Below are 68,233 nucleotides of genomic sequence, written 5' to 3' on the forward strand. Positions count from 1 at the left end.
TTTGGATGGAATGTCCTATAAATATCAATTAAATCTATCTGGTATTGTGTCATTTAAAGCTTGTGTTTCCTTATTAGTTTTCTCTTTGGATGATCTGTCCATTGGTGTAAGTGAGGTGTTAAAGTCCCCCACTATTATTGTGTTACTGTCGATTTCCTCTTTTACAGCTGTTAGCAGTTGCCTTATGTATTGAGGTGCTCGTATGTTGGGTGCATATATAGTTTTATTGTTATATCTTCTTCTTGGATTGATCCCTTGATCGTGATGTAGTGTCCTTCCTTGTCTCTTGTAACATTCTATATTTTAAAGTCTGTTTTATCTGATATGAGTATTGCTACTCCAGCTTTCTTTGGATTTCCATTTGCATGGAACATCTTTTTCCATCCCCTCACTTTCAGTCTGTATGTGTCCCTAGGTCTGAAGTGGGTCTCTTGTAGAAAGCATATATATGGGTCTTGTTTTTGTATCCATTCAGCAAGCCTGTGTCTTTTGGTTGGAGCATTTAATCCATTCACGTTTAAGGTAATTGTCGATATGTATGTTCCTGTAACCATTTTCTTAATGTTTTGGGTTTGTTTTTGTAGGTCCTTTTCTTGTGTTTCCCACTTAGAGAAGTTCCTTTAGCATTATGTTGTAGAGCTGTTTTGGTGGTGCTGAATTCTCTTAGCTTTTGCTTGTCTGTAAAACTTTTGATTTCTCCATCGAATCTGAATGAGATCCTTGCTGGGTAGAGTAATCTGGGTTGTAGGTTCTTCCCTTTCATCCCTTTAAATATGTCATGCCACTCCCTTCTGGCTTGTAGAGCTTCTGCTGAGAAATCAGCTGTTAACCTTATGGGAGTTCCCTTGTATGTTATTTGTCGTTTTTCCCTTGCTGCTTTCAATAATTTTTCTTTGTCTTTAATTTTGGCGAATTTGATTACTATGTGTCTCGGTGTGTTTCTCCTTGGGTTTATCCCGTATGGGACTCTCTGGGCTTTCTAGACTTGGGTGGCTATTTCCTTTCCCATGTTAGGGAAGTTTTCGACTATAATCTCTTCAAATATTTTCTCAGATCCTTTCTCCCTCTCTTCTCCTTCTGGGACCCCTCTAATGCGAATGTTGTTGCGTTTAATGTTGTCCCAGAGGTCTCTTAGGCTGTCTTCATTTCTTTTCATTCTTTTTTCTTTATTCTGTTCCGCAGCAGTGAATTCCACCATTCTGTCTTCCGGGTCACTTATCCGTTCTTCTGCCTCAGTTATTCTGCTATTGATTCCTTCTAGTGTATTTTTCATTTCATTTATTGTACTGTTCATCTCTGTTTGTTTGTTCTTTAATTCTTCTAGGTCTTTGTTAAACATTTCTTACATCTTCTCGATCTTTGCCTGCATTCTTTTTCTGAGGTCCTTGATCATCTTCACTATCATTATTCTGAATTCTTTTTCTGGAAGGTTGCCTCTCTCCACTTCATTTTGTTGTTTTTCTGGGGTTTTGTCTTGCTCCTTCATCTGGTACATAGCCCTCTGCCTTTTCATCTTGTCTATCTTTCTGTGGTCCAGTTCCTTAAAGTAGAAGAAATTTATTGCTCTATAGAATAGGAAATCCTAGAAATAATACTATTTGTGTGTGTGTACATACACATATATCTCAAAGCTTCATACTAAGCAGTTGATTTCTTAGCTAACTTGCAATTAGAGATATGAAAATATTTACTGTAATTTTATTCAGCTAAAGTGTTTTTTAAACACTCCGTAACTTTATAAGGTAGTTTCCTCTAGAAACTTTTAATTTAATGTGGTATCTAATCTACCCTTTCTCTTTGCTTCTTCTTAGCTCATATTACTGTAACTATTGAGGGGGACAGTGATGCCAGTGATATTGAAGAGGACAGTGATGCCAGTGATGATGCTGACGTTCTGATCATAGAAGATGCTGATACAGAGGATTATGAGAACGGAGTTTCCAGTGATGAAATGTCTATACAACCAGATTTTGAAAGCGACAGTGATAGCTCTGAGGAACCATCCCAATTGTCATATGGTAATTTTGTTAAATTTCCTCCTGTGTGAAATTTTGCCCCCTGGTCCTCATTTCCAGTAAATTGCTTAAATATTCCTCTAATTTTTACATTAATTAGTTACTATCAGAGGGCGAAGCTTCGTGTTAATAGCACAGTGTTTACTTGTGCTTTCATTTTCCCTTCATTTAGGCTTTGTCATGTCTCCTTTTCTATTTTTGTTCTACGGGGAGTGGGGAGGTAGCCTTGGAAAGTGTTGGGGAGACTATATTTTGTTTCTGAAGAATTATTTATACCTGGCAACTAAAATTATAACTATCTGGGGGCAAAGCAAAAACTGAACTTATGGGAGAAACATCTTGGGCCAAGAGTCCATGGAACAGACAACATGATTGTCTTGAAGATCTCAAAGAATCAACAAAAAACTCCCAAGCAATTATGGCAAGATTCTCAGGATACAAGGTTAATATGCAAAAGTCAATCCCTTTCCTATATATAAGCAGTAAACAATTGAAACTTGAAATTAAAAACACAGCATCATTTACATTAGCAGCCAAAAAAGAGTCCCTGGAAAGTAGTATCCTGCAACCAGAACTCTAGCTACTTGTCCTTCCAGTGGTTGCTTCTCAACCATAATAACAAGGAAATGGGAGGCCATTCACCTCCTCACTTATACACAGAGCCAAGAGACGTTAACCCCTTGGGAACATTCCTTCAGTAACTATATGACAGTATGCTCTTTGCCATTTGCTTAGAGACTTGAGTTTCCTACTCTTTAAAACATTGAAATATTGTTGCTTAGATTAGAGGTCAGCAAACTTTTCCTGTAAAGGACCAGATAGTAAATATTTTAGGATTTGCAGTTGTAAGGGCTCTGTTGCAACTACTCAGCTCTGCTGTTGAAATGTGAAAACAACATGATATTAGCAGACGAGTATGGCTGTGTTCCAGTAAAACTTTATGGACACTGAAATTTGAATTTCCTATAATTTTTCCATTTCATGAAATATTCTTTTGTGTTTTTTAAAATTTAAAACTTAAAAATGTGAAAAAAAAACCCACCAAAAAATAAAACCATTCTTGGCTCCTGGGCTATACAAAAACAGGCAGCAGGGTGGGTTTGGTCTACAGGCTGTAGTTTGTCAACCCCTGGTCTAAATGATGCCAAAAGTCATTTGATACCACTTGTTATCAGTTCTGGCTTTAAAACTGTATTCAAGACCAACAGGATGCTTTCTTAGCGTATTACAAAACATCTGACTGACTCCTCGATAGTGGGGAAAGAACTAGAGGAGAATTTTCAATTGTGGATGCCCTTTGACATCTCATTTGTACTTCTAGGAATTTATCCCATAGAACTACTTGCAGAAGTGCAGGACTGTTCAGCAGCGTTCTTTGCAAGAGGGAAACTTTAGAAGTAACGTAAATATCCATGAATTGAGGACTGGTTAAATAAATCGTGCATGGCCTATGTGCATGATAGGAAACTGAGAAGCTGTTAAAACTGATTGCAGTATACCTAAAGGTATTAGTTTGGAAAGACTAATACATATTTAGTGGGAAAAGGAGGTTGCAGAGCAGTACTTATAGTCTGATCCCTTTTATCTATGTAACTGACATAAAAATTCAGGATAGGAGATTTCAGAAAAGGTGGCTAGGTAATTTTTTTATTGTGGTAAAATATATATAACATTATATTTATCGTTTTAATCATTTGTAAGTGTTCAAAGTAGCATTTGACAGCCTAATAGCTCTGGCTAAAATTTTCACTACAGTGTTGATAGCAGTGGTGAAAACGGGCATCCTTGTCTTGCTCCTAATCTTAGGGGAAAAGCTTTCAAGTCATTCACCATTGAACGTGACGTTAGCTGTGGGTTTTCATAAATACCCTTTATCTAGTTGTGGAATTTTCCCTCTGTTCCTAGTTTTCTGAGATTTTTTTTTTTTTTTTTTTTTTTTTTTTGTGGCACGCGGGCCTCTCACTGTTGTGGCCTCTCCCGTTGCAGAGCACAGGCTCCAGATGCGTAGGCTCAGCGGCCGTGGCTCACGGGCCCAGCCGCTCTGCAGCATGGGGGATCTTCCCGGACCGGGGCACGAACCCGTGTCCCCTGCATTGGCAGGTGGACTCTCAACCGTTGTGCCACCAGGGAAGCCCCGATTTTCTTGTTTTAATTTTGTATGTATGCCAAGGATAAAAGGCCTTGTCACTTAGGTATGGAGATAAATAACTGGACTTTTGTAATTTGTTTAAGTTAGAGAGCTATCCTTTATCCTTTCAATTTTGTTTGGAAAAATTTTCCCAGTAACATTTTTACAAGTTTTAAATCACCTTAAGATAGACTATTCTATGCAGATTAACGTATGTTTTATAAGGTATGTGTAGGAAGAATTTCTTCTCTCTTCTTTAATCTGTTTACCTTAGATCTCCAAGCCCTGTTTTGAAACGGGGGAAGGAGTGACTCAAAGCTGCAGATCCTTTCAGTATATTTGGTTTTGGTTTAGTTGTCCAGACACAACTTTTGAAGGCTACTGGAAGAGACATAGCAGCACTTCCCAAATGGAGACGGTCTATCAGACCCCAAAAGCAAGTTTTTTTAAATGAGATCTTTATTTTTCTGAGTGAAGGATTTATTTCTTTTTATGTGAAAGTTACCTTTTATTATATGTTTAAGGTGTTTATTTATTTATTTATTTATTTATTTTTTGCAGTATGCGGGCCTCTCACTGTTGTGGCCTCCCCCGTTGCGGAGCACAGGCTCCGGACGCGCAGGCTCAGCGGCCATGGCTCACGGGCCCAGCCGCTCCGCGGCATATGGGATCCCCCCAGACCGGGGCACGAACCCGTATCCCCTGCATCGGCAGGCGGACTCTCAACCACTTGCGCCACCAGGGAGGCCCTAAGGTGTTTTTAATACTGTAAAACTGTGGTTCTTGGTGTTGAGAGAAACCTACATGGTTCATGAAGGAGAATCAGGAGGGACAGTGGAGGAGCTAAGGGTTTGTTCACCCTACTGGACTCTCACCATTGCCAACCGAGCCACCTCTGCTTGGTCAATGAGCAGGGAACTGGGCAGAGCCCTCAGGTCAGAATAGGTAACTGGCTGCAAGGGCCAACAAGGGTTAAATTTGAAAAGACAGGTCCTGTCTCCATAAAAACCAGGATAGCTACCACTAAAAATTAGAGATCTTGTTTTCCTTTGTAACTTTTTTTCCCTTGTAGTGATTAGTGGTAAAACAAATAAACCTTTTAAAGTGAACAAGGGGTGGGGGTCAAAAAAGGACTTCTATGTTTGTTTTGGGCAAGTAAGAGATAGAGTAAAAAAGTGGTATGGTAGAGAAGTCTTTAAGTAATGATAAAAGGAAGAATGATAAGCAGAGACCTGTGGGAGGCAGGATTGAGGTGTGGGAAGGTATCTGACCAGGACAGAGAGTGCCCCTGCTACTATGAATGGTAGGCACCATATGTCTCTGATGGTCAACTGCTTGGGCAGTAGAGATGCTTTTATGATTACGTTCTGCTGAGTAAGCTTCTCTGAAAGATTTCTGCCTTGGTAATGAGGGGATCTGCTCTTTAATTCTGAAACTGCTGGAGACTGAGCTATAGATTCTAAAGGTCTCTATAGGTATGCAGTGAACCTGTGTAGGTTTTTCTAATGTTATTTTTAGTGGATACATATATCCACTAAATATCCATATATCTAGTCTAAAAGTTGTATGGCTTTTTATCAAAACAATATTATAATGCTTATGTTGAATAATTGTTTTCTTTAGAGACATCTAAATATTTAGAGTGACTGGTTATATTCTTAGTCAAAAAGTGGCTAGGTTGTTTATCTTTGTTGGGGCATTTTATATTTTTAATGACAAAAATTGGTATTTATTGTAGAACATTTAGAAAACAAAGATAAGTGATGAGTAAAATCTAAAAATTGCTTATATTCCTGCCATCTGGACATAATCACTGGTAATATTTTTGGTATAAAAGCATTAGGAAACTTTAATTAAAAAATCAGTAATGTTCATTGCCAAGAGTCATTGAGACCAACTGAGGACAGCATATGTTGTATTCTGTTCCATGTACACAGAATTGTATTGGTTTGGTCCCATCTACTTAAGTAGTCTTACTCTGTTTTTCTAGTAATTAATAGACAAATATAAAATGTGTTATGATTGTAAATATTTGAATTAGAGAAAATCCACAAGAAAGTTTAAAGAGTAAAGAAAGACTCTCAGAAGATACTCCAATATTTGGTGCAGTTTTTTTCCTTAAGGGTTTATATTCAGCCAAGAGAATTGAAAAAACTGAAGCACCTAAAACACCGGATTATTAAGGGCATGTTGATAGTTTGTTTTCAGTATTACTTTAAATATTTTTCTTTGTTGTGTACATGTAAGCTTCCTCAGATTTGAACCTGAAAAAATGTTTAAGCCAACCACTTAATTCTGCATTTTGCTCATTAAGTTTATAGAAAATATTTTAATTAAAAGACCATGTCTTTTCATTTTTTTCCCTCGCTAATTAAAAATAGTACCCGGTTTAAGCAGAGAGCATGGGCTTTTGGGTGAGATAGACCTGAATTTGAATCCCATTTCTACCACTTCTAGACTAGATGTGTGATACTGGATTGGATGTTACTTACCTCGCTGAGCCTCTATTTCTTTATATGTAAAATTGAGAGAATAATACTTGCTTTACAAAATTGTAAACACAAATTTTAATAATATATGTGAAGTCTCTGGCTCATTTGAAGTATACAAATTTCTCTTCCCTTTTCTCCCCCAGTGTGTTTTTTTTAAATGAGGTGAAATTCACATAATATAAAATTAACCATTTAAAAATGCACAAATTCGGAAACACTTATTAGTACATTCACAGTGTTGTGCAACTACCACCTTTGTCTAGTTCCAGAACATTCTCATCACCCTAAAAGGAAACCCCGTACCCATCAAGCAGTTGCTCCCCACTCCCTCTACCCGCTTGCCCCTGGTTATCACCAATCTCTATTCTGTGCCTATGGATTTACCTGTTCTAGATATTTTATGTAAATAGGATCATATAGTATGTGATTTTGTGTCTGGCTTCTTTCATTTAGCATAATGTCTTCAAAGTTCATCCATGTCATAGCATGTATCGGTTATCCCTTTTCATGGCCGAATAGTATTCCATTGTATGTATATACCACACATTTGTTTACCCATTTATCCATTGATGGACATTTGGGCTGTTTCCACCTTTTGGCTACTTTTAATAGTGCTGCTATGAACATGCCCACACATGTACTTGTTCGAGTCCTTGTTTAACTTTTTCATGGACCACCAAACTGTTTTCCACAGAGCTGCACAACTTTACATTCCCACCAGCAGTGTATGAGGGTTTCAGTTTCTCCATATGCTTGCCAACACTTGTTATTTTCCTTTTCTTAAAATTATAGCCGGGCCTCCCTGGTGGCACAGTGGTTGAGAGTCCGCCTGCCGATGCAGGGGATACGGGTTCGTGCCCCGGTCTGGGAGGATCCCATATGCCGCGGAGCGGCTGGGCCCGTGAGCCATGGCCGCTGGGCCTGCGCGTCCGGAGCCTGTGCTCCGCAACGGGAGAGGCCACAACAGTGAGAGGCCCACATACCGCAAAAAGAAAAAAAAAAAAAAATAATAAAAATTATAGCCATCTTAGTGGGTGTGAAGTGGTACCTCACTGTGGTTTTGATTTGCAATCCTTCCTTTATTTTTGAATGGAATGTATTCTAGAAGTTGATTTTTAAGTTGGTTGATTAGTATTTGAAGCGTATTTTTCCAAGAAATCTGTAATGTTGTGACCAAGCTGTGGTCATCTATTTAATGCATAAACTACCTGAATTGTCTCTATAATAATATAAAATCAGAGGCAAAACTTGAATATTAAACATTTATTCATTTAACAAACATTTATTGGATGCCCATTATGTCGCAGATGTTGGAGATATAACCAGGTGTTGGAGATATAACAGTGGAACCCTAGACCAGATGTTGGAGATGTAACAATGGAACTTACATGGTTCCTTCCCCTGAAGGAACTCACAGTGTGTCTAGACAGATAGATGTGTAAGTAAAGATAAGATGCTATAAGATCTGTGCCAGAAGAGATAAATGCCGTATGTGTGGTATATGACCATTAAAATCCTATGGTTTGCCTCAGAGCTTAGTGCTAGAGTTTTACAGAGCTGGTAATTGAGCAGAATTTCAGATAATGCATGGTAGTTTAGCTAGTGACAAGGGAGGGAAGGCTTTTCTTGGGTCAGCCTCTGCAAAGGCAGTAAAGGTCAGAATGTTTGGGGATCTGAAGCAGATGATTATGGCTGAATCTATAATGATAGATGGGGAAGAGATGAGATGAGGCTGTGAAGATACGTAGAGGGCCTTGGATACCAGGCCAAGGAGTTCAGAGTTTAGCGTATGGGTAATGTGGCATCACTGAAGATGTTTAAGTGGAAAAGTGACATACAATTTGTATTTTTGAAAGATCATGCTGATGTACTATAGAGTATGTATTGGAAAGGGCAGCCAGGGATGCCAATTAAGAAGCTAGTGTTGTAGCTTATGTGAGAAGTCATGAGGTCTTGGACCAAGTCATTGACAGGCATAAAGAAGAACACAACTAGGAAATACTTAAAGGAGGTAGGCTTGGTTAGACATGTGAAGGGAGGAAGAGTACAAAGATGACTTCAAGATTTCTGACTTCCGGTAATTTGGTGATAAAAAGGTAATGGCATTCATCAAGATAGAGCATATAGGATAAGCATGATGATTCTCCTTTTGGACATGTTGAGTTTGAGATGCCTATGTAGATTATCTGTTAGCTATTGAAAACACAGCTCTGGAACTTGAGACGGGCCTGTCGGGGATGTGATGGGGGGAGGTAGGCACGTGAGTGCTTGAATGAGCAAGAGAACAATTTGGGAATCATTATCATGTGTAGGCAGTAGCTGAAATCAAGGGTGTGAACCAAAGTGCTCAAAACTGAGATGAAGGTAGGGAGAAGATAGCTAATCCTGGGGGACACCATAGGAAAAGTGACAGAGGTACGAGGAGAACAAGGAGGGAGTGGCCGTGTGAAGTCCAAGAAAGAATTTTCAAAAGAAGTGTTTAGTGCTTGCTGGAAGTCAAATAAGATCAGGAAGAAGCATCATTGCCAGTGGCTGTTAGGAGGTTATGGGTGATGTAAGCACACAGATTCCCTAAAAAGAGGTGCCTGAAGTGTGCTGGCAGAGGGTTGAAAAATGAGAAAATGACAATAATAGTGACCATGAGCTAGTGTTTCAAGAAGTTTGGTTATAAAAGGAAGGAGTGAAGGTATTACCTGTAGATAATGTAGATAAATAGGAGTTCCTTCTTTGGAGGAAACTTCTTTCTTCCATTTGTTAGGCATTGACAACAATGTTTCCCCATTATCCAATCCACTGATGGAAGAAGGCAAGGAGCACCCTCAGAATCTGGGAAGGGAGAGTGAGAATAGAGACAGGGATGGTTGATGGTGTTGATAATAACAGCGAACATTTATTGAGTGTATACCATGTGCCACGTACAGATTTCAGCTAATTTGCCCAAGCTATCATTTCTCATAGATATTATGTGGTAAAGCTGGATTTGAATGTAATTAATCTGGAGCCAGTGTCTCTGCACTAGATAGTAAGAAGCAGGGGAGAGAATAGGTGTAAAGAGTGGCTCGTACCAGAGTTCCATGTCCATCTGATCTCTACCCTGCTTCTTCCGAGAAAATTCGTAGTCCTCAGCTAGCTCCTGCCTTCCAAAACGCCTGCTGCGATAAGTGTCAGGAACCTGCTTCCTTGTTTCCTTTTCCACTAGTAACTACCCCTTGTGGTTTCCTTCAAGAGTTTTCTTAGCTTATTTGAGGTTTTCTAAAAGGATTTTTTATTGCAAAAAAATAAGGAAATAAGTGCATTTAAAAGACTGTCAGTATGCTTATGAAGAGGTAAAGTCACTCTTATGTGACAGTAATAGTCCTTCAAAAAACAGCTATTCAAAAAGCTAGTTTCAGAGGTAAAGCAAACTCTGTCCGTTATGAACGTTTGATTCCTAAAGCAAGGTTTCTGGGATAGGATTGTGGCTTCTCTGGTACAGGCGTGGGGAGAGGAGAGAAGAAATAGGGTAGTGTCTGAAGATACCAGTCAAGGAGGCCAGTGCTATGGCGTGGGATGGCAGCAGGAATGAAGGAACGAAGTTCAGAGGGTTTACACTTGACTCTGCCTCCCCTTGGCTTTTATTGCTGCCCGTGACCCATCAGTTTGTGGCAACATGGGCTCTATGGAACAGGGAGCAAAGTTGCAGGTAGGGGCATTGGGTACCTTGACTGAGTTTCTGTGAATACCAGGCCTCCAGGTTGGATAGTTTAGGTGTAACCATCTCTGTTGATATCTCCATGTTCTTCATAATTGAGGCTTGTGTTGCTTCTTTGGTTTTATAGTTACCAGTATGAAAGATCCTTAGAATAATGACAGTTTCATTGTACATGCATTTTTAAAAATAAGGAAGATGACTTGCAAAGAATTCCTCAGTCTGAAAAAGTTTGCAAAGTCAAATGTTTACAGTGACAGATTTTTTTTCTTTTTTACTCAATTTTGTTTTTTCCAAACCATATGTTACTTTTCTATTTTTGGCTATTCATATTTTGATTTTGTCTATTTCTAGCCTCAAATTCAAGGCATCTGTTTTTACAGTAGCTTCTGCCCTTGTTGTCATATGGTTATATATATAGCATTCAGTCTATTTGAGGAGAAGGAAATCATAAATCTGTCTACTTAAGGAGATAGGAATTTATATATATATATATATATATATATATATACATACATACACACACAAACATACATATAAAATATGAACCGTATGACTGGGACCGTATTTATTTCTTCTGGATTTCCTAAATTGCCTAGATTGGTAAAAAGAACACACTAGGTATTAAGTAAATGGTGGATGGAAAAATCTGGAGAACAGTAAGCAACCATACCTCTATCCTGTCTTTTTAGATCAAAAGCAAGATACATATTAATTTATATCTCTAATCCATTTTAGTTCCTCTTCAGGTCAGCCATGTGTAAGCCAAACCAGCACAGGTATAACAGTAACTGGAAATAGGGGTTGCTGTTCATTTCTAAGTGTATTTCCTTTTCTACGATAATTGTATGTGCTACTCTCTTTCCATAGCTCAGAGAATGCAAGCGGTACCTTTCAATAATAAAGCATCTTCATGTGTCAACAGAAACGTACATTTAATGAGTACTGTTTGGCAATAAATATTAAATAAGGTTAAATCTCCAGGCATGAAAAGTTTTACCAGCATGTTTTTGTCTGTACTTGTTAATGTTTTCTCCTTATAAGTATGCCTCCACATCTGATTTTAAAAAAACCCAAGACTTCCTCTGTCAGAGAGCACCTAGCAACTAGTGAATTATCATAGGAGTTCACAGGGTTGTCTTTTGGGCCTTCTTCTTCTTCTTTTTTGAAACACATGCACTTTGACTCAGGGGAGTGAAATTAATAGGCTTTTTTGTTAGAGGACAGAAAGCAAGGTGGCGTATTAGAAAAAGCATGCACTTAGGAGATAAAAGTCTCTTAGCCAAATGGGTGATCTTGGCAAAGTTACCCAATCGCACAGAGCCTAAGTTTCCTCAGGTATAAAGTGGGGAATAATACCTACCTCATAGGACATTTGGGAGGATTACATGCAACAACAGATATTGAAGCACTTAGCATGTAATGGGTAGCCAGTACATGTTGGCACCTACCTCCTTTCTTTCTTCAGTTCCCCCTGTTCCAGGCTTCCAGGCCTACTCTTGACTTTATTTCCTGCCTTCTGATTGTTTCCCAAGATTTATTCATTTCTTTTGCATTTTCATAATTGAGTAACTTCATATCTCCTGGACATTTTTCTTACCCAAGCATTGTCTGTTCTACCTGAAGATAAGCTGAGGAACCAGGTATCTTTTGTGTTAGGTATTCACATAAAACTTTTATTAAAGATGATTAGCACATCCTTCTGTATATTTTACATACTTTTTTCAAAGAGGTTTTTACTCACTTTGTTACCACTATGAACACATGGTTGTAGTGCTATGTATAATTCTCACGTTATCTTTGAAACAAATCTATTTTCTTTTTCAATAGTTTAATTAATACTGAATAGAGTTTTAGCATGGTGTGTATATGTTATATGATTGCTCTTTGGAGGAGAGATAAAAATACATGTATAATGTATATAGTTTAATTTTGCTGTTCAATGTATTGAATGATTACTCATTCCTCTTTAGTTAAAGTAGTTTAAAAAGTATTTTGTTCTAGGTGCTGGGGATATGGCAGTGAACCAAACTGAGTCTTTGCCATTGAAAAGCTCGCTTTCTAAAGTGAAAAAATTTTAATTTTTCATAATGCATTTTTCTTACTTTGGTCGTACACACACACACACACATATATATATATATATATATATATATATGTACCATGCATCAAGGAGTTTTATTGTAATAGAATATTATATTTGGGGGGAATATTTGAAGCTATGGCTCAAATATTTTGTGTCCCAAGATTTATTAATATCAAATGTCAAATTTTTTAGATCAAATATTGACTTCATTACATTTGCCATGTTCCACAAAGTAATACTTTATTACAATACTTTATATAAAATATACTTGTTTTGGAGGTCTAACATTGGCTTGCAGGTTGAAAATATTTTTCGTTCATTTAGTAAATATTTTTTGAGGACCTCCTATACTCCTAGGTTCTGTCTTAAACTAACCTAGTACAGGAATTTAAACTCAGGCCCAGAGCGCAATCTATTTGCTTTTCTTCATGCCATATATTAAAGGGTGGGGACCAGAACTGTGGTGATGAATAGATTGGTCAAGAGAATGAGGATTTATTTGGATTTAGTTACTGGGAAGGGGTCATTACCTTGGAAAGAATTTTTTTTAAATGGTTGGGGGAAGAAAAGCTTATTATAGGAGACTAAGGAAGCCCAGAATAATAAGGAAACTGAAGTATGAAGTATAGGCGATTCTTCTTTGTATCTTGTTAGTGAGTAGAAGGAAGATTCATGCAAGGGCTTGAAAGTACCAAAAACTAGGGAAGGAAACTTCCAAATGAGGGATATATGAGGGTTGTAAGAGAGAGCAAGGAGTTGGGGATCAAGTGATTAAATACCATGAAGAGAGGAGATAATTGAAACTGTAATGTTCCAGAGGAACCAGAGAAGCTAGTTATTAGGACAAAAGTGAAAGGGGATTTGGCCTAGAAGAGTAGAGAGGAAACTTCATTTGATATAAGAGGAAGAGATGAGAATGAATGAAAATAAAAGTATTTTAAGATGGAGGAATGGGATGTTTATGATCACTCCCAAAAGATAGCCTTTAATCTTCTCATAAAGTAGACGGTAGGGTCATTTGCTGAATGGAATAGGGTGAGAGGGAGAGGGGAGCTTAAAAAGGGGGAAATGTTCTGCCATTGAAACATACTTGGAAATCAGTGAGTTGAAGCAGTGACACCCCAGTTGAGGTTAGCATGGATGTTACAGTGATCTACAGTGTCCCAATGTTCTGTAGCAGGAGTTGGCAAGCTACAACCTGAGGGCCACATTTAGCCCATGTAGCCTGTGAGCTAGGAATAGTTTTTATATTCATAAAGGGTTTAAAAAAAGAGAGAGACAAAGAAGATTGTATGACAGAGACCATATGTGACCTTCAAAGCCTAAAATATTTACTCTCTGGCCCCTTAAGGAGAGAACTGACCCTTGCTCAAGACCAGAGAAAGCAAATGATAGTGTGACTCAGTGGTTGGAGCTGACATGTTGGACATGATCAAAGATCAGGGGGTGATAACGTAAGGGATACTAGTTATGAGGGTTTTGGTGGAGGTGGACAGTTGGGTGCAGGTTGATAAGGGGGTAAAGTAAAGCCAGAAGAAAGCTAACAGATTGGATGAAAATGGAGAGGGCTTGTGGCTAGATCTCATAATGAGAATGAAAAGCATGATCAGTTGGTATAAAGCAAAGATGACAGGTAAGGAAGTTGGAGGTGGAGAAGGGAAGCACAGTTGGTTATCTTGGAGGTTGAAGAGCTTCACAAATTGTCTATTGATGAGGTCGGGATGATGGAGCATCAGAAGTATGATATTTAAATTCCTGAAGATGATAACAGGGAGACTCTGTAAGAAGAAATCATGTGAATTAGGTTACTAGAGTTATTTGAAGAAAGTGGAAGTGGGCATGGAGTATGATGAGGTAAACGATGGTAAGGAGTTAAACAGAGGCTGGTGTAGGTAGATAAATTACTATAAATAAGGGGAGGGGGAAAGTGATGGGGTGGCAGTTAAGTGGTCCTCCATTTGCCCTGTCAGCTGTTCCATCCTCTTGACTAGGTAATTGATAGAGGTAGACAAAAAGGCTGCAGGGAAGATGTGGTATTCTCCATAGAAGGTCACATTTACACATAGTCTTTGAGGATGGGAGAAGCAAAGTGGTAGGTTAGTTTCAAGTTGTAAAATGAAGCCCTCAAAATAAAAGTAGTTGATGTTTTTTGCACAGATGTATAAATGTTTTACTTATACAGCTCTTCCTGTAAAGACTTTTTGACGTTAGTACTATTTACTATGTAAAGTTCATTTTTTGTACTAATGAAATTATTAAGGGATTAATACTAAAAATATCTCTCTTTACTTAACTATGAATATATACAAGAGTAACCTGGCAGGTAATCTTCATTTGAAATATTAAAACTGTCTTGATTGGGCTACAAATAACTAATAGATACAAATCACTTGGGCATGATAGTGGTCCTTCCATGACAATGTTAATGTAGAGTCTATATTATAGCTTATGAAGCTTTACTATTTAACATACATATAGGAACATAATGTACTTTAGCCGCTAAAACTCTAGTTAGGGGGATTCCCCTGGCGTTTAAAAGATGAAGCAGGAGCCGTTGGTAGCTGCTTTGTTATGTTTTTCTGTATTGGCGGGCAAAATGATTCCTGTATATATGGCATAATTGGATAGTATTTTCTGAAGGAAAAACTCTTTTCTGTGCCAAGGACTAAAAATATGAGAAGCAGACAAAAGGTAAATTGATAGAAATTTTCACTGTGCTAATTAAGTGGGAAGTTACTGGTTCTTATTATAAAAGCCTCTTTATTTTTTCTGGAGAATCCGACTATTTCCTGATAATCTGAAATCTTAAATACGTAAAACGTGATTTTAAATGGTACCTTTATTTTAAGTGGTTTTCAATGAATGACCTTTGGAATATTTTTAAAGATTGAGTTAAATTTCTTTTGAATCATAAGAAGAAAATACCTTAATTATGTCATTTATTTTAATTGTATTTTTGTGTTGTGTGTTTTTTCCCTCAGTTCCTGTTACAAAGAATATAGCAAAAACACAGTCTTCTCCTTCCAAAGCAACCCAGCGTTCAATGCAGTCTCTACAGAAAACTGCTGTAGTATTACCAACACAGCAGATCAAGAAATCAGGTCAGACTAAACCACCTGCACATACTTCAGTCCCCAAGAAGGGGAGTTCTGTTAAAAATATCACACCAAGGAAAAAAGGCCCAAACTCAGGAAGAAAGGTTAGTTGTATCTCCTACTAATTTGTATTACAGGTCTCTGTAGTGCCTTATTATTAAACATACAGTTTAGGACTTACTAAGAGTGTTATGATGCCTTTTAGGAATGTACCAAGAGTATATAAGGCTTTTTACAAGGTGGAGCGGGGAGGGGAAGGGAAGGATTGGGAGTTTGGGACTAGCAGATGTAAACTATATATAGGATGGATAAATAACAAGGACCTACTATATAGCACAGGGAACTATATTCAGTATCCTGTGATAAACCATAATGGAAAGGAATATGAAAAAGGATATATAACTGAGTCACTTTGCTATACAGCAGAAATTAAACGCAACATTGTTGTGTCAATCAACTATACCTAATTAAAATTTAAAAAAAAAGCATATAAGGCTTTTTAAGGCCCCTGTAACAATCAAGATTGTTATTTCTTTTCTTGGATAAATTTAAAACTGAATCGTGTTCGACCTCTTCAAAACCACATTGAAGATACTGCATGGGTGTATTTATGTTCGAGCCAGTTTATTTAAAACTCAGTATACTTTAAAAATCAATGCGAAGTGAATTTTACTGTACATAGATTATACCTCAGTAAAATGGGGGTGAGGGGGAAATCAGTGTGATGATAAATTCAGTGATGCTAAAGTCACATCCTACCTAACTGACTCTCCCCCAAAGAAAACAACTCTAAAACCTGGAAATAATAGAAAAAGCAGCTACCCGAAGACACTGGAGAATGAATGGAAGCAGACAGACTGTGGTTGGGGGGAATACACATAGGAGGAGGGGTGTTATACGAAATGCTATATTCAGCAAACATACTCTTCAAGAATGAAGAACTAAAGACATTTTCAGGTAAAAGCATACAAAAAATTCATCACTGGCAGACAAACACTGTAAGAAATGCTGAAGGAAGTTATCTCTAGGTAAATACTAATGACTTTCTTTTTGCTTTTTTCCTCTTAATTTCTTTATAAAAATAGGACTATTTAAAGCAATAATTATAATGCAATACAGTCTTGTGGGGTTTATAACATACATAGATATAATACATAAAAAAATGATAGTATAAAGGCTTAGGGGTGGGGGATATGGATTTGTAGCATTGCAAGGTTTCAACATTTTCTGTTAAGTAGTACAATATTAACTTTATGTGGATTGTACATTGAAACTCCCAGAGCATATTGTAAAAATACAAATGCAAAGAAATATAGCTAAAAAGCCAATAGGAAAATTAAAATGGAATTCTAAGGACTATTCAAGTAATCAACAACAACAAAAAAGAGGAAAGTAAGACAGAGGAACAAAACACAGAGGAAACAAACAGAAAACAAATAATAAATGGTAGACCCAGACCGAAACTTATTAATAATTACTTCAAAAATTAGTCAACTAAGCTTTTCAGTTAGAAGACAGAGATTATCAAAATGGATTTTTTAAAAGATCCAAATACATCCTGTCTACAAGAAATACACTCTAAATATAAAGACATAGAATCTCTCTAGATGTTAGAACTGAATTAAATTTCAGCAGTATTACCTTAAACATTTCTGAGTTCAGCCACCTGATATCAATATATATAACGTTTCTATTTTGTTACAACTAATGTTTGCAGTATGGAGCAAAATGACAATACCATTTTGATTTTAAAAACTTACATTAGTATTGGTATTTTATTTTAAAAGGCATTCAAAATTTATAAAATAAAAATCAAAAGTCAGGGCTTCCCTGGTGGCGCAATGGTTGAGAGTCCGCCTGCTCATGCAGGGGACACGGGTTCGTGCCCCGGTCCGGGAAGATCCCACATGCCGCGGAGCGGCTGGGCCCGTGAGCCATGGCCGCTGAGCCTGCGCGTCCGGAGCCTGTGCTCTACAACGGGAGAGGCCACAGCAGTGAGAGGCCCGCGTACCGCAAGAAGAAAAAAAAAAAACAAAAGTCAATAAAACTGAATATTTTTCAAATATAAAATCATAAATATTGAAAAAATCAAATAAGCAGATTATTCTAATGTAAATTCTTAGCAGATGAAATTTTTTAAATTAAAAATAAATTATAAGGGGACTTCCCTGGTGGCGCAGTGCTTAAGTCTCCACGCTCCCAATGCAGGGGGCCTGGGTTCAATGCCTGGTCAGGGAACTAGATCCCACATGCATGCCGCAACTAAGAGTTCGCATGCCGCAACTAAGGAGCTGGAAGGCCACAACTAAGGAGCCCTCCTGCCACAACTAAGACCCAGTGCAACCAAATAAATAAATAAATAATTTAAAAAAATAAATTGTATAAACTTAAGGAAAGTTAATGAAATTTAAAGGCAAATCATTTATTTTAAATGCATTTTAAAAATTAAAATGTATCAAGGGTGTCATTGATGCATATATTTAGTACATATTTTCCAGTTGCTGAGAAAAGTCTTTGTGATTAGCTGGTATATGGTCAAGATATGATAACTCCAAAAAGTTTCTCTTCATGCTTTTACTTTCAAATAATTCCAATGCCGATTTGACAATTTTGAAGAGATCTTTTTGAAAATATTGTTGCATGGTGGTGAGGAGGGGCAAGGGAAAGATAATGTAATTTTTTTGATAATAAACTTTTTTGTTGCAAAGGAAGCATTTCAGTCCACCTTCATCTTTTTTAGCTTCATTATTTCATCATAAAAAGATGAAGATTCAACTCTTTGAACTAGAGTAAGAACTGTTCTTGCCGTACTCTCCTTTGTCAATTATTTTCTTCCCTTCCTTAAGCATTCTAGAAGTATGGAAGTATGGAAGCACATTTTCCAAATAAATGTATTCAATTTACATTGTTAGTGCAAACACACTATTTTGGTATGTCCTAAGTCAAAGGATTTAGGTTTTAGATTTTTAAAATACTGAAAGAATGAGAATATATTGACACAATAATTGTAATTTAGTATTTTCAAAATAATTTACTAAGATACTGTGAACCCAAATGACAGTCACTAATTTAAACAAAGAAAGAAAAATCCAACAACACTGTTTGTTTTTTTCTCCTTTTTCCCTGCCTTTTAAATATCTTCTATTATTACCTTTTCTAGGCACAAGATCCCCTTCTCTGATACTGAAGAGTTGTGTTTGAAGATAGCTCCTAGAAAACCCCAAGAGTTGATATAAAATAAACAAAACACTAGTGACGTTAACAATACCCAGAAGACATTTGGTTCTTACATACAACAGGCATAATTTTGTATGGACTTTAGCAAGCCACTTACAATTTTGTCAAAATTATCATATGTAATATGGAGAAATGCAGGCTAGATATGGTAAAAACCCAGATGAGTGACTGCTTTCTGAAGACAAGCTTTGTCCTCTGCCTTGTTGAGGTCCCCCACCCTCATCTGATGAATTGCTGGATTAGATTTCCAAACTCCTTTAGCAGTGTAAAAAACTTACTGGGAACCTCAAAAAAAAAAAATAAAACAAGTTTTACAGAGTGAATTATTTTGGCTAAAGTGTGACTAGTTGGAACAGGGGGTAGCATTGGGAATCCCAGCCTCTTGGTCTCTTCCTCTCCTACCTGACCAGCTTATGGGCCCCTCTTAGGAGCACAGTTTGAAAAGTACTGCAGTTTGTGACACAGGGATTTCCAACCCAGAGGACTTCAGACAACTGATCATTTGTGAACCAGTGATGCCAATAATTTTATGACCTCCTTATCTAGGAATTTTTTTTTTTAATAGGAAAAATGTATTCCTGTTGTATGTTCCACATCTTCAACTTCTGTCAGTATGCTGGCCAGAGGACGTGGTGGTGTTTTATATGAAAAGGATGCTATTCCTGGGTCATCTAAAATAGTGATGTCTACAGGTAAATTAATATTTTTAAAAGAGTATAAAATTAGTTATCTTTTGTTGTATTATTTTCAGTGTCTTTGAAGTCCTGGAAATAAAATAAGAGGGAAAAAGGATAATAGTAGACATTTCTTTGAGCATTTTTCATATTAAAATATTTTGAAATTCTGATTGTTCATTTTGATGTCAAGGAAAAACAGTCTGTTTAAATACATAAGTCACTTGAAAATTCAACACCCTTAAGATATCCCTCTTGGTAAGATTTATAAAATTTACATTATTGTCAAATCTATTCTTGTTTTCCCATTATCTCATTTCACAATTTGTCTTTTTTTGTGTTGTATGTATTTTTAAGGTACCTCAAACCTTATTTTAATGTCTTATAAAATTTTCACAGATCCTTGCCTGTCAGGGGGCATGATGACTTTAAATTGTTCTTTGCTTTGTGAAGAGTGTGAAATGACAGACACCCAAACTAATGAATCCCTTTTATTTGTCATTTCCTGCAAGTTTCCTTATTCCTTTTCTGTTTTTTAAAGCAAGTTTTTTTGCTCCCTCTCCTAGATCCTTAATTATCTCTCTTACATTCTTCTGTTCCTTGGACTTTTCCCCTCAATTTTTCTTTTCTTATTAAAAAGAAATTATAATTTAATTTAATTTTTTGAAATAGAAATCACTTTCAAAATGATTATTATAACATACCCCCCCTTTTTTTGGCTGTGTTGGGTCTTTGTTGCTGCGCATGGGTTTTCTCTAGTTTTGGCGAGTGGGGGCTACTCTTTGTTGCGGTGCACAGGCTTCTCGTTGCAGTGGTTTCTTCTCTTGTTGTGGAGCACGGGCTGTAGAGTGCAGGCTCAGTAGTTGTGGTGCACAGGCTTAGTTGGTCTCCGGCATGTGGGATCTTCCCAGACCAGGGCTCGAACCCGTGTCCCCTCATTGGCAGGTGGATTTTTAACCACTGCACCACCAGGGAAGCCCGTAACATACCTCATTTTGTCTCTTTATTATTTCTGATTTTTAGTCCATTAGGAGGGGAGCCTAGCTAAACGAGTATAAACATTGAAATCCTTGTTTAGCTCAATTGTGTTCAGTAGAACGTTGTCCATGCCATCAGCACCTCATGTTAAGTTTTTAATAGGTGTTTCATTTCTGTGACAGAGTCCATCCTTCCTCTGGCTATTGCCACAAAGCTTAATTATCATATATTTCAAAATAGTGAAAGTGAGATTAATGGGTTTTTATTGTACTAAATATAGACTGTATACATGAAAATTTTGCAGTAAATTGAGTAGTGGATAAAAATAATGTGCCTCTTGATTTAGGGGGACAATATATTTTCTGTTTGTTAATAATCATATTACATGTGTTAATTTGTATTTGTGGATTCTCAGTGAAGAAAAAGTATAGAAACTTGACTGATTGTGATTATAGATTATTTGCTTCTAAATTCTAAATGCTTTTATTATACGAAGGAAAGCATTTATTTTTAAACTTTTCTTGCATGCACCTCAGCATGTATATAAAGAGCATTTTTATTTTCTTAAAAATTAATGAAAAGGGCTTCCCTGGTTGTGCAGTGGTTGAGAGTCCGCCTGCCGATGCAGGGGACACGGGTTTGTGCCCCGGTCCGGGAAGATCCCGCATGCCGCAGAGCGGCTAGGCCCGTGGGCCATGGCCGCTGAGCCTGCACGTCCGGAGCATGTGCTCCGCAACGGGACAGGCCACAACAGTGAGAGGCCCGCGTGCGGCAAAAAAAAAAAAAAAAAATTAATGAAAAAACTTTCTCTAAGTCATTAGAACTTACTGTGACACATATCTGAAATTATTTGGTTACTTTAGAAAATACTATATAATGAGAGTGCAATATTGTTGATTTAAAATAAATTCAGTCCAAAAAGAGTGTGCTAATATGACCAGTTTTGAAAGAAAATTCTTATACTGTGATTACTGTTAAAAAGTGAAAATATTCTTGTCTTTAAGCCACTTTATGTAATCTGAGAATGTGTGAAGAATTGTTTTATGATGTTACTAAAACTTGTATTGTTTTTATTATAATCAGTTTGGGCAGAATTCTAGAAAATTGAATAAGCATTTGGATTATTTATTTCTAGATTTCATATATTTACAAAATGTGAAAATATATTTACATACATATTTTTAGGTAGCAGAAATGATCACCGCTAGTAACTATGTTTAGGTTCTCCTTGAGTGAAGCGTGGCTAATGGGATATATAGTGATTGATTGTGTAGTGTTTATGTTCCTTCTAACCAATCTCATTGTTTGTTATATCTATATACACATTTTTCATCAAGTCTGTGTCTATGTAAACAAATATGGGAGCTCTGGCCCTCACCTGGATCAGAAGAAAATCCAGCAGCTGCCCAACCGCTTTGGCCCAGGCCCTGTCAATGTGGTGCTCCGGCGGACGGTGCAGGCCTGTGTGGATTGTGCCATTCAAAGTAAGACTGTTTTTGGATTCCTTAAGCCAGATGATCGTGGAGGAGAAGTGATAACCGGTATGCTCATCTCATCCTTTATGAGCTTTTATTCCCTAATTTGTTTTTAGGTTTCAAGAAGGCAAGGATTTTATAATACATAGATTATTTTATAAACTTATATTCTGTTAACTATAATATTTGAATATTATATTAATGTAATAGAATATGTATAATAATTATATGCTTATAGACTTTTAACCCTGGTTTGGAAAGTTTAACTTTCAAAATAGACAAATAATGTCAGAGTAATACTGTATATTGAGGTAAGAGGTACAGATTTTTCCTTTTACCTGCTATATTAAGCTCACTATAGATAAAGTGAGCCTAATATATTTTAATTTTTTTAGAAAACAGACTAATCTGTAAGAATCTCTAAATAAAAAATGTGGTTCAAGAAGTGAGTAAGAGGGCTTCCCTGGTGGCGCAGTGGTTGAGAGTCCGCCTGCCGATGCAGGGGACACGGGTTCGTGCCCCGGTCCGGGAAGATCCCACATGCCGCGGAGTGGCTGGGCCCGTGAGCCATGGCCGCTGAGCCTGCGTGTCCGGAGCCTGTGCTCCGCAATGGAGGAGGCCACAACAGTGAGAGACCCGCGTACAGCCAAAAAAAAAAAAAAAAAAAAAAACAAGTGAGTAAGAGGTAAGATACACATGGCTTTCATCATTGTATGATCAGATACTGCATTTGTACCCATGGAATGTTTGGAAGAGCAGGAACTATTGTACATCAGTGGGTTTCTGTTGTTGTTGTTTACTTTATGAATATTTTTAAATGAGAATGCTTTCATTCAGACTATTGTGTTTGAATGAGAGTAACTTTTATAATTTAAGATTATTCCTTTATAAATTACAAAAACCACATGTTAGATTTATAATACATTTCCTAAATTGATGGCTTTCATTTTTGTTGATGTGGTTCTCATCTTTCTGTGATGTAATTCTGACATCTTTTCTTCCCTATAATAGCCTCCTTTGATGGGGAAACTCATTCCGTCCGTCTCCCTCCAGTGAACAGTGCAACATTTACTCTTCGCTTTCTTGAGAACTTGTGCCACAGCCTGCAGTGTGATAACCTTTTGAGTAGCCAGCCTTTTAGCTCTTACAGAGGTAATAGACATAGCCCTGCAGAGCATGATCAAAATAAATCAGGTAAGAGGAAATATAAAATTTTATACTGTGCTTCTATTTTATATTAGATTCTACATTAACTTGAGAATCTTATCTAGTTCAGTTTTTCCTGTGTCTTCCTGAAAGTAAACCTTTTAGTCACAGTGAACTAATTAGACATGTATAATATATAGTTTTTGTTCATTCAAAGTGGAAAAGTAATTTCTTATTGTATTCATAATTAACTTGAGAATCAAAACCTGAAAGGTGCATCATTGTGTGTTTTTTTTGTTTTCTTAAATTTTATTTATTTATTTATTTATTTTTGGTGGCATTGGATCTTCGTTGCTACGCATGGGCTTTCTCTAGGTGTGGCTTGTGGGGGCTACTCTTCATTGTGGTGCGGTGGCTTCTCTTGTTGTGGAGCACGGGCTCTAGACGTGCAGGCTTCAGTAGTTGTGGCTTGCGGGCTCCAGAGCACAGGCTCAGTAGTTGTGGCGCATGGGCTTAGTTTCTCCGTGGGATGTGGGATCTTCCCGGACCAGGACTCGAGCCCGTGTCCCGTGTGTTGGCAGGCGGATTCTTAACCACTGCGCCACCAGGGAAGCACCCCCCGCCAGTCCCCTTTTAAGTACTGTCTGTATGGTATATTTTTTCCCATCCTTGTACTTTCAACCTATTTGTGTGTTTGAATTTAAAGTGTAGTAAGTTTGTAATACAACTTTTAAAAAAAAATCCATTCTACCAATCTGCTTTTTTACTGGAGTGTTTATTTCATGTACATTTAATTACTGATAAGGTAGGACTTACATCTACCATTCTGTATGTCTCTCTTTTTTTGGGGGGGTAGTCTCCTCCTGCATTACTGCCTACTTTTGTTTTAAGTAGGTGTTTTCTTGTGTACCATTTTATTTTCCTTGTTCTTTTTACTATTTTTTGAGTTATTTTCTTAGTTAGTTGCCTTGGGGATTACAATTAACACCTTAACTTATAACAATCTAGTTTGGATTAATACCAACTTAATTTTAATATTATGCCAAAACTTTGATCCAGCATAGCTTTGTTTTCTGCCCACTTCTTTGTGCAATTATTGTCATACAAATTATATCTTATACATTATAAGCTCCCAAATACAGTTTTTTTTCTTTTTCTTTTTTTTTTTTTTTGCGGTATGCGGGCCTCTCACTGCCGTGGCCTCTCCCGCTGTGGAGCACAGGCTCCGGACGCGCAGGCCCAGCGGCCATGGGTCACGGGCCCAGCCACTCCGCGGCATGTGGGATCCTCCCGGACCGGGGCACGAACCTGTGTCCCCTGCATCGGCAGGCGGATTCCCAACCACTGCGCCACCATGGAAGCCCCCAAATACAGTTTTATAATTATTGCTTTTTTAAAAAAAATAAATTTATTTATTTTATTTATTTATTAGGTTTGGCTGCGTCAGGTCTTCGTTGCTGCGTGTGGGCTTTCTCTAGTTGTGGCGAGCGGGGGCTACTCTTAGTTGTGGTGCGCGGGCTTCTCATTGCAGTGGCTTCTCTTGTTGCGGAGCACGGGCTCTAGGCGCGTGGGCTTCAGTAGTTGTGGCTTGCGGGCTCCAGTAGTTGTGGCCTGCGGGCTCTAGAGCACAGGCTCAATAGTTGTGCTTTGCGGGCTCTGGACCACAGGCTCAGTAGTTGTGGCACACAGGCTTAGCTGCTCCGTGGCATGTGGGATCTTCCTGAACCAGGGTTTGAACCTGTGTCCCCTGCATTGGCAGGTGGATTCTTAACCACTGTGCCACCAGGGAAGCCCTATAATTATTGCTTTATGTAGTTGTCTTTTAACTGAGAAAGGAGAAGAAAAGAGTTATAAACACAATATATTTACTGGTACTGTTTATTTTTTTTAATGTGGATTTAAGTTATTCTCTATTTTCATTTCAACTTGAAGGAGTCTCTCTAGTATCTCTTATAGGGTAGCTCTCTACAAGTGAGGAATTCTCTCAGTTTTTCTTTATGGAGAATTTCCTATTTACTCCTTCAGTTTTTAAAGATTAGTTTTGCTAGGTATAGAATTCTTGGTTGACCATCTTTTTGTTTCAGTGCTTTGAATATGTCATCCCACTTCCTTCTAGCCTCTGTAGTTTCTGATGAGAAGTCAGTTGCTAATCTTGTTGAGGATCCTTTGTGTGCGATGATTTGCTTTTCTCTTGCTGATTTCAAGATTCTCTTTGTCTTTTGCTTTTGGTAGTTCGACTGTTTTTTTCTAGGTGTGGGTATCTTTGCATTTATCATAATTGGAGATTCTTGTGCTTTTTGGATTATGCAGATTAATGTTTTGCATTAAAGTTGGGAAGCTTTTAGACATTATTTCTTCAAATAGTGTTTTTGCTCCTTACTCTCTCTGTCCTCTCCTTCCAGGACTCTCCCATTACGTTTATTGTGGCATGCTTGATGGTGTCCCACAGGTCTCTGAAGTCTGTTCATTTTCTCTCTCTCTCTCTCTCTCTCTCTCTCTTTTTTCTGTTCCTCAGACTATATAATCTCAATGGACCTTTTAAAAAATTTGGTGATTCTTTCTTCTGCTAATTCACATCCGCTGTTGAGCCCCTCTAGGGTTTTGTTTTGTTTTTTTTTAATTTCATTTATTATACTTTTCAAGTCCTGAATTCCTATTTGGTTCTTTTTATAATTTTTATCGGTTTATCGATAGTGTGAGACATTGTTCTTATACTTTCCTTTAGTTCTTTAGACATGCTTTTTTTTTCAGTTCTTTAAACATATATAAAATAACTGACTTGATTCCTTTGCTTAGTAAGTCCAGTATCTGGGCTTGCTCAGAGGCAGTTTCTGTTGACTTCTTTCCCCCCTGTGTATGGGTCATACTTTCCTCTTCCTTGCATGTCTCCTAATTTTTTAATTGAAATTTAAAAGTAATATAATGCAGCAACTCTGAAAATGAGGTTCCCTCCCCCTTCCTGGGCTCTGTTGTTGTTGCTGGTGCTGTTTGGATTTTTAGTGACTCTCCTGGGCTAACTTAGTGACTTTTCCAGGTCTAATTTTATTATATGTGGCTACTGAAGTCTGTTCACTTAGCTTAGTGGTCAGCTAATGATTGGACAGGGATTTTCTTAAGTGCCTGGAACCAGTATGTCTCCCAGCCTTTGCCAAGGGGTTCTTAGTGTGTGTTGGGACTTACCTTGAACATTCCAGGAGGCAGTTTACAAATCTGCTTTGTGCAGAGCTTCAGGGTCAGCAAAAAATGACAGAATGGGGCCTTCTAAAGTCTTTCCTGAGCATTCATACAACCATGTACATACATATGGCCTTCTAGATTCCCAGGAGTATCTCAGTGCTTTTCAGAGTCCCCTAATGGACATCTCATTCTCAGTTTTTCCTTTTAAGCTTCTTGGTCAGCTTCTTGTCAGCCCCAACTGGTAATACTACCTCTGGAAGCTGCAGTGTTAAGCAGTTGCCATTGTTGTGGGCTTTTTGGTTTTGTTTTGGTTTGTTTTTTTACCAGTGCTTTGGATAGGGCTGTTCACACAGAGCAGGCTCTGATTTAGGTCAAATAAAACAAGCCCAGAGATCAGAGGTCTTCAGTGGGCTGCAAGATTGATCAAATAGTGACAGTTGTCTGTGGGTGGAGCTTTTGGAGAGTTCCAAATCCTTTGTGCCCCCTTCAGTGCTAGGCTGGCTGCTGGCTTTCACAGCTACTGTAGTTGCGAAGCTGTTGGTTTGCAAGGCTGCTGCAAAACTGGGGTGAATGGGATTGTATTAGGGAAGCTAAAATGCCACAGAATTTGTTGTTCTTTCTGAGATTCGGCCATTTTTCTTGAATAACTGCTTTTTGGGTTGTTGTACTCCTTTAGTTGACGTCCAGAATTTTGAAAAAGCTAATTTTGCCAGTGCTGTCATTATTTTTATGAAGGAGTGGATTTTCTGAAGTCCTTCATCAGTCATCCTGGAAGTGCTTCTCTATGATGACTTCTGAAGTACTTTGCGAATTATCTGGCTTTTTGTAGTTATCTCTGCAGGAACAATTTCATGCCTGAGCTCACTACGATACCCAGAAGCAGAAGTCAAGAATCAATTTTATGTTTGTATCAACCCCAGACAGTAGACCATATACCAGCTTCATAAACTTTTCATAAAGAATGTATTATAATATTATAAGTAAAAGATAAGTAAAGACTTTTTCTGATCTTCCTATGATTCTGAGGTAAATATCTATAGAAAACTATAGAAACTGTATATTTTAGTACTCCAATTTTCTGTATCATTAAATGGGTATGAAAAAAGTCAATTATTTCTCTTCTTAGAATTTAACTGTCCTAATTGTAGAAATATCTCTCATTCACTGAAGTATGTTTTGCCTGTTAGTTTTGTAGTTGATGATTAAAAATAAAATCAAATGGTGAGAGCTCTCTTAGACTCATTAGTAATCAGTCAGTAACTGGATGGCTAAAGATTGCTCATCAGACGATTTTGAGAGGCATGCTGGCCCCCAGCCATTTTGAACTAGATCAAGTTTGACTTTGGTACTTTCTCATTGCAGTCTTTCTTCACTCTGGAGGTCTGTTATCCTACTTTATAGATTTCTATTGCACTTTATTTTTCCTTTTAGTTGGAGATTAAATCAAAATATTGATCGATAATGTAGTGTAACGTAGTCTAATGTAGTGTAATTAATAAATTGAAATGCCTTTATTTTCAGGATTTTGCCTTAAAGTGTGGTCCTTTAGGAAGAAATGCATTTGGTCGAATGATAAGTAACCAGTAGAATTGTTGTAAGGGTACCCCTTGGCCAGGATTGTCGCCTATAAAATGGAGTGTTCATTGTACCCTATCTTCTCTTTAACTTCTCTGAATTCTTAACTTTTCTTGCTCATGGGAGCAATCTTCCCAGGTCTTTTTAGACACATTACAATTGGTTGCCTCACTGTTGGCCTGAGAGAGTTAGAAAGATGTGATGACCCTAGAATAAAGGAAGCCTAGACATAATGCCTTTAACCCTTGAATATAATATCACTGAAATGTTTAATAGGATGAAATGAACACATCTTGTTCATAAATAATTGATAAATTATTGATGAAGTTATAGTAGGCAAATGATTTAGAAACAAAAGTGTTTTATGCTGATGATATGAAAACGCTTGAGTATATTAATTAGCTATAACAGACATTTCTGTTTTTGAAAACAGTAAAAGAAGATACAACAGAAAAGAAAAGCACCAAACGACCTTCTCAGGAACCTCTGCCTTATGTTGCTTCTCTCTCTCCTAAGTCCCCCAAAACAAAAGTGCATGCCTCTGAAGGTAAATAGTATTTACATGTTGCAAGACTGGGGAGAAAAGTCACTCTTCTATCACTTATATGCTCTTGAGTGTTGATGCTGGAAGTAGGGGAGTATATTCCCCCAAATCAGTTTGGCAGTTAGGCTACTACTTGGGCAGCTTTGTTGAGCTCTTCATTCCCTTCAGAAGTGCACAGTTGTCATTTCTCCTTAGATTAAAGAAAAACAGTTATAGCCGTGTTTTCCATTCAGCTTTGTGTTGCTAAAAGCTGATAGAAAGAGGAATAGAAAAACCTAGTACATTTCTCCAGTGAAAGTTTTAAGTGCCCAAGGAGTAAGCAAATGTTAGAAACCAACTCTGTGATCATATTGTAACAAAGAGTTGTAAAGAACTGCATTCCTAAAAAGAAATGCTTTAGTGAGGTGTTCATAGTCTTGGTGGCAAGACTGGCGAGGGTTAGTTGCCATGAGAAAAATAGGTGATATCATTAGAATCAATTTGGATTTCAGGACAGTGTCCATTACTATAAACACCAAGAAGGGGATGGCCATGCGCTTTGTGTTAGAGGTTTGTGGTTCAGTATAGCGTGGCTTAAGTGAACTGTTGTTGGCAGTTAGGGGATTTTTGACCTTTTAATAGTATTCGAGCTGTACGTCTGTTGAAGATAATTGCCTTTGTCTTTTTTCTTATTGCCTTTGTCTTTTTTTTCTTGTAGAAGAAGTATTATCTTCTGAGGGAGATGGCATGCCCAAAGGGGAAATGCTTTCTGAAGAGTCCAAAAACTCACCACTAAATCCAGCAAGTCCTTTGAATCCTGCCAGCACAAGTCCTATAAGCACTCATACTCCAGTCTCCAGGAGTGTTTCTCAAAGTGTGCCATGCACCTCGAGTTCAACACTGGTGGGGACCAAATCACCTCCCAAGAGTAGTCACCATGAAGTTACATTCCAGATGCAGAGGAAAAGTGAAGGTATATTCAAAAACAGTGATTCTCAGCCAGTGTGTTTGTCTTTCCCCTTAAGGTTTCCATGCCCCACAACATCCCCTGAGAGTTTATCGCATTGGAGAAAGTGCCAAAAGTGAGGAGGTCGAGTCCTCCCCTTCACCTCATTTTCAGGGCCAAGCTGCTACACATGCTCTAATCCTCATGGCATTGCAGAACTATTTCTGGGAATCTGGATCACCAGCCATGTTTCTGATGGAGACTTCTCAGTTTAGTGCTTTTCCATCCATTGTAATTTATCATTTCCTTGGGTACTGCCTGGACTCACAACCCTCACATGACTCTGAGGCCTGGAAGGATGCACTCCCTCTTCTTTCTGACGTACTCTCTTCCTTGTCCCTGTTGAGACCTTTCCTGGCCCCGCCTGTGTGTGGTTCCCAGATCTAGGCTCTGGCATTCTGTTGCTGCAGGCGTTTCCCCATTTTCCACACTCCCAGTCATTCCCTCCGACCCCGCAGGAGAACATGATATGTATGAACAGGACAGCATCCTACTCTTCATTTGGAAAGAGCCAGAGCAGCCTTCCATGTGCAAAGATAGCTACTATCCTGTATCCTTTTAAGGGTTAAGGGTGCTGTGGTGAGAGGAATAAGTGTTTTGTCTTTTGTCACCAGATAGGCATCTAGGCAAGGTTGAGGCGAAAAGGAAGTAGGAATCAACTAACTCCCCTGCCTTTCATAATGGATATTATCTATGGGCAACTGCACTGTACACATGCTGTGATACATTTAATATCGTCACCCCCATCTCCTACTCCGTGTAGATTGTCTCTGGTTTTGGAGTGATTTTTGTAGAGAGACTGAAGATAGATGTTCGTTTTATAAAGGGGTAACGTACCCTGAATTTTTAGATACTTTCACAATATATGAGTTCATGAAGACAGGCCTTCTGGTCTCCTAGTGTATATAAGACAGAGCCATTAAGGAGAAGAGCATGACTGGACTTGGATTATTTTTCACATAATTATTTATTTCATGTAATTATTTGAATAACACTAATATAATGTTCATAACCTTCTCTGATTATTTTGAAGATGTGGGCCCAATTAAATTATTTTCCATGATAGATTAGAAATAGATGAGCTCACAGTTGTTTTTTATTTTTAAAAATTTTAAAATTTATTTTATTTTTAGCTGTGTTGGTTCTTCGTTGCTGCACGCGGGCTTTCTCTGGTTGCGGCGAGCGGGGGCTGCTCTTTGTTGCGGTGCGCGGGCTTCTCATTGCGGTGGCTTCTCTTGTTGCGGAGCATGGGCTCTAGGCATGTAGGCTCAGTAGTTGTGGCTCGCAGGCTCTAGAGCGCAGGCTCAGTAGTTGTGGTGCAAGGGCTTAGCTGCTCCAGGGCATGGGGGATCTTCCTGGACCAGGGCTCAAGCCCATGTCCCCTGCATTGACAGGTGGATTCTTAACCACTGCGCCACCAGGGAAGCCCCTGTTTTATTTTTAATATAAAATTATAGTTTTATACCAGAAATCATTTCTTTACATATAGTTTATTTGTAGTAAAAGTAGTTATATGTTATTCAAAACATAACTATACCAGATTCTGATGACAGAAACCAAAAATCCCACATAAATATAAGTTAATTTAGAGGTATGGTTAGCCTTGCCAGTATTTTTTTTTTTTTTTTTTTTTTTTTTGCGGTACGCGCGCCTCTCACTGTTGTGGCCTCTCCCGTCGCGGAGCACAGGCTCCAGACGCGCAAGCTCAGCGGCCATGGCTCACAGGGCCTAGCCGCTCCGCGGCATGTGGAATCTTCCTGGACCGGGACACGAACCCGTGTCCCCTGCATCGACAGGGGGACTCTCAACCACTGCGCCACCAGGGAAGCCCCACCAGTAATTTTTTAAGTATAAAATTGAGTCTGTTTTGAGTTAAAGGAGAAGACTTTTCTGTCTGGATTGTTAGAATGCCTTAGGCATGGCACGGTCTATACCATCATCGTTTTTACTTGGGTTGATACAGCCCAGCAGCATTTCTTGGTAGACCAACATTTTTATCTCTGACAAGTAGAAAGTAGGATAGATTTTACTAAAGAGTTTTTATTTCATACCAAAGTTATGCTATTTAAAAAGAAAATAAATAAAATTTCCCATTGTGAGTTCTTTTATCTTCTGTTTTTCTTTGCCCTTTCCCTGGGTGAATACTCCAAATACCCATAAAATGGCCAGAGCCCAGAGGATAGGAAAGAAAAGGTGCACTTTTGGCTAATTCACACATACAAAAATATTAAATTTGTATTGACGGTCCTTGTTTAGAGAAACAAATCCTCCTAGCAAATTACAAACCCCACTTCTCTTATCATACACTAACTTTAGAGAGTCAAGCGCTCTGGTTGAGTAAATGAATACCTGTCTGGGCACAAAGAAATTTCAATACAACGTAGTGAACAGCACAGCTATAACTTTTTGAGGTATGGGCACTTAAATTGTTTCATGTCTTAGTTACTTCTTCTTTAAACATATAAACCTTCAACCAAAATATCTATTACTATGCAGTGAAACTTGAAAGAGGCATTCAGTATAATGTTAAAGTTACTTCTGACCTAGCTAAGCACAAAATAATCTTGTTTTCTTCAAAATTCAGATAAGCATGTAAGGCTTGAGAAACAGGAATTTAAGGAATAAAGTGATGCTAAAAACCATCCATATTGAATACATTAAAGTGAATAAATGTAAGCAGTTATCAAACTGTAAATTCTGGGGATTTCCATTGCAATTAGCTAGTAAAATAAACCTAATCTGGAGATATCAAGAGGAGAAAGATTGAGAGAAATTCTTTGAAATATTTAAAGTAAGAAAGCAACAAGTTAGCTTAGATTAGCCTAATTTAACCCAAGTAACAGGTCTTTTGCTGTATTTTCCTGTGGCCAAAGTGGCCTCGGATTGCTCAGTCTCTTTTACGATCTTTGGAACTGTAAGGTGTCTTCCGAAGCTGCTTTTGTTGTTTGGGGGAGGTCAGGTGGGACATTCTTGAGTAGCCATCCTCAGGTCATCTTTATCTAGGCTTTCCCTGGATTTTACCTTGGAGTCCTTGGGTCCATGCCGGGGTACTTCACAGAAGGTTCCAGGAATGAGACAATTCCTCCCTACTTAACATCTCTTCTTTCAGGATAATGATCAGGTCAAGTATGATTTGTCTTTTTTCCCCCCATTGAAGCTCCGAGTTATATAGCTGTACCTGACCCCAGTGTCCTGAAACAAGGCTTCTCTAAGGACCCTTCAACCTGGTCTGTGGATGAAGTGATGCAGTTTATGAAACATAAAGATCCTCAGATATCAGGCCCCGTCGCCGACCTCTTCATGAAACATGTAATGTATCTTTTGATCCGGTTTTCCTGCCGTAATGACTTTGAATGACCTCTGTGCAGGCCCTTCAGTTGGATACTGATTAGTGTGGATGGTGGGGGAACCCTATCAACTGATTTTTCCATATGCGAGAAAGTTTACTTTGCCCAAAGTTAGAGCCTTGAAGGGTGGAGGCTGGATCTGTGCTTTAAATGGGTACCCGAGTACCTAAAATACTACAAGTCTTTGAGTTCTCAAGAGAAGATGATTCGGCATGGCCACTCGCAGGTGTCTTCTCCTTTCTAACAACAGCTACAAGGATCCTCCTCCCCACCTGCTCCCTGCTCGGCCCCAGGACCGTGAGTAGGAGGGGTGACCACAGCTGTGACAGGGTGTCCTCCTTGTTATGATGCCCGATGAATTCAGTAACTGTAAAAGATTAAGTGCAGCTTTATTTTAAATAGGAACTCATGAAAACCAAATAATATGCTTCCACGACATGAACTGCTTAATTAAGGAAATGAAGAATTTTAGGAGGATGCCTTGTGTCTGTTAAATAATGTTTATAGTCTTTTCTAACAAATCAAATTCATGACCAAATATCTATGTATCCTTTTTGACATTGTAAGAAGATCTGTAATAAGTTTTCGTATCTAACTAGCTTCACACAACTAACTGAATAGCTTTCAACATAAGGACAACACTGTATAGCACATTTACAGTTTGCATTAATGCTGATATACTCATATTCCCAGCCTTTCTAAGAAAGTTAATGACTGTCTGAAATTCATTTCTATAGTTCACAGTTTTCTACCCTTTGTCATAAATACGTGGTATTTTATTCAACATATAGTATTTAAAATCAGAGTTTGATGCTAAGGCCATTTTTCAAAGATACTGGGTTAAATTTCCTTTTTCTTAAAATTTGAAGTGAATTTAGAAATTTTCAAATGATGCTTCACATATAAGTTATATTTTTAATAGTTTTCAGGAAATAAATGCATATTCAGAGAATATATATTGAGAATGTACAGCCGCTCCCTATTTTACATGTCCTTATATGTACGTAACGTGACAAAACATGAAATCAGTATTAGTAATTATAATTTCTTTCTCTCTGTAGGAGGTCGATGGGAAGGCTCTGCTACTACTCAAAAGTGATGTGATGATGAAGTATATGGGGCTGAAGTTGGGGCCAGCCTTAAAGTTATGTTACTATATTGAAAAACTTAAAGAAGGAAAATACAATTGAAAAAAAATGTGTAAGTTTAGATTAGACATAATTTTCAATTGTCTTGATAACTTTTTAATTTAAAAGTATTTTTATTCTCGTAGCAGTTTTTGTTTTGTAGACAGTTCTTCTAAAACTACGTTATATCCAGAATTGCAGAACTACATTACAAGTCCAGTCTACTTCTTTAAAACACATTAACATGTTAGTATTAGCATATTCAACTTGGCAGTCCTTTATGTCTTTTTATTATTTTACACTTGACAGTTTATTATTTAATTGTACAGCTTACACATATACTTAATGCAGGAAACAGAGAAACACCGTTGATTTTGATTAATGTTTATATATAAAACCAAAACAGCTACATCCCAAAGGGGAAAGTATCAGGGACTGACAGGCTCTCTAACGAAATCCATGAGAAGTTTTCCTTAGAAAAGAATTTAAAGATGCAACTGTAGATATCATCTCGTTTTCAAATATTTTATGTCTGTTACTGCAATGTTCTGTTTGTGTTCTACCAGTTTCTGGAAAGGGAATAGCCATATAAGTTATTCTCCTTGCGTTATGATTTCTCGGTATGTTGTGTTCGTTCATATTTAAAGAAAAAAACAAGCTTACAAACTTTCATAAAGTGTTCTAATCAGTTTTTGATAAATTTCGAACAATTGTAAGAGAGAATGGTTGTTTTATGCAGGAGATATTATACTACAAGGGTGGTTTGGATGGAGTCTGATTAAAAGTTTTCAGTGAAATACCTATTATTTCAAAACTTTACATACTTTCTCTAAGCTTAGACATTTAACTAGGCATTCATTTCTCATATCTCTATATGAGGACACCTGTGCCCAAATTTTTTAGATATCTATATTTTATTGTCTGTGTTTATTCTTCATACAGATACTATACCATATTTATATATTATTCTATACCTGTAGGTATTCAGACAAGTAAATCTGTTCTTTTTGAATTTAATATGGCACTTTGCCCTGCCACAGAGGTAATGGTGAACTATTTATATAGTTGGATGTTTTTATTCTGAAAAAAATATGTGCATCATTTGCTATCACTAGTACCTCTCAGCTTAGTCTTCAGGGGATAAGAAACAATCCATAGATTGGTTTCCGTACAGGGAAGTTCTCTGTCCTATGCAATGTTGCTAGTTAATTTGCTTAGTTCTGAGCCATTTATTCTGCTAAATTTTGGAAGATGCATTAATTCAGACTTATCATTTGCGGCTTTATTTTTAAAGTTAGAACTTTCAAGGGGAAATGGTGCTATATGTTCATTGTTATTACTTTCTATAAGTTTGGTGTAATGTTAACAAGCTATGAGAATCTGTGCTGAAAGTATTAGCCATTTGTTATAAATGCCAATAAAATTTACACCAGGGCAAGAATGTACATTTTCCTTTTTAGAAAACCAAATGTACTTTTTTTTTTAACATCTTTATTGGAGTATAATTGCTTTACAGTGGGGTGTTAGTTTCTGCATTATAACAAATTGAATCAGCTATACGTATACATATATCCCCATATCTCCTCCCTCTTGCGTCTGCCTCCCACCCTCCCTATCCCACCCCTCCAGGTGGTCACAGAGCACCGAGCTGATCTCCCTGTGCTATGCGGCTGCTTCCCACTATCCATCTACCTTACGTTTGGTAGTGTGTACTTTATATGAGAATGCTACTATTTAAAGGGTGGTTTCATCTATGTTATTCATTTTGTGTTATAAGACAAAATTCTAATTTAAACTTGGTCTTCTCTCAAATTGTTTGAGTGAAGATGCTGTGCCCCGTTAAACAGTCCTCAGGTGTTTTTATAAACACTGTTTTACAGTTTTCAGATTTTAAAATGTACTAAAGTTTAATAACCACAGCTATTAATGTCAAAGCCTCAGATTTGATTTTACTTGCTTTCACCACATTATATTAATGTATGAATCAGCTAGAGTTGAAAAAGCAGCACTCTAGTAAGTTTGTGGCTTTATATGTCCAAATGCTTGGTTTTAACACTTGCCATTCCTAGGAGCAAAGGGCTGATCTTTTGCAGGGGCCTTAAATGAGACCCCAGGGAAGCCGTAAGAAGTTAAATCAGTGAGCTTTATCTGTACTCAAGTTAGTTGGCAGTGATGCAAGTGTGCTAGAAAATGCCAGTGCCCCCATATATCTCATCCCACCTGAGTCCATGTATCTGGCTGGCAATTCTGGCTGCTCTTTTACCACTGGGGGCCAGAAGCCATACTGCTACTCAGCCTTCAGCTCTCCCAGCTTACCTGGTGGAAAAGCCCTAGAGGCTCAGGGTTGTGGTGGAATCGCCTTCACGATCGGACCCCTCAGCCCACCTGCACCAGGAGCTGCTGCCTTGGAACCCAGAAACTCACTGCTGTTCGTTGGAGACAACCGGGCCCTAACTGAGGCTCCAGGGATGATGATCTCAAGTAACTGGAATGGAGGTGTCGATTTTCACTATCTGGTTTGTAAATTTTTGTGAAGAGACTATCATGCCGTGTTAGCGCGGGTTACCTGTGAACTTAATTATCTCTGCTCTAGTTTTCTCTCTCAGTCCCATTCTTCATCTTTCTGTAGGCAGCAGGATTCTGCAACTTGAGCTCTAAAGCCCTCTGGGTACATTGAGCATGTGCTTTTCTGTCTTTTGTCTACGTGATTTCTTAGTTGTTGGAGAGTCTTATGGTACATGATTCAGAATAGAACTTCCCAGACTTTTAAATTGGGACTCCCTCTGTAAACATGAAAAAACCATGCCCTTCTGTAATATTAGAAATTAAAAATTAAACATCATGACGAGCAACAGTGATTCTGGGAGGAAAAGTGCTGCTTTTTCAAGCTACATAAGGGACTGTACTCACAGTTGGTTGAGTAAATGAAGTATGTTCAGATTTCTGGGGCTGTTTCCACACTGTGATGCTAGGACTTGCTTATATTTTTAAGTGCTCTGACGTTGATCCAGGGAGTGCAGAGAGCTCTCAGGGAGGACATGTAAGCCAGGGCCCACCTTCAGAACGCATGGTGGACAGTTTGCGTCTCATCCCTCCTGACGTTTCCCCTGTTTTGTCCAGCATTTGGATGAAATTGAACCCTGAAAGCAGCTCTCCACAATGATCGCATACTAAGACCAAGCTTGCCCACTGTCCCTGCTGTACAAGAGGCAACAGCAAAAAGACTTTATTGTATCATTCAGTCTTTGACATAAGGAAGCAAAATTAAAGGGCAGATACTGGTATAAATCAAAAGGCATTATTGGGGGCTTCCCTGGTGGCACAGTGGTTGAGAGTCCGCCTGCCGATGCAGGGGATACAGGTTCGTGCCCCGGTCCGGGAAGATCCCACATGCCGCGGAGCGGCTGGACCCGTGAGCCATGGCCGCTGAGCCTGCGTGTCCGGAGCCTGTGCTCCGCAGCGGGAGAGGCCACAGCAGTGAGAGGCCCGCGTACCACAAAAAAAAAAAAAAAGGCATTATTGATAGACATTAGATTCAAAGAGAAAATTCACTGTTAAGAATCCATGGAGCTTTCACAAAACTGAGTATATACTAAGCTACATAGAACACTCAGAATCACAGCAAACAAAGTTAGTACAGGCTACACTCTGGGACATAAAATTCAGAAGTTAGTGAGATGCTTCTGAAATGCTAACAAGAAATACAATAAGCACCCCTACCTTTGTAGCCACAGCTTCTTTCCTGAACTTTCTCCTTGAGTTCTAGGCCTGGGTATGTGCAAGCCCACAGCATCTCCTCCTCATCACACCTGAATCTTTTCCCACCTTCCTTTGCTGATGTGCCCCTGTCCAGTCCCTGCCTTAACAGCGCCTCACCCAATGTTGCGTCCGGGCACCTGACAGAGTGCCTGCCAGCGTTGGCCTCAGCTCCTCATCGTCCACAGCCCACCGCACCCCTGACGTCACCTGGTCCCAGGCATCCTACCTCTCACGGCTCTCTCTTGTCTGGGCCCCCCAGTCTGTTGTTTCCCGAGTTTGCTGCCAGATGCCACTTCAGAAACGCTAAGTTTCTTTCCTATGAGCACTTCCAGGGCTGACACTTTTATTTATTATTGTATTCCCAGGATTTAGCATACTGTCTCCTACATAATAGATACTTAGATGTTGGTTGACGGAAAAAAACACAAAAGCAAATCTTCTTCTTAAAAACACGGCCGTTTCCAGTACCTCTCCCAGTTTACAAGAAAATCATTTTTATTGATGTTGTACTTCATTAATGCAGTGTGGCTCCCCGCCACCACCATGGAGCAGCTCAGATGTGTCTGAACAGTAATGGGAGATGGCCGATCCAGAGGACTCTCAGGGCAAAGGCAGTTAGGCCCAGAGATTTTGGGCTTGTAGGAGAATTGAAAACATCCCTCATCTTTATGAATATACTGAAAGATTTGTCAGAGACACAAACGAAGTGCTTTCACTAAACCTGTTGGTGTTTTGCATGCGTGTGTGTGTGTGTGTGTGTTTAAGTAGGATTTGAAGATGTAACTGTGAGCTGTAAACCCTTAAGTTTAACAAAGCTGTCCCATGTCCTACTGACAATTTATATCTTGTGTCTGCAAACCTGTTGCTGGGTGGTTCCATTTTTATTGAGCCAGGCTAATATTTTTCTCTCCTATTTAGGAGCCACCTTTTTCATGCTTTGGAGTTGGAATTTAAAAATATAAATATAGAAGGTCAAAGTTGTGCTCGCTGTTGATAGCTCCTGTAAAACACCTGACTCAATGAGCAAATATTAGCTCTATCAACTACTTTTAAAAAAAGCTTTATTGTAGTACATTTCAAGTACATGTGAAGATAAGGATAGTGAAGGGACACCACCCAGCTCCAATAATTATCAGCTCATAACCCATCTTGTTTCATCCACGCTCCCACTCACATCTCCCATTTCCACGTTGTTTTGAAGCAAATGTGATAGATCATTTAATGTATAAATAGGTCAGTATGTATATCTAAAAGATAAACTTATAAAAATGTGACCGTACCATTATCACACTTTAAAAATTAATAATTCATTTCTAACACCATGCTGTAATGAGAGGAACCAGGGCTCCTTGGAGAAATGACCGATTTTAGGACTGGGACGGGGAATATACAAGTTGAGCCTGGAGCATCTTGTAAGTGTCGAAGGATGTGCTCCAAGAAAGCACAACAACGAGAATGTCAAAGGGACACAGGAGCGAACTGAAAGAGCTTCCAGTGGCCAAGAAGTCTGGAACGGTTTGAGCAACAAAATAAAGCAGTATTGGATTATAACCCAAAGCATAACAAATATCCCTGAGTCCATACTGCTGTAAATCAACGATTGAATAAGTAAATAGGGGAGAAGAGAGAAATCTGTGCAGAAGAATCCCAAATTATGTAGACACTCACCCTCAAGGAGGTGGAGCATTACTCCCCACTCCTTAAGTGTGTGCTGTGCAGAGAAGTATGTGCTTCCTTCCAAAGAGGGCAGTATGGAAAGGGGGGAAAAGAGGAACTCTCCAGGGGAGAGACCTGACAAACACCCTCAGCCAGGTGATCAAGGTCAACATCAACAGCGAGAAGTCCTGTTCATAGTATGTACCGTTGATATGATAGCATGAGAGTGGCCCCTTATCGCTGAGGTTTTCCTCCCCAAAACCCATGACACCAGTTTCATCACGAAGAAAATCATCAGACAAATCCCAGTTGGGGAACATTCTGCAACATACCTAACCAGTCCTCCTCCAAACTGTCAAGGTCATCAAAAACAAGGAAAGTCAGAATCTGTCACAGTCTAGAGGAGCCCAAGGAGACATGATGAGTAAACATAATATGGGATCCTGGAACAGAGAAAGGAGAAAAGGAAATGTGAATACAGTGTAGGCTTTAGTTAATAACAATGTACAAATATTGATTCATTAGTTGTGGTGAATGTACCACAATATAAAATACTAATAATGGATGAAAGTGGGTGTGGGTACTGTCTCCACTATCTTAATAACTTTTCTGTAAATTAAAACTGTTGTAAAATTAAAAGTTTATTAAAAAAATTAGCAGTTCCCTTCTATCATCCTACATTCATGCAGTATTCAAATTCCTAATCATCCCCAATATTTCTTTTTTACCATCTGATATCTCCCTGTAATTGCCTGTTAGAAAGCTGTCGAATAGAAATGTAATGCCAGAAGATGGTTGTTGGAGACACTAGTCTGCCATCTTCTCAGTCTGCTGGCTTTCCAAATAAAGTCGTATTCCTTGCCTCAAAAAAAAAAAAAAAAAAAACAGAAATGTAATACCAGCAACATATGTAATTTTAAAATTCCCAATATCCACATAAAATGTAGAAATAATCAGGTAAAATCAATTTAATAATATAGTTTATTTAATCTATGCAAACTATGATCATTTCAACATGTAAGTAATATGAAATTATTAAAGAGATGGTTTACATTCTCTTTGTTTGTGTGCCATCTTTAAAGCCGGATGTGTATTTTGCACTCAGAGCACATCTCATTTCAGCCTGGCCCCATTCACGTGCTCAATAGCCAAGTGTGGCCACAGTATTGAAAGACAGATCAAATGTGGGTCTTTAAGTGTGGTCCTGGACCAGTAGCATCAGCTCCACCTGGGAACTTGTTAGAAACATCAGACATGCTGAATCAGAAGCTAGGAGTGGAACCCCGCAATCTGTGTTTTAACAAGCCCTCCAGGTAGTTCTGGTACACTCAAGTTTGAGAAGCGTTGCTGGGTATTAGAAGACAATTTAAATGCTGGTCTGACGCAACCAATGAGTTACTGGAAATAAAAGGATATATTTCTATCTTCTAGGACAAGAGCCATATGGAAGTTAGAGACAGGATGTTTGCTTTTCTTAAAAAAAGGTTTATTCCTTTTATGGGGAATTAATAGCTGCCAACAATATCTAATACTATTTATAATGGCAATTTTTAGCTAAGAAGTTCTCCTTCGCTTTGAAATTTTAACTGAATTTTGGTTGAACCTTAAGAAATGTTAACCATAAATGTGTAATAACTGCTCTACTACAAAATTTACAAGTCACATTTCCAGCGTTCCTCTTGCCTTGATGAAAATTACTGAAGGTCTTCCTTTATCATCAAAGCTCAAAGACATCTATGCCATGGCATATGGTAAGTAGATTTGAAAACTTTATCATCACTTACTAAGTTACACAAGATTCCTGTTCAAGCTGGTAGACAAAACATAAACTAGATTTAAAGTACTGTATTCAAAACAAAAACAGAGTTTGCATTTTGGAGTAATTAAAATGTAGAGATCTAACACAAAAAAAAAGTGAAAAACACATACAAGAGTACCATTATGTAATTGTTCTGTTTAGCTCTTTTTACTCTAAGCATATAGTCTTATTCAGAGAATGACTGTTGGCTGGTCAAATTTATGCTTAAGACATCCATACTTAATCAGAGGTTTCAGAGACGATAACACCAATCAAGTATTCTGAATTCTTTTATGTTAAATAGGAACATCTTCTCAATCGTACTCTCAAGTCACATCTCATTTATCTTCCTCCTTAAGAACTGCATAGGCTTGTTTTAAATAGTTTAAACACCTGTAATAAACTACAGTTTGCTAAGAGTAGAGGTACTCTGGTTAATGCTCAAAATGGTGTGACCAGAGGAAAAGCAGGCATTATTAAATATGAATGCAGTCCTTACCAACACAAATTGGACCTTTTTTTCTTCAATAAAAAAGCTAGTCCAAAAAGAACTCTTATTCTGTAAAGGTTTATCGTTTCCAAATCACAGTGAAAGGAACTTGAGTAATTTACCAATTTTGTTTTCTACTATGTGCCTTAAAGATACCTCACTAAAAACTGGTATCTGACACAACAGAATGACATATGCAGAATGTAATATTGTCGTGACAGTACAGAGGTTGACTGTTACAGACATATTGAAACTCTGAGTATTAAATGGTTACATCCTAATAATATAGAACATTGGTCCAATAACAAAAATAGAGAACAGCCGCTGGAACTTTATCTCATTCAGTGTTCAGAGATAAAAGGGTTAACCATTCTTTCCATTATTTTCAGCAGATAAGTCCCTTTTTAAATATTTAAATCTGATGGTAACTGAATTCTGGCATTTTTCCAAGCTCCTTTACGAAGAGGATGCTGAAGGCCATCACAATACAGCATGCTGCCACATAAAGGCTCTTCCGTTCACCAATTCTAGCACCCTTCCAAAATATACCCAACAATCCAGCTTTATTTCTGTCCAGGAGGCCGGGTGCCAAGGATCGGATATAAGCACAGGTACATAGAAGCAGCAAGATTACAGTCACCAGACTCTGAAAAATTGAAAATGGCAAACATAGGTCGGCGAAGCCCCAGCCACATCCAGAGAGGATGTTTTTTAATGGAGGAAGTAGGGTTCGGTGGGGATGGGAGAGGGCTTTGTAATCATGAAGAGGAAGAACGTGAAAGAGAAAGGAAGAGGGAGCTACACGGGGAGTGGCATAGTTAGAGGAAGATCCATTCTCCCCTGGCCTTTTGCCTGTAGGAGCATGAGAAGCTGGTTAGCCCAGAGCTGCGGAGCAGCTTGCACGGCCCTTTCGGGGAGCTGCATGGAAGCCAGGTCCCTCTGTGGGAGAAGTCTTCTCAGGATGTGGATTTTCCATCCTCTGCTGCCCCTGTTCCAAGAATGATTAAAAAAAAAAAAAATCCCTGGAGGGATGGGCGTTGCAAGGAAAGGAAAGCACAGAGGGGTAAAAATGCCTCCCTCCTCTCTCCTTCAGTTATTGCATTAGTTAGGATATCGGTTTGGGTACTTTAACAGAGAGACCCCAAATCTCAGGACTCTCAAAAAGATACAAACGTACTCCTGTCTTGTTTCATGTTGGTAGTAGGAGGTGTCCCACATATATCAGGGATCCGCACTCCTCTCATCTTGTTCTGCTTTCCTCAGCATGTGGCTTCCATCTCCTGGCCCAATATGGTTGTTCTAACTCTTGCCATCACATCCATGTTCACATTCAGCCACTCCTAGGCTCTGGGGAGTCTTTTAACTCGGTGGCTGCATGCCCAGTCAAAAGGCTCTTAATCTGAGAAAAGGAGAACTGATTTTGTAGACAACCAGCATTCTTGGTCTCACACACATATTTGATCATCATGCATGTAAAGATGATAGTTGAAGCTTAAGGGATGGGATGAAAAGTATAAGGTAAGAGAACGTGACAAGGACACGTTATATCAGTGGCTTCATAGCATGGGAGGCTGGGAGTGGGCAGACGTGAGGGCTGAGAGCTGTGAAGGACAGGGGGATTTCAGGAGTTAGGAGCAGTTTATGATTTGTGGCCCCTTCAATGAATATGTAAAAACAAGTAAATATTAGAATTTGTTTTCAGTTACCTTGGGCTACTGACCTGTTTCTTTGAAAGCCTCCCCAGGTTAGACTGGACATAATTTTTCATTTCAAAGTTAGAATGGGAACTGTAGAGTGACAGCAAGCGAATCTCAGGGGCATTCTGATATTTCAGGAGCGACTCTAGCAGAAGTGTGAGTGGGGTACAGAGGGGATGAGAAATGCCTCAGAATCACACTGTCACGTCTTTCCTCCAGCAACTGGAGTAATTGGGTAGCCAAAGACGAACACAGGTACCTAAAGGGGTGAAGTAAGCCTTTGGCCAGGGGTGGCGGTTTTCCTTTGGGGTAGGCTGGCCGTGCTCTGGCATTCCAGACAGGGAAAAGGGCCTGGGGTTTCTGGTGTGTAGACAGAGGGCTTGCCCTCAGACACAAGGAGCCCTTCTCTTGATACAGACAAGAAGGAAGGGGAGGGGAGGTGTCTGGAGGAGAACTGGCCCAGAGGGAGAGCTAGGGGCGGGAGGACTGGCTGGGGCGGGATGTACGTGTGAGGCCCTCAGGCTCAGAAAAAGGAGGAGGGCTTGAGCTGCTGCCGGTGGGATTCTAGAGACCAGTAAAGATGGAGACTATTAGACATTGCCATTGGGCCGGGTAGGGGGAGGGTCCAGTTGTCGTCAGCCTCTCTTTGCTGTGGTGTGGGATAATTCATGGAGCTTGAAGAGATGGTTCAGAGGCTTATGAAGCAATCCTCACAGCCTGCAGTGTAATGGGGCAGCAGCCAGTGAGGGCTCAGCCCTGGGAAGCCACGAGAGTCCAGGATGGGGCCGCCCCTCAGGGAAAGGTCAATACACGTACTCCTGTGCATGTTATAAAATAGCACAAAATCTGAAATTTTAACAGAAGAGGATTACATTAAATAGCAGATAATCTTCTATAGTGTTCCCCTGAGCCCCAGTGGAGGATCTCCAGTGCTCCATTGTGGGGAGCCCTGATGCGGGGGTCTCTACAGGCCGCTGGGTGTGCTGGGGCCTAACATCCTCAGGGCAGGCTCCTTCTGGCTTTACCCTGTCCACAAAGGACCCCTTAGTGTTTTCCTGGTCTCTCCTTTTGAAGCACTTTCTTGGTCCCAAAGCATCAGCTTCTTTCCAGGTATGTTACAAAGAGGTCGGAGAGAGAAAGATGTACCCAGGGGACTCAGGGTTAGATTCCCCTCCTCTGCTGATTTCTGTCTGTGGGACTTTGCTAAATTCTCAGAGGCGAGGATCACTACTTCCTTCCAGGGGTGTGAGAAGTCGGGGAGATGGAGGATGGGGAGCAGCTTGACACAATGGGTGCAGGAACTGTCCCTTTATTCCAGCATTGCCTCTCCCTCCACTGCTGCTCCCTCTTCCATATCCTGTTCACAGCTCACTCCTGATACACTGGAGCCCCAGGAAAGCAGCCGTGTGGCCTTGATATTAAGGAAGATTTTAATTCATTCTTAAAGTGAATTTCAACATGGGTCCTGGAGAGCTGAACGAGGCTTGGAACAGGAAGGCCCTTGGGTCAGCTTTGGATGGCTCTCAAGGGCTGTGCTGTGGAAGCTATTAATTATAAACTGGGGGGTGGCGCGGGGTCACACAAGCAGACCTGGATTCTAGATAGATCATTCTGGCAGTTATCGGGGGCGGGGAGGAGAGCTCTCAGCAAAGGGAACCGATCGTCCACGGTGCGCTGTGCCCTCCATGTCATCCCATCCACGTATTGTGCTTGGGGGCGACTCCAGCGATTTCATTCCACCTTTTCTGAGCTCTTCTCAGAGGCGTAGGCGTCCCTCTGAGGGCGGCCCGAGTTGTTTGTTGGGTTCAGCACAGCCCACAGACGGTCCAGCACAACCACCTTTCCCTTTCAAATGATACTAGCGGCTACTTTGCAGATCGCCCGAGGTCTGGGAAGGCCAGCTTTTGGCAGGGGTCTTAGGTGAGCTTTCGGGCCGGGGAAGAACCCAGGAAGGCACCCAGAAGCCTCGACCGCCGGCCATCTGGGTTCCACGCTGCCGACCCGGACGCACCGCGCTCAGGAGCAGAAAGTTCCGGGCCCGACGGGGAGGGCGGCGGGCGCTGCGGCCGCTTCTTGGCACGAAAGTGTGATTGGGTGTGGACGGGTCTCCCCACCCCACCCAGGCGCCCAGGAGTCACGCACCGTGGCCAGGAAGCCACGTGGGGCTCGAGTCGCCGCCAGAAAGAAGGCACGTGAGGAGAGGCCCCGAGTCCTGTGCCACCACCTGGGGCGGGGGGGCGCCGCACTGCTGCCCGGACCCGGGGTCCCAGGCCCAGGCTCGGCCTGGGAGGCACACAAGCTGTTGTCACACTTTCCTCGCCCGATGCCACCACCTCTTTGTAGGTCACACCGCAGTGGAGAGGGGTTGGCTCTTATTTACCCCTGTGTCCTCCCTCGAGTGTCTTTCCTATTCTCAGCCCCCATCATAGCCCCATCGTACCCCCATCTCCCTCGCGCACACCCCCCCCCCCACGTGCACGTATACGCATGCGTGCGCACACACACATCTCGGCGTTAATGACCCAATGGGATCCAGTTTCACAACCGCTGGGACGCAGGCCGTGCTCTCTTTCTCTCTTGGGCCTTTCCCTGTCTCTACAAAGAGAATGTAAGTTGGTCAAACTTGTTCCTGTGTTGTTGCCAGCCCTCCCCCGCCCCCCACACTGGGAAGTGTTCTTGAGGCCTTGGATCCAACAGCCCCGTCATGGCCCCGTGGGGTGGGAGTTGGGAGGGGGCAGCAAGGACGCAGGGACAGAGGTCTTGGTCAGGTGTGAGGTTCCACACCTGGGCTCTGCAGCCCCCAGCGTTTCAGGCTGATTGGCAACCTTCAGTACTGCCTTGTGAGATCCGTCCCCGGGTTGCATTGGTTTTTGTTGTTGTTGTTGTTGTTTGTTTGCTGGATCAATAATTTTAAAATTTATTTATTTAAAATTGAATAATTTGAATTGAATATAATCAATTACTTCATTTTGGGTTTTTTGTTTTTTAATTTTAATTTTTTATTGAGGTATAGTTGAGGTACAATATTATGTAAGTTACAGGTGTACAATATAGTGATGCCCAATTTTTAAAGGTTACCCTCCACGTATAGTTATTGTAAACTATTTGTTATATTCCTTGTGTTGTACAATATATCCTTGTAGCTTATTTTATACATAATAGTTTGTACCCATTAATTCCCCGCTCCTCTATTGCCCCTCCATCCTTCCCTCTCCCCACTGGTAACCACTAGTTTGTTCTCTATTTCTGTGAGTCTGCGTCTTTTTTGTTATATTCACTAGTTTGTTGTATTTTTAGATTCCACATATAAGTGACGTCGTACAGTATTTGTCTTTCTCTGTCTGACTTATTTCACTTAGCATAATACCCTCCAAGTCCATCTATATTGTTCCAAATGGCAAAATTTCATTCTTTCTTATGGCTGAAGAGTATTCATCTCTATCTATCTATCTATATCCCACATCTTCTTTATCCATTCATGCATCGATGGACACTTAGGTTGCTTCCATATCTTGGCACTTGTAAATAATGCTGCTATGAACATTGGGGTGCATGTATCTTTTCGAATTAGTGTTTTTGTTTCTTTCGGGTATATACCCAGGAGTGGAATTGCTGGGTCATATGGTAGTTCTATTTTTAGTTTTTTAAGAAACCTCCATACTGTTTTCCACAGTGGCTGCACCAATCTACATTCCCACCAACAGTGTTCGAGGGTTCTCTTTTCTCCACATTCTTGCCAACATTTGTTACTTGTGTTCTTTTTGATGATAGCTGTTCTGACAGGTGCGAGGTGACATCTCATTGTGCTTTTGATTTGCATTTCCCTGATGCTTAGTCATGTTGAGCATCTTTTCATGTGCCTGGTTGGTCATCAGGGTTGCAGTAGTTTATTTATGTATTTAGGCTGCGCTGGGTCTTAGTTGCGGCACGTGGGATCTTCATTGTGGCATGTTTAGTAGCGGCACTGGAACTCTTCACTGTGGCATGCACGTGGGATCTAGTTCCCGGACCAGGGATCGAACCATCCATCAAAACTCCATCCAGCCAACTCCCTCAAAACTACTACAACCTGGTGACTTCACTGGTGGTCCAGTGGGTATGACTCCACACTCCCAATGCAGGGGGCCCAGGTTCGATCCCTGGTCTTGGAATTAGATCCCACATGCATGCTGCAACTAAGAGTTTGCATGCTGCAACTAAGAAGTCCGCATGCCTCAACTAAAGATCCCGCATGCCGCAATGAAGATCCTGCGTGCCGCAACTAAGACCTGTCACAGCCAAAATAAAAGAAAGAAAGAGAAAGAAAGAAAGAAGGAAAGAAAGACATCCTCTTCTGTAGGGACGGTGGCTCAGCTCATACCTAAGCTTAGGTTGATGGCACTACCAGCGTCTCCTCCCACTTCTCCCATATCTGCAAGGTCTCCTGGGCACTATGTTCCACCCTACTCAGTCAGGGTGATGCAGCTTAGGTAGACTAGAAGAAGAATGCTGGCCTTAGGAGAGAACCACGGCTAAGGAAGCGTTTCCACCTTCCCTTCTGTGTCCCTTCTTGGAGAAGAGGGGTCAAGTGAAAGAAGGGAGAGGTCTGACTAGAAATGAAAGTGAAGGGGTTGTCGAGCACCTGCTGGATGTTCGGTTACATTCCAGGAACAGACGTTGGGTACCTTGGGTGGGTGGATCAGTCTGTGTGTACGACGAAGAGAAAAAAAATCACACAATAATTGGAACAGAGAAAGTTTAATACAAAGGTGTATTAAGTATAAGAGCGGATTGGAGTAATGAGGGATTGGCTAGTAAGAAAAAAAGAAAACTCTAAAGAATATGGGAATAACAGCTGTGAGGAACAGTTACTACCTCTAGGGCTGATAGTGGGCCCAAGAGGGCACAACTATGACTGAATGATACAAATCACTGTGCTGCTGTACTGGAGGAACTTGCTGCAAATCGACCCTCTGGAACTTGCCGGCAATATGCCTTGTAGGATAAAACTTGTTCCCTCTACAATCTCTCTCCAGCACCTCCTACTGAAAGAAGCTTAAACTGTGCTACTGGCAAAGGGAAGAATTAAGGGTCCATATCAATTTCCACAGAGCAGGCTAAAGGGTGAATGTGAAGTTGAAAGGGAGTACCAGTGTCAAAAGTTCAGAAAAAAAAAAGTGAAACCGATGAATCACTGAGGCAGTAATTAGTAAAAAATTTATTTTGCGCACACCAAAAGGACAGTTTGCAAACCAGGAGCACTGAAACTAAAACATGGAATGAGACTCAGAAGTATATTGCTATAAAGCAGCTTATGTAGTGTGGAGGCAGTGATTTTCTTCACAGTGATTGGTTATAATATTAGAATTTTCTTAAATGAAAGGGAATTGGTTAGTGGTCACCTCATCAATTTGGGGGAATAACTTAAGTTTCACCTGTGATTTTCAGAGGCATAAGCAAGAAGTGACCCAGGTTAAGTTAGCCTCACTTGCCTTGCAAAACAAACTAAATTAAGCTTTGCCTGTGTGACTAAACTGGTTTTGTATGCTCAGGGAACTTTCAAGACCGGTTTCTGTTTGTGTTTGATTTTAACACCAGCATAGTGCATCCTTTCTATTACTCAGCTTTCCTGTGCACCCTCTTACACATATTTACACTCCCATACCCCAGTGAAGCAACTCTACATTTCTATCCAAGGAGTGGGTAGAAACTTACGAGTGAAGAAACTCTCTCTCACTTTGCCCCCCAAATGAGGAGATGCACAGTGCCAAGAGTCACTGTATAACTGCCACAGTGAAACGGAACCAAAATTCCAGGCACTGTGGTGGGTGCTCTATATTTTATAACATTTAATTCTTAGAACCTTGTGAAGGAAGTGCCATTTAAATATAAATAAGATGTGGTGCTTCTCTCCAGGAACTTAGGCGAGAAGACTGTCTACAAAGATTTCTAATAACAGGCAAAGTGACTTAGGTGCTAAAAGGAGGTGACGGGAACCCACTGTGGAATCCTAGAGAAGGAGCTACTCATTCCTTACCAGGAGGCTGTAGGAAAGTGTCTTGGTGTAGGATTTATTAGAACAGATGTCCTACTGGACCAGGCTTCAAGGGATGTGAGAAAGTTCCAGAAGCAATTGAGCAGGAGGTAGAATAACAGGGGATGTGAGCATGTGCTATGGGGTGGGGGTAATACATGTGTTCAAATGATAACTCTGCCACTAGCCTTGTGGCTTTGAGCAAGTTAATGAAACTACCTAAGCCTCAGTTTTCTTATCTTTAATATGGGACAGTAATACTGACTTCTTACAGTGGAAAATGGCAAATAGAGAGTGGTGCAGCTGAAGGGCAGGGTGGCACAGATTTAGTGGGCCTTATTAAGGGCACATTTCGAAAGTTGGATTATTCCCGGATTCGTTCCCAAAGCTGGTTGTTGGATACGAGTACAAACCCCGGAAAACCTTAGACAAAGTCTGAACTCAAATCTCTTACATTCTACACTTTTTCTATGATGTGTTGTATGTGAAGAACATTTTGGAAAGGGTGGAATTACCCTGGTGGCTACCAGTTCACATTGCTTTTTGTATGTGTGGGAAAAAGTACACTTAAAAACATCTACATATAGGTAGAAAGTGAGGGAGGCAAGGCACCACACTTCCCGTCGCGCATTCGGCCCCCCCTCCCTTGCAGGCGAGTGCGCACGTCCGGCGCTACTGCGCAGCCGCAGAAACCTCGGAGGTTTTTTGCGCCTTCTGTTCACCGCTTCCGGTGTGCACAGTCGCGACCCGGACGCAGCGCAGACGCCGAGCCTGAGGCACTCAGAGCTGGGCTCCCCGCCTCACGATGTCTGAGGAGCAGGGTAAGGGGCCCTCCCCGAAGCTTTCCCAATAGCTTCTGCCTCTCCTCACCCCGCCCGGGGAAAGGCTCTAACGGCTTTCGAACCCAGCCCACCTAGAGGGCTGCACAGGTGACCGCGGGAGTGGCGGTTAATCGGCCACGGCGCGTCAGGTGGTGGCCTCTCGGCTGCGGTCCCAGCTTGGTCAGGCCGCGCGTGGGAACCCAGGTGTTGCGGGCAGAGTCTAGCCCCGGGTCCAGGGCGTCCCTGAGGCTCGAGGCATCCCAGGAACTCAGGGTGTACCCGGGGTTCGTGGCGTCCCTGAGATCTGAAGTGATTTGGGGCTTCAGGGGTCCCGGGGTTCATGGTCTCCCAGGGGCTTGAGGTAATCTGGGGCTTCTGGGGTCCCTGGGGTTCGTGGCGTCCCTGAGGCTTGAGGCAATCTGGAGCTTCCGGGATCCACGTGTTCATGGCATCCCAGGGGCACGAGGGGATCTGCGGCTTCCGGCGTCCCAAGGTTCATGGCGTCCCTGAGGCTTGAGGCGATCTGGGGCTTCCGGGGTCCACGTGTTCATGGCATCCCAGGCGCACGAGGGGATCTGGGGCTTCCGGGATCCCACGGTTCATGGCGTCCCGGAGGCTTGAGGTGATCTGGGGCTTGCAGCGGGGCGCAGGGTTCATGGCGTCCCAGGGGCTTGAGAGGATCTTGGGGCTCGAGGTGTGTGCAGAGTTCATGGCGTCCTGGGGGATGGAGGGGATCCTGGGGCTTTCAGGCCTCCAGGGTTCATGGCGTCCCTGGGACTTGAGGTGACCCATAGCTGGCTCCGCCCCCGGGGTTCTCGTGGCGCCAGCACGTGGTGAGGCCCGGCCTCGTTTCCTGCATGAGGGCGGTGTTTCCTTACAGGACCTCTAGTGGCCGTAGAACAGCCGTCCTCACGCGGGAGGGTGGGCCACCGCGGTTGTTTCCTGCGCCCTCCAGAGGGCGGTGTGCCACGCTTTAGCTCCAGAGCAGTTCTGTCCAGCAGCGGTTTTTCCTTTGACCTTTTTTTCAAGGCCTCGTGTGCATGCGCCACAAGCAGCTGCTGAGCACTGCTTGTTGCTCCAGGAAAGCGATTTGGCTTAGCGGCTGGGACACTCTTTGGAGGAGAGGATTGGCTTTGCTGGAAGAGTGAGTCTGCATTTGGCAACCTAAAACTGCAGCAGCGCTGCAGGGGGTGGGGTGTGTTTCCTACCGTCTCTCCCAGGATGCCAGAAACGTGTGAGCTTTTGAGATTTGGCTACTTATTTTTTAAGTACTTGGTGCTGACTTTCTGGGACAAGTTGATCCATCATCCTTTCTCTTTCCCTGTCGGAGGAGGTAGGGGTCCAGGAAGGACCAAGACTCTCAGACGTTATATAGAATTTTTTTTTAATGTTACAACTTTATTTTTATTTCTTTTTAGATTTGCTTTTCATTGAGGTAACATTGGTTTATAACAGTATACGTTTCATGTGTACAACATTACATTTCTACTTCTGTATACCCTACAGCATGCTCACCACCAAAATTTTATATAGAATTTTGAGTTTAAAGAATTGACAAACTAGCGAGTTGATTCATTGTAACATCTTTTGAGACTGAGACGTTGATTTTGAGGCTTAGGTCGTAACTGCGTTTGACCAAAGACAGATTGGGCAGCCTCGTTGTTTTATAGTAAATATGCAAATGAGGAGAAAGAAAATAAAGGTGTGTGTGTGGAGAAATTCCCGCGCATAGAGCCTGTTCTTTGCTTCAAGAGGGCAGATGCGGGAGTCAGAACACTGCAAAATGTGAGGACCGCTGTAAAGCAGGGGAGTCCTTCGGTGTGAGCTCCAGGACCCACCCCGCCGGCAGTATGGTTGAGCACGGTCGTTCGGTAGAAAAGACCCTAGTTTAGTCTGCTGGGGATCGCTTCCCTCCCTCTTCTACCCGGTTCTCCCCGAATTAGGACTGCTCTGGGGTTTTATGACACGAAGTGGTCAACTGGTTCAATGTTTACAAGTAGAGATTTTACAAGCAACTTTTCTACGCATTGTTTTATAAAGCAGAGCATGGGCTCGATTCAGTTTCAAGCCTGCCTGCAGCAAGTGCTGGGCGATGGGGCACATTTTGGTGGTATTATCCCCCAACGGGCCGACTTTGTAGTCTCTAAAGTTTGCCTAGGAGAGTAGAAGGGCTGCTTTTTAGAGTCCTGGGCAGAAGATTTAGAAAGTAATTGTTCAGTGTACTGACGCACAGTTTTGCTAAAAAAATCGGAATGATCTGGCCATTGTAATCTGCCCTGTTTTGCTGTGTATATTCTTTGCACTAGCTGTCATGTGAGACGCAGGTTTCAGCCCTCACCATTGTGAACTATGCCTTATCTGGTAAGTTCATGGCAACTTAGCTCCTTGCACCTTGGGAGCATAATCTTCAAAAAACTTCCAAATATTATAATGTGTTAAAAATTGCCTCTGAAGGCTATGCATACACCTAAAGGAATCAATTAGAATTTTGCAAATTAACTGAGAAATCTTAGTGGAATTGTCAGTAGCTTTACTCATACTAGTTTAAAAGATCAGTTGATATACAAAAACTTGTCTTAAAAATAAAATTTCAGTTGCCTTTGTTATTTTCTTTTGATTATAAAGTCTAAGCTTTATTGTAGAGAATCTTAACAAATATAGAGAAGTCTAATGAAGATAATTTTGCCACCCAGAGATAGTGACAGAGAGATAACCATTGGTATGTTTCCTTCTGCTCTCAAAGTTAAGATTATGCTGTATTTTTCTGCTTTGAATCTTACCCCCCTTTAAGAAGCAAGCATTTCACAAGCATTTCTAATATTAATAAATGTTCTTTGAGAATGTGCTTCTCATTGGCAATATACCATTCCATCATATGAAAATACCATAATTTATTTAACCAGTTTCCTTTTGTTTGGATAACTAGGTAGTTTCTAATGTTCTATTTCTTTTCCATGAGGACTATTAAGTCTTGGGACTTAATAGTTGGGACTCTCCAAATCCCACCCCAAAGTTTTATGGATGAGAAAACAGAGGCAAAAGAGTAGATGTATCTGGCCCAAAGCTAATACCTCTGGATAGCTAGAGAGCCTGAATTGGAACCTACACCATGTGATTCCTAATTTAGTACCATAGTCACACCACCTTATACTAGCTATTACTTTATTCTAATACTTTGGTCTATTGCAAATAAATGTACTGAATCCAAGATATGCAATGTAAATGTGATCTACGAGTTAATACTTCAAGCCTAAACATGTTCTTTTTCAGACCAACTTTAAGAAATAAAAAAGCCCATTTAGAGACCATACATTTCGCCTATTGTGCTATTTTTCATATTCATTAAAATGGTTTACCAAGTTGATATTTCACATCTAGTGTACCTGTAGTCATCTGTTTCACATTTTGTGAGATTCAATTTGAATTTAATTTGTTTGATAACAACATTTACTTTTGTACATTATTTCTGCATTTTTTATTATCATCAGAATTGATATTGATTTTTATTGTTTTATTTTTAAATGTCACCTTTAAAAATTTTATTTATTTATTTATTTATTTATTTATTTTTGGCTACATTGGGTCTTCGTTGCTGCGCGCGCGCTTTCTCTAGTTGCAGCGAGCGGGGGCTACTCTTCCTTGTGGTGTGCAGTCTTCTCATTGAGGTGGCTTCTCTTGTTGTGGAGCACGGGCTCTAGGTGTGCAGGCTTCAGTAATTGTAGCACGCGGGCTCAGCAGTTGTGGCTCTTGGGCTCTAGAGCGCAGGCTCAGTAGTTGTGGCACACGGGCTTAGTGGCTCCGCGGCATGTGGGATCTTCCCGGACCAGGGCTCGAACCCGTGTCCCCTGCATTGGCAGGCAGATTCTTAACCACTACACCACCAGGGAAGTGTGATACTGATTTTTAGAGAACAAGTTTGGGAATTCATGGTCACCACAAAGTGTGGTTGTGTAATACCAGTTGTATCCTTTAAAAGTTAAAAGCATATCATTGAACACATAGTACATGGGCCAGGTGGTCCAGTTTCTTTTTTCTTTTTTTGAATTTTATTTTATTTATTTTTTTAAACAGCAGGCTCTTATTAGTTATCCATTTTATACATGTTAGTGTATATATGTCAATCCCAATCTCCCAATTCATCACACGACCACCCCCCCCTCCCCCGGCCACTTTCCCCCCTTGGTGTCCATATGTTTGTTCTGTACATCTGTGTCCCAGTTTCTGCCCTGCAAACCAGTTCATCCGTAGGTTCCGCATATATGCATTAATATACCTTACTTGTTTTTCTTTCTGACTTACTTCACTCGGTATGACAGTCTCTAGATCCATCCACGTCTCTACCAATGACCCAATTTCGTTCCTTTTTAAGGCTGAGTAATATTCCATTGTATATATATATGTACCACATCTCCTTTATCCATTCATCTGTCGATGGGCATTTAGGTTGCTTCCATGTCCTGGCTATTGTAAATAGTGCTGCAATGAACATTGCGGTGCATGTGTCTTTTTGAATTATGGTTTTCTCTGGGTATATGCCCAGTAGTGGGATTGCTGGGTCATATGGTAGTTCTATTTTTAGTTTTTTAAGGAACCTCCATACTGTTCTCCATAGTGGCTGTATCAATTTACATTCCCACCAACAGTGCAAGAGGGTTCCCTTTTCTCCACACCCTCTCCAGCATTTGTTGTTTGTAGATTTTCTGATGCTGCCCATTCTAACTGGTGTGATGTGATACCTCATTGTAGTTTTGATTTGCATTTCTCTAATAATTAGTGATGTTGAGCAGCTTTTCATGTGCTTCTTGGCCATCTGTATGTCTTCTTTGGAGAAATGTCTATTTAGGTCTTCTGCCCATTTTTGGATTGGATTGTTTGTTTTTTTAATATTGAGCTGCATGAGCTGTTTATATATTTTGGAGATTAATCCTTTGTCCGTTGATTCATTTGCAAATATTTTCTCCCATTCTGAGGGTTATCTTTTCATCTTGTTCATAGTTTCCTTTGCTTTGCAAAAGCTTTGAAGTCTCATTAGGTCCCATTTGTTTATTTTTGTTTTTATTTCCATTACTCTAGGAGGTGGATCAAAAAAGATCTTGCTGTGATTTACGTCAGAGAGTGTTCTTCCTATGTTTTCCTCTAAGAGTTTTATAGTGTCCGGTCTTGCATTTAGGTCTCAAATCCATTTTGAGTTTATTTTTGTGTATGGTGTTAGGGAGTGTTCTGATTTCATTCTTTTACATGTAGCTGTCCAGTTTTCCCAACACCACTTATTGAAGAGACTGTCTTTTCTCCATTGTATGTCCTTGCCTCGTTTGTCATAGATGAGTTGACCATAGGTGCGTGGGTTTATCGCTGGGCTTTCTATCCTGTTCCATTGATCTATATTTCTGATTTTGTGTCAGTACCATATTGTCTTGATTACTGTACCTTTGTAGTATAGTCTGAAGTCAGGGAGTCTGATTCCTGCAGCTCCGTTTTTTTTTTTCCCTTCAAGACCGCTTTGGCTATTCGGGGTCTTTTGTGTCTCCATACAAATTTTAAGATTTTTTGTTCTAGTTCTGTAAAAAATGCCATTGGTAATTTGATAGGGATTGCATTGAATCTGTAGATGGCTTTGGGTAGTATAGTCATTTTCACAATATTGATTCTTCCAATCCAAAGAACATGGTATATCTCTCCATCTGTTGGTATCATCTTTAATTTCTTTCAGCCAGTGTCTTATAGTTTTCTGCATACAGGTCTTTTGTCTCCCAAGGTAGGTTTATTTCTTGGTATTTTATTCTTTTTGTTTCAGTGGTAAATGGGAGTGTTTCCTTAGTTTCTCTTTCAGATTTTTCATCATTATCATGTAGGAATGCAAGAGATTTCTGTGCATTAATTTTGTATCCTGCCGCTTTGCCAGATTCATTGATTAGCTCTAGTAGTTTTCTGGTGGCACCTTTAGGATTCTCTATGTATAGTATCATGCCATCTGCAAACAGTGACAATTTTACTTCTTCTTTCCCAGCTTGTATTCCCTTTATTTCTTTTTCTTCTCTGATTGCCATGGCTAGGGCTTCCAAAACTATGTTGAATAATAGTGGTGTGAGTGGACATCCTTGTCTTGTTCCTGGTCTTAGAGGAAATGCTTTCAGTTTTTCACCATTGAGCATGATGTTTGCTGTGGGTTTGTCACATATGGCCTTTATTATGTTGAGATAGGTTCCCTCTATGCCCACTTTCTGGGGAGCTTTTATCATAAATGGGTGTTGAATTTTGTCAAAAGCTTTTTCTGCATCTACTGAGATGATCGTATGGTTTTTCTCTTTCAATTTGTTAAAATGGTGTATCACATTGATTGATTTGCGTATATTGAATCCTTGCATCCATGGGATAAATCCCAGTTGATCATGGTGTATGATCCTTTTAATGTGTTGTTGGATTCTGTTTGCTAGTATTTTGTTGAGGATTTTTGCATCTATATTCGTCAGTGATATTGGTCTGTAATTTTCATTTTTGTAGTATCTTTGTTTGGTTGTGGTATCAGGGTGATGGTGGCCTCATAGAATGAGTTTGGGAGTGTTCCTTCCTCTGCAATTTTTTGGAAGAGTTTGAGAAGGATGGGTGTTAGCTCTTCTCTAAATGTTTGGTAGAATTCATCTGTGAAGCCCTCTGGTCCTGGACTTTTGTTTGTTGGAAGATTTTTAATCACAGTTTCAATTTCATTACTTGTGATTGGTCTGTTTATATTTTCTATTTCTTCCTGGTTCAGTCTTGGAAGGTTATGCCTTTCTAAGAATTTGTCCATTTCTTCCAGGTTGTCCATTGTATTGGCATAGAGTTGCTGGTAGTAGTCTCTTAGGGTGCTTTGTATTTCTGTGGTGTCTGTTGTAACTTCTCCTCTTTCATTTTTAATTTTATTAATTTGAGTCCTCTCCCTCTTTTTTTTTTTTTTTTTTTTTTTGGCGGTACGCGGGCCTCTCACTGTTGTGGCCTCTCCGGTTGCAGAGCAAGGCTCCGGACGCGCAGGCTCAGCGGCCATGGCCCACGGGCCTAGCCGCTCCATGGCATGTGGGATCTTCCTGGACCGGGGCACGAACCCGTGTCCCCTGCATCGGCAGGCGGACTCTCAACCGCTGCGCCACCAGGGAAGCCCCCTCTCCCTCTTTTTTCTTGATGAGTCTGGCTAATGGTTCATCAATTTTGTTTATCTTCTCAGAGAACCAGCTTTTAGTTTTATTGATTCTTGCTATTGTCTTCTTTGTTTCTATTTCATTTATTTCTGCTCTGATTTTTATGATTTCTTTCCTTCTACTAACTTTGGGTTTTGTTTGTTCTTCTTTCCCTAGTTTCTTTAGGTGTGAGGTTCGATTGTTTATTTGAGATGTTTGTTGTTTCTTGAGGTAGGATTGTATTGCTATAAACTTCCCTCTTAGAACTGCTATTGCTGCATCCCGTAGGTTTTGGATCGTTGTGTTCATTGTCATTTGTCTCTAGGTAGTTTTTGAGTTCCTCTTTGATTTCTTCAGTGATCTCTTCGTTATTTAGTGACGTATTGTTTAGCCTCCGTGTGTTTGTGTTTTTTACGTCTTTTCCCCTGTAATTGATTTCTAATCTCATAGCGTTGTGGTCAGAAAAGATGATTGATATGATTTCAATTTTCTTAAATTTACTGAGGCTTGATTTGTGACCCACAATATGATCTATCCTGGAGAATGTTCCGTGTGCACTTGAGAAGAAAGTGTAATCTGCTGTTTTTGGATGGAATGTCCTATAAATATCAATTAAATCTATCTGGTATTGTGTCATTTAAAGCTTGTGTTTCCTTATTAGTTTTCTCTTTGGATGATCTGTCCATTGGTGTAAGTGAGGTGTTAAAGTCCCCCACTATTATTGTGTTACTGTCGATTTCCTCTTTTACAGCTGTTAGCAGTTGCCTTATGTATTGAGGTGCTCGTATGTTGGGTGCATATATAGTTTTAATTGTTATATCTTCTTCTTGGATTGATCCCTTGATCGTGATGTAGTGTCCTTCCTTGTCTCTTGTAACATTCTATATTTTAAAGTCTGTTTTATCTGATATGAGTATTGCTACTCCAGCTTTCTTTGGATTTCCATTTGCATGGAACATCTTTTTCCATCCCCTCACTTTCAGTCTGTATGTGTCCCTAGGTCTGAAGTGGGTCTCTTGTAGAAAGCATATATATGGGTCTTGTTTTTGTATCCATTCAGCAAGCCTGTGTCTTTTGGTTGGAGCATTTAATCCATTCACGTTTAAGGTAATTGTCGATATGTATGTTCCTGTTACCATTTTCTTAATGTTTTGGGTTTGTTTTTGTAGGTCCTTTTCTTGTGTTTCCCACTTAGAGAAGTTCCTTTAGCATTATGTTGTAGAGCTGTTTTGGTGGTGCTGAATTCTCTTAGCTTTTGCTTGTCTGTAAAACTTTTGATTTCTCCATCGAATCTGAATGAGATCCTTGCTGGGTAGAGTAATCTGGGTTGTAGGTTCTTCCCTTTCATCCCTTTAAATATGTCATGCCACTCCCTTCTGGCTTGTAGAGCTTCTGCTGAGAAATCAGCTGTTAACCTTATGGGAGTTCCCTTGTATGTTATTTGTCGTTTTTCCCTTGCTGCTTTCAATAATTTTTCTTTGTCTTTAATTTTGGCGAATTTGATTACTATGTGTCTCGGTGTGTTTCTCCTTGGGTTTATCCCGTATGGGACTCTCTGGGCTTTCTAGACTTGGGTGGCTATTTCCTTTCCCATGTTAGGGAAGTTTTCAACTATAATCTCTTCAAATATTTTCTCAGATCCTTTCTCCCTCTCTTCTCCTTCTGGGACCCCTCTAATGCGAATGTTGTTGCGTTTAATGTTGTCCCAGAGGTCTCTTAGGCTGTCTTCATTTCTTTTCATTCTTTTTTCTTTATTCTGTTCCGCAGCAGTGAATTCCACCATTCTGTCTTCCGGGTCACTTATCCGTTCTTCTGCCTCAGTTATTCTGCTATTGATTCCTTCTAGTGTATTTTTCATTTCATTTATTGTACTGTTCATCTCTGTTTGTTTGTTCTTTAATTCTTCTAGGTCTTTGTTAAACATTTCTTACATCTTCTCGATCTTTGCCTGCATTCTTTTTCTGAGGTCCTTGATCATCTTCACTATCATTATTCTGAATTCTTTTTCTGGAAGGTTGCCTCTCTCCACTTCATTTTGTTGTTTTTCTGGGGTTTTGTCTTGCTCCTTCATCTGGTACATAGCCCTCTGCCTTTTCATCTTGTCTATCTTTCTGTGGTCCAGTTCCTTAAAGTAGAAGAAATTTATTGCTCTATAGAATAGGAAATCCTAGAAATAATACTATTTGTGTGTGTGTACATACACATATATCTCAAAGCTTCATACTAAGCAGTTGATTTCTTAGCTAACTTGCAATTAGAGATATGAAAATATTTACTGTAATTTTATTCAGCTAAAGTGTTTTTTAAACACTCCGTAACTTTATAAGGTAGTTTCCTCTAGAAACTTTTAATTTAATGTGGTATCTAATCTACCCTTTCTCTTTGCTTCTTCTTAGCTCATATTACTGTAACTATTGAGGGGGACAGTGATGCCAGTGATATTGAAGAGGACAGTGATGCCAGTGATGATGCTGACGTTCTGATCGTAGAAGATGCTGATACAGAGGATTATGAGAATGGAGTTTCCAGTGATGAAATGTCTATACAACCAGATTTTGAAAGCGACAGTGATAGCTCTGAGGAACCATCCCAATTGTCATATGGTAATTTTGTTAAATTTCCTCCTGTGTGAAATTTTGCCCCCTGGTCCTCATTTCCAGTAAATTGCTTAAATATTCCTCTAATTTTTACATTAATTAGTTACTATCAGAGGGCGAAGCTTCGTGTTAATAGCACAGTGTTTACTTGTGCTTTCATTTTCCCTTCATTTAGGCTTTGTCATGTCTCCTTTTCTATTTTTGTTCTACGGGGAGTGGGGAGGTAGCCTTGGAAAGTGTTGGGGAGACTATATTTTGTTTCTGAAGAATTATTTATACCTGGCAACTAAAATTATAACTATCTGGGGGCAAAGCAAAAACTGAACTTATGGGAGAAACATCTTGGGCCAAGAGTCCATGGAACAGACAACATGATTGTCTTGAAGATCTCAAAGAATCAACAAAAAACTCCCAAGCAATTATGGCAAGATTCTCAGGATACAAGGTTAATATGCAAAAGTCAATCCCTTTCCTATATATAAGCAGTAAACAATTGAAACTTGAAATTAAAAACACAGCATCATTTACATTAGCAGCCAAAAAAGAGTCCCTGGAAAGTAGTATCCTGCAACCAGAACTCTAGCTACTTGTCCTTCCAGTGGTTGCTTCTCAACCATAATAACAAGGAAATGGGAGGCCATTCACCTCCTCACTTATACACAGAGCCAAGAGACGTTAACCCCTTGGGAACATTCCTTCAGTAACTATATGACAGTATGCTCTTTGCCATTTGCTTAGAGACTTGAGTTTCCTACTCTTTAAAACATTGAAATATTGTTGCTTAGATTAGAGGTCAGCAAACTTTTCCTGTAAAGGACCAGATAGTAAATATTTTAGGATTTGCAGTTGTAAGGGCTCTGTTGCAACTACTCAGCTCTGCTGTTGAAATGTGAAAACAACATGATATTAGCAGACGAGTATGGCTGTGTTCCAGTAAAACTTTATGGACACTGAAATTTGAATTTCCTATAATTTTTCCATTTCATGAAATATTCTTTTGTGTTTTTTAAAATTTAAAACTTAAAAATGTGAAAAAAAACCCCACCAAAAAATAAAACCATTCTTGGCTCCTGGGCTATACAAAAACAGGCAGCAGGGTGGGTTTGGTCTACAGGCTGTAGTTTGTCAACCCCTGGTCTAAATGATGCCAAAAGTCATTTGATACCACTTGTTATCAGTTCTGGCTTTAAAACTGTATTCAAGACCAACAGGATGCTTTCTTAGCGTATTACAAAACATCTGACTGACTCCTCGATAGTGGGGAAAGAACTAGAGGAGAATTTTCAATTGTGGATGCCCTTTGACATCTCATTTGTACTTCTAGGAATTTATCCCATAGAACTACTTGCAGAAGTGCACGACTGTTCAGCAGCGTTCTTTGCAAGAGGGAAACTTTAGAAGTAACGTAAATATCCATGAATTGAGGACTGGTTAAATAAATCGTGCATGGCCTATGTGCATGATAGGAAACTGAGAAGCTGTTAAAACTGATTGCAGTATACCTAAAGGTATTAGTTTGGAAAGACTAATACATATTTAGTGGGAAAAGGAGGTTGCAGAGCAGTACTTATAGTCTGATCCCTTTTATCTATGTAACTGACATAAAAATTCAGGATAGGAGATTTCAGAAAAGGTGGCTAGGTAATTTTTTTATTGTGGTAAAATATATATAACATTATATTTATCGTTTTAATCATTTGTAAGTGTTCAAAGTAGCATTTGACAGCCTAATAGCTCTGGCTAAAATTTTCACTACAGTGTTGATAGCAGTGGTGAAAACGGGCATCCTTGTCTTGCTCCTAATCTTAGGGGAAAAGCTTTCAAGTCATTCACCATTGAATGTGACGTTAGCTGTGGGTTTTCATAAATACCCTTTATCTAGTTGTGGAATTTTCCCTCTGTTCCTAGTTTTCTGAGATTTTTTTTTTTTTTTTTTTTTGCAGCACGCGGGCCTCTCACTGTTGTGGCCTCTCCCGTTGCGGAGCACAGACTCCAGATGCGCAGGCTCAGCGGCCGTGGCTCACGGGCCCAGCCGCTCTGCAGCATGTGGGATCTTCCCGGACCGGGGCACGAACCCGTGTCCCCTGCATCTGCAGGCGGACTCTCAACCACTGCGCCACCAGGGAAGCCCTCTGAGAATTTTTATAATGAAATGATGTTGAATTTTGTCCGATGCCTTTGTGGCATCAATTGAGATGATCATGTTTTTTTCCCCCTTTATTATATTAATGTGATGTTTTACATTGATTGGTTTTCTTATGTTGAACCAACCTTGCATTCCTGGGATAAATCCCTCTTGGTCATGGTGAATAATCCTTTTTTTTTTTTTTTTTCACATTTTGACTGTGCCACGTGGCATGTGGGATCTTTGTTCCCCAACCAGGGATTGAACGTGCAGCCCCTGCAGTGGAAGCACAGAGTCTTAACCACTGGGCTGCCAGGGAAGTCTCTGAATAATACTTTTAACATGCTGTTGGATTAGACTTGCTAATATTTTATTGAGGATTTTTGAATCTATATTCATAATGGATGTTGGTCTTTTTCTTTTCTTGTAATGTCTTTATCTGGCTTTGGTATCACGGTAATTCTTCAGTTTTTTGGAAGAGTTTGAGAAGGATTGGTGTGTTAATTCTTCTTTAAAAGTTTGGTGGAATCCAGCAGTGAAGCCCTCTGGTCCAGACCTTTTCTTTATTGGGAGGTTTGTGATGATTGATTCAATCTCTTCACTTGGTATAGGTCTGTTGAGATTTTCTATTTTTTCTTGAGTCAGTTTAGATAAATTTTTAAATTATAAGGACAAATTGTCTTCTCAAATACCAGCATCAAGCAATTTAGAAAATATATAGGAAAAAAACCCAATTGATAATGGCTACAAATAAATATTTAAAATTATAAAGAATAAACAAATAAAAAATAGCAGAACCTATATGAAAGGAAAGCAAATACTTTACTGAGGGTCATAAAAAAAGGCTTAAGTGGAGAGATACAAAGTGTTCCTGGATGAGAAAAAATACTTTAGTGTACCTTAAAAAAAAACCTTGGGAAAACCTGTTTAAGGGACAAGTGGTAATTTACCATATCAAATGCACAAATAGTTTAAAAGGACAATTATCGAAATACTATGATACTAGTTTTGAAACAGGGAGCCAGATTTAATGCAATAGGAAGATCATAAACAGAACAAAGAATTTAGAGTTAATATACTACAGTATATTAATATGAGAAACATATTACATAGTAAATCATGCTGGTACAAATGGTTAACTATTAGGAGTAGGGAAGCCCACTGGATTTTGCCTCATGTCACACTTAAATAATTTCAAGATGGATTAGAGAGGTGAATATCTAGTAAATGAAAGTATGGAAAACTAGAAGAAAATATAGTTGAATGTTTTTCCTAATCCTAGTGAAGATTGAGTATAGAAGTAGTTCGAGAAGTCACAAAAATATTAATGAATTTGATGAAATTAAAAATAAAGAACCGCTCCCTATCTCAAAAGCATCAGACTTCAGAAATCACATCACTATCTGGGAGAAGTATTTGCCAAAAATATATATTTTCCAGAGTTATTATCCTTAAGATAGCAAGACCTCACACAAATCAAACAGAAAACACTGAAACCCCAATAGGGCAATGATCAGAGGACATGAAAAATAAGTCACAGAACAGGAAATCTTAATAGATAGCAAACATCTGAAAAATATTCAACTGCATTAGTAGCAAGAGAAATGCAAATTAAAATGGGATACAAAAATGGGATAGAAAAACTTTCATCTATCAAATTAGAAATTTTTAAATGATTCATTTTAGTGATAATGGAGAAAAACCATTGTACTTCAGTTTTCTATGAATGTAGATTAGTACAACCTTTTTGGACATTTTGGCAGCACCTATCAGGAGCCCCTGAAATGCTCATAGCCTTTGACCTACTGACTCTTCTATATATCCATTATAAAGAACTATTCAGAGATGTACATAAATATTTACATTTGAATGTGTAAACATCATTATAGCAAAATAATGAGCAATTGGAAGCCGTATTAATGTCCTACAACAGAAAACAGATAACATAACCTAGGGACATACACATGATGGAATATTATGCAGGCATTTAAAATATTTTTAAAATAATAAATGACATACAAAATTGCTCAGAATACATGTACAATATGAGTCAAACTACTATATAAAATATATAGAGGGCTTCCCTGGTGGCGCAGTGATTAAGAATCCACCTGCCAATGCAGGGGACACAGATTCGAGCCCTGGTCCAGGAAGATCCCACATGCTGCAGAGCAACTAAGCCCGTGCGCCACAACTACCGAGCCTGCGCTCTAGAGCCCACGAGCCACAACTACTGAAGCCTGCGTGCCTTGAGTCCATGCTTGGCAACAAGAGAAGCCACCGCAATGAGAAGCCCATGCACCGCAACGAAGAGTAGCCCCTGCTCACCACAACTAGAGAAAGCCCGCGTGCAGCAACGAAGACTCAGTGCAGCCAAAACAAATAAATAAAATAAATAAATTTATTAAAAAAACCAAAAATTAAAAGATAAAATATATAGATAGTAAGAAAACAAGAAGGAAATATATCTAAGGGTTATGATATTTCTTAGTGATGGATTACTTTATTTAGATTCTGAATTTTTTTATAAAGAGCTTAATTTTAGGTTGACTTTTTATAGAAATCTATCACATACAAAAATATGCACAAATCATAAATATTCAGCTTAAATAATTTTCTAATTAATACACACATATAACCAACACTGAGCCTCCCAGAATCAGCTCTCACCTCCCTTTCAATCACTACTCTCTTGCAAGGTAGCGCTATCCTGACATCTCCCACCATTGATTATATTTGCCTGTCTTTAGATTGAGCTTTAGCTCAATTGAATTATACACTATTCTTTTAGGTTCCTGAACCCAATTCCAATGTGTGTGTTGGGGCTTCCCACAAAACAGCAAGCAATTCTTGGACACCAGCAGGTTTTCTGAGAATTCAACTCGATTCTGACACTATCTATTGTAGGTAGTGTCAGATTCCACAGGTTGAGGGCTCAGTCTTACAAGACTGCCCCCTGCCACCCCTCCTCATATGCCAGTCACAAGCCCAGGCTGTTACCTGTGCTTCTGACCTACTTGCTATAAATCAGAGGTTCCCACAACCTCCTGCTTGGGTTCAGTTAATTTGCTAGAGCAGCTCACAGAACTCAGAGAAATATTTTACTTACTAGGATAACAGTTTATTATAAAAGGACATAACTCAGGAACAGCCAGATGAAAGAGATGCACAGGGCAAGGTATGGGAAAAGGGCACGGAGCTTCCAGACTCTCTCCTAGCTCCACTCTCCTCAATCTCCATGTGTTCACTAACCTGGAAGCTCTCTGAACCCTGTCCCTTTGGGTTTTTCTGGAGGCTTCATTACATAGTCATGATTGATTAAATCATTAGCCACTGGTGATTGATTCAACCTCCAGCCCCTCTCCCCTCCTGGAGGTCAGGGGGATGGGACTGGAAGTTCCAATCCACTAGTTACATGGTTGGCTCCTCTGGTGACCAGCCTCTATCCTTAGGTGATCCAGGGGCATTCCAAAAGTAACCTCAATAACATAACAAAAGATACCTTGATCACTCTCATCACTTAAAACATTTTAAGGATTTTAGAAGCTCAGTGCCAGAAACCAGGATGGAGACCAAATATGTATTTCTTATTGTAAATCACAGTATCACAACTATATTCTCTCCAAAAAAAATTAATTAAATTTGGGCTGCATTGGGTCTTTGTTGCTGCTCGTGGGCTTTCTCTGGTTGTGGCGAGCAGGGGCTATTCTTCGTTGTGGTGTGCGGGCTTCTCATTGCGGTGGCTTCTCTTGTTGTGGACCATGGGCTCTAGGCACTCGGGCTTCAGTAGTTATGGTGCACCGGCTTAGTTGCTCCGTGGCATGTGGGATCTTCCCAGACCAGGGCTCAAACCCTCGTCCCCTGCATTGGCAGGTGGATTCTTAACCACTGTGCCACCAGGGAAGTCCCAGTATATTTTCTTTTATGTCTAGCTTTTACTCAACGTTATTGTTGTGAGATTCGTCCTCATAGTGTTTAGCAGTAGTTGGTTTATCCCATTGCTGTGTAGTCTTTCTTTGTATGAAAATACCACAGTTTAATTATGTATAGCTTGTATTAGTCAGAAAAAAACAACCAGTTTAAAAAATAAAAATAGAAGTTACAGCTCAAATTGGAGGTATTTCATAATTGAATTTTTCCCACAATATTAGTCTGCATTTATGTAACTTGAGTCTTTTTTTTTTTTTTTTTTTTTTTTTGCGGTACGCAGGCCTCTCACTGCTGTGGCCTCTCCCGTTGCGGAGCACAGGCTCCGGACGCACAGGCTCAGCGGCCATGGCAAAACTCGAAACCCTTCATTCCGCCTCATTCCTGCCCTGGCTCAGGATGGATAAAGGGAACCTAGCTCTCTCATTAGCGCCCCTCCCAGTACTGTGATGCCAGCGTTCAAATCTCCTACAAGATATGATATGACAGCATTGCACTCAATGTCTTCCTGGTGGCAGAGATGAATGACTCAGGACCCCAACCGAGCCTACATCATTCAAGAAGAGTGTCTGGCTTATTTTTCACATACAGTCCTTTAGGTTTAATATAAAATTTAACTACGGAAGCTATCATCATCTGAGCGCCGAAATGACCTTAGACGTAATCTCACCCAGTTTTCACCGAGCAGGGGAGGAGGCGATGTCTTTAGTGGTCTTTCCAGGCCGCACCGTGGTGGGCGGCCCAAGCCAGAAGAGACTCCTGACTCACATTTGGAGGCCCGCAGCCACCCTGAGTAAAAAGCTTCTGAGCTCCTTGACAAAAGCAGTTAGGACTCATGCTCTGTTGTTCAATTGTCTCCAGCACTTACTCTGTAGCCTTTAGGTTGTGGAGCATCCGCTTCACAATTTAGAACTGTGTTTGATCTGGATTCTTATTCCTAAACGTGGGCAATAATGCCCTTCAGTTTTTAAAGGTTTATTCTAAATCACTAATGGAAGAATTCTCATTCTGTCGCTCTCTAAACTTCAGCCAGGACTCCAATTCAACTTGAGTTGGTATTCTGAGAACATATCCATATTAAGTTTATTAAGGCAGTAAGTGGGTGAAGTAACTTTTTTATGCGTTGCTTTCCAGGAGTTGAAGATTTACCAGTCCTAGGTGACCAAGCAGTTTCGCAAATAACCCTCCAGCAAGTTTAAAAATAACTAGGCCCAACTCAGAGAAAGCGGAGTTGCTCTGGTTGCACAAAAAAGATGTCTAGCTGCTCCAGTGAATTCGATGTGGTTTGTATTTCATAACTGAACATCTGTCTTTGTTCTTTTCCTTGTGTTCTATTTTTTTTTCTAAATTGAATTGAATTTTGTACAGTGAAATGCAGAGATCGTAAATATACAGTTCATGAGTTTTGGACAGTGATGTATAAAGCTGCTATGAACATTTGTGTGCAAGCTTTTAAATTTTAACTACCTACCAAGAGTCATTTTTTTTCTGACTCTTCACATAATTATATGAAAGCACTTTGCAAAGCCTAGGGCCCTATACAAAGGTAACATGGTATATTTTTATAAGTATTAATATATAGCCCAATTCCACATTACTTTGTCTTTTGAAACATACATACTTCTATGTATGTTTAGAATTATTCCTATAGTTCATAGTCCATTCTTAGAATAAAGAGTTATTAAATGAAATGTAATGGCTGTTTACTGTCTATTTACTTATTTATGCCCTGTCTTATTCCCCCAAAGTGTTTTAGGTGATTTAGAGATTAATTTATCAAGAAACATAGGTGTGGGGAATTCCCTGGTGGTTCAGTGCTTCCGACTCCTCAAGATTCTATCCCTGGTGGAGGAACTAAGATCCCACAAGCCTCCAAGTGCGGGGCGGGGGGGGGGGGGGGTGGGGAAGATAGGTGAAGTGTTTCCTATTTTGTCCACGGAGTGGTACTGTTGGTCTATTTAAAAATCAAAAGCCATGAACAGGATCCTTTGTAGTTAAAAATACTTGCTTTTACAGCAGTTCTAGTGCCAAATTACCAGAAGAATAGTCTTTCTACCCCGAGGTACACAAGAGGAAAACGATGTCTTAAGTGTGGTTAAGTTAATGAGAAAACACTTTTTTGAAGGGCATTTTTTCCTACAGTCATAGTATTTACAAAGGTCCCTTGATATCACAAATTGGCTTTTGGAGCTTCTTTTAAGTGAAATTGAAGTCCTCAGTTTTTCTTTAAGTTCTATCATCTTTCCTTTTAATTTATTAATAAATTTTCCTTAGATAAGAACACGAATCTCAACTTATGATGATGATGACATTGACCTTTATGCATATGAACCACATACGGCATATGTCAATAATGTAAGTAATGTTAGTTGCCATTTGCCAAATATATTAATTAACACTTGACCATTTTAAAGAAAAAATTCTTCATAG

At 39.9% G+C, this 68,233-nt stretch overlaps 1 protein-coding gene across 1 annotated transcript; it reads left to right on the plus strand.

Annotated features, from left to right (window-relative positions):
* The first annotated feature begins 15,392 nt into the window (after window positions 1-15,392).
* Window positions 15,393-33,925, plus strand: LOC132482645 (sex comb on midleg-like protein 2). The gene is made up of 8 exons (XM_060087958.1): window positions 15,393-15,608; window positions 19,307-19,433; window positions 21,731-21,934; window positions 22,880-23,062; window positions 28,200-28,313; window positions 29,008-29,262; window positions 32,453-32,604; window positions 33,704-33,925. Exons 1-8 carry the CDS (start codon window positions 15,453-15,455, stop codon window positions 33,830-33,832), a joined length of 1,320 nt encoding a protein of 439 aa, XP_059943941.1. The 5' UTR covers window positions 15,393-15,452; the 3' UTR covers window positions 33,833-33,925.
* The last annotated feature ends 34,308 nt before the right edge of the window (window positions 33,926-68,233 follow it).

The sequence above is a fragment of the Mesoplodon densirostris genome, chromosome X, assembly GCF_025265405.1.
Source record: "Mesoplodon densirostris isolate mMesDen1 chromosome X, mMesDen1 primary haplotype, whole genome shotgun sequence".
In the NCBI taxonomy this organism is placed as follows: domain Eukaryota; kingdom Metazoa; phylum Chordata; class Mammalia; order Artiodactyla; family Ziphiidae; genus Mesoplodon; species Mesoplodon densirostris.

Excerpts from the sequence above, each read along its gene's own strand:
- LOC132482645 (XM_060087958.1), top strand. The coding sequence starts at position 15,453 with ATGCAGTCTCTACAGAAAACTGCTGTAGTATTACCAACACAGCAGATC. Across the intron at positions 15,609-19,306 it reads GCCCAAACTCAGGAAGAAAG|GAAAAATGTATTCCTGTTGT; the intron begins GTTAGTTGTATC and ends TTTTTTTAATAG. Across the intron at positions 23,063-28,199 it reads GCATGATCAAAATAAATCAG|TAAAAGAAGATACAACAGAA; the intron begins GTAAGAGGAAAT and ends TTTTGAAAACAG.